Below are 72,089 nucleotides of genomic sequence, written 5' to 3' on the forward strand. Positions count from 1 at the left end.
AAAAACTACTCGCCAATGTTAGTGGGCTAGTAGATTTTGCGACCCCGAGAGAGAGTGAGAGAGAGAGAGAGAGAGAGAGAGAGACAGAGAGACAGAGAGAGGGAGAGCGAATAAAAGAGGGAGAGAGAGACAGAGAGAGACAGAGAGAGAGAGCGACAGAGAGAGAGAGAGAGAGAGAAAGAGATAACTGATTTTGGTTGCATCATAAAAGTGCTTGTGCTTTTAGCAGCAGGAAGTGTAAATTGTGACACTTATTTTACATATAAGGTAGATATATTGTATGGGGAAAATTACTGAGAAGTAGCAAGGGGTGCTCTAAGGACAACTGAAAGGTGAATCCAATATCAAAGTCTTTCACCTTCACAGCGAGAGGGGTGGAAAACACCACTTCGTAGGGGGCCATGGAATTGTGGATTCATCCACTTATGTGTGAAACTCTTGACGTTAATTAGTTCTCCTACCAGCAGCGGTTGGATGGGAATGGCTCTGTGTTGCATGCCTCTGCAACGTTTGGTGTGTCCTCTAGGAGGGGCAGTGCAATCTGTCCAGAGACATATTTAATTCCATGTGATACATTTTTTAGGTAATCCTTGAGTGCGTCACGTAAAAATTGCTGCTGCCCTATAGGCATCTGATGCCCTCCTCACTGGGGAGAATGGGAGTGCTCATACGCCTGCCAGTTACTATTTTATGGGGCGAAAGGTGATGTTCTTTGCTTGGTCACATGCGGAAGCTGAATAGGGCCATGAGTAAACAATGGACCCAGTTCTTTTCTAGTGTGGTGCAAAGTTTGGAGAGTTTGCTTTAAAGGAGTCCATTGATCCTCTCTGCAATGCCTTTGGCCGTTAAATTGAAAAGATCTGTGTTTAATGCCAAGTAGTGCTGTGATCACCTTAAAGAGCTTGTTGAAAAAGTGGGTACCATTATCTGCCATCAGAACATCACACACTCCCCATGGGGGAAAACCTCATGGACAAGAAATGTGGCAGCATATTTTGCATCCGGGTGCACACAAGGACCAGCTTCAACCCAACGGGAGAAGGGGCTCACCACAGTAATGAGATATCGTGCTCCGTTACATCTCTCGCCCATGTCCGCATAATCGATGTTGAGCTTGCGGAACGGCTCGATGGTGCAGGGCAGGGTACCTTGTAATGTGCGGAGGGTCACGTTGCTGAACACTTGGCATGTGGTGCACTGTATGACCATTGTTGCGAGGTGTTCTTGGAGGTTTGGTATAAACCAGTCCTCTTGGATGTGTGCTGCAATCTGTTGTCTATATCTGTGGGAGGAGTAGTGTAATTGGTTGAATGCTGTCTGTAATAACTTAATGGGCACTATTGTTTTGCCTGTGCATTGTTGTCTCCAGAAGAGGTCAGTGGGCAATTGTTTGCATCCCTGTTTGAGCCAAATGTCGTTCTCCTGTTGCAGTGCTCTACATTGAAGCTCTATTATCTGTGCTGGGGGTAGTGCAGTATAAGGGTCCTTCTCTGTTTGTGTTGAAGGGTGGTGACAATGTACTCAGCAGGTGTGGGCACTGGCAGATACGCTGCTGCTTTGACTACCACATCCGCAGCTGCATTTCCCAAAGAAATGTTGTCAGTATTATTTGTATGGGACGGCACACTTAACGACCACCACCACAACTGGTTCTGCTAAGGCTGAAATCAGGGCATCTATTAGCACTTCATGTTGTATGGGGGAACCGTCTGCCCTCTGGAAACCCCTCCTTTTCCAGCACGAGAGACTAGCGTGCACCATTGTGGTGACGTATGCAGAGTCTGAGTAGATGGTCACATGGCAGTCTTTTGATGCTCGGAGCGCTTCTATGAGCGCAATGAGTTCTGCTGCTTGTGCTGAGCAGTGCATGGGTAGCCTTTTCATCACTAATGTTTTGTGTTCACCAGGTTCTAAGTGCACCACTGCCGCACCAGTATGTCTTTGGCCTGCGTCCTGGTCAATTGTATATGACCCGTCAACAAAGACCACTTCACCTTCATCTAGCTGGTGATCTAGCGCCTTGGGAATGTCATCCTCCTCTCACTCATAAGTTACACAATCATGGCTAGCTAAATCTTCTTAAGTGCACATTTCTGTGAGGAATGTAGAGCGGGATTAACAGTTTTTCAATGGATGATATGGATGTTTGGCTGGATAGAATAACCTCGTAAGCTGAGGCCCTTTGTATCGTCAATATTGATTTGGACCTTACAAGTACAGCATGTTCTACGTACAATGTGACAGAACATCCCATTACAATTGTTGAGCTCTTTTCAATTGCGAATACGGCTGCAGCAAGTGCTTGCTTGCATGCCAACTGTCCCTGCATCACTGTGTCTAATGTGCCGCTGTAACAGGCCAGTGCCTTGTGGCCCATGGTGCTTTTCTGTGTCAGTACTGTGGACATGAGGTGTCCGTTGGTGTGCAAAAACAAATACCATTCCTGTTTATAATTTGGAGTGGCCAGCAGTGGCGCTGTTGAAATTACATCTTTCAGGACATTTACATTTTTCAGCATATCTGCGGTCCATTGGAGTGTGTCATTGTTCTTCTGTACTTCCATGAGGCCTTGTATGAGTGGTGTTGTGTACGCAGCATAATCTAATACCCAGGCCCTGCTATGGTTCCATAGTCCTAAGAATGTTTGCATGTCTTTTTTTGTGACAGGACGAGGTGTTGTGTGTACTGATGCAGCTTTGTCTGGAATTATTCACTTGCCGTTAGTGGAGATCAATTGTCTGTGATATAACAATTCTTGTTGACAATATTGTAACTTTGCTTTGTCAACCTTGTATCCCTTCTGTGCCAATAGTTGGAGAAGTGTAATGGAGTCCCTGCGGCAGTGCTGCTCACTGTTGCTGCAGACAAGGGAATCCTCAACGTACTGAATGATCATGGTGGGTAGTTCGATGTTCCCTAGGTCAGCGTGGAGTATTCTGTTAAAGCTACTTGGGCTTCCACAATAGACTTGGGGCAAACAGGTATGTTCGTATTTCATTTTGTCATGAGTGAAGGCGGTAAGGTACTGTGAATCAGGGTGCAGAGGTATTGAAAAGAAAGCGTTCTTAAGATACACCACTGTAAAGTGGTTCCCATCTTTTGGGATACAGCATAGAATTGAGGCTGATTGAGAACAACTGGAAATTCTTTTTGCACCACATTGTTTAAGGGGCAGAAATCTCCAAGCATTCTCCAATTTCCCCCCGTTAATTTTTTGACAGGGTAGATAGCCGTGTTACATGGGGACGTGGGCGGTACTATAATGTCTTGAGCTAGTAGGTCCTGTATTGTATCTCTAATTCCTTCCTCTGCTTCTCTGGACAATGGGTAATGTTTAACTCGGGGTAGTACTGCCCCTGCCTTTAGTGTGATGTGTACTGGGGTCACTTCCTTATGAGTCCTACATCATGTGGATTGGTGGTCCACAAGTGGGTGGGTACATACCCTAGGTCTTGTTCAATGAAGATGGGCGGGGTGACTACCGCCCATCAGTGGGCAATGCACTCTCCTGCACTGCACCATTATCTCATAAGGCATACAAATCTCGAGAATCATTTCACCATACTTGTCATTGTTTTCAAACAGATTGGCATTGGATACTTCCTTGAGGGGCATAGTGGGATCAATACAAAGTACTGGTCGCCATTCAGAGCCATGTGTGTCTCTGCCCAATACGAATACTCTCTTGGCCAAGACCACCAGCCCCTGCAGGTCCAATGATAATATTGTGCCTGCTGCAAGCTCAAGGGATACCAGATACCGAATAATAAAGTCAGTTGGTACCCTCCAACACTGCTTCGCAATCTAGGGTACTGCTTCAAGGAGCACTTTTAAGCCATATATGAACACATCCGGGTCAAATGGCACTCCGCGAGCCACTACATCTCTTTTTATTGCATGTATTATTAACATCGCCCTCATTGTGCATATTCCTGGTGTGGAGCAGTTAATGCCCCTGTCCGTAAATGAGATCGTCATGTTCAACTTGCTGAGCAAATCTCAGGCCAACAGGTTGACAGGAGAACTCTCAGAATACAGCAGGGGTGCTCGCACCACCCTTCCTCCAATCTTTACATTCAAATGTTTTGTGTATGGAACCGTGGAAACTGCCCCAGAGAACCCCTGTGCATTGATACTTTTGCCAGATAATGGAAACCGCCCTTCATTGATGCATGATTTTGAAGCTCCTGAGTCAACCATATGTATCACTTGTTTATCTCCTATCTCTGCCCCCACCAAGGGTTTCTCTTCTGGATCGAGGGTTGTCGATAGAATCAGACATGCAAGAACTCTCTGTGGGCTGTCCTAGTAGGGGTAGATATTGGTGCCTGGAAATGAGAAAGGGTTTCCCCCCACTACTGTAATCCCTGTGAGGGAAGCAACTGTACCATTTGGTGTCCCACTGAAGGCATTAGGGGCATTCCCCTGCTGGCCCAGGTACTTCTGCGCTGCTTGTTATTGTTGTGCAGGGGGCCTCGTGTTTGTGGATACTGCATGGGGCACAGAGGTGGTCCCTGGGGGGGCTGGCAATAATTATGTCCTCCTACTTGCCTGCTTCTGTACTCTCTCCAAATGTCCCCACTTCCCACAATTCCAACATTGCAAAGGCCCCCATTGTCCTCCCCTTTGTCCCGTCCCTCTGAAGCCCCCCTCTTGCTGCTCAGAACCCACCTCTTCCCCGCTGCAGTCCTCTTTGTTGCCACTGAGGGTTGGGGTGCTGTGGACCTCCACCTCACTATCTTTGTCCGCCTTGCGTCCAAACTGCAGCTATTCTGGCAAGCTCTTTGGGGATACCCAGTGCTTCCGTTTGTTGTGTAGTGGTTGGTGGTGTTACAGCAGCTATTTTGGCCCGTTTAGGCTGTACGAGTTTTGCTTCCTCTGCCAGCCTCCTCTGGGCTGTTTCTCTATCACGCTCCTTTATTTGTTTGCAGTGGTGCACTATAATACTTTGTATTTCCGCCAACCCCTTCGCTTCGATGCCTTTCTAAGGCCTTTGGTACTTCTTTTGGCAATCCTTTCTTGATGATAAAATAGAAAAAGGGGATTGATTGGTCCCATGAACCCCCCCATTTCCACCCTACACATCTCTTGATCCTGATAATGAACTGGGCAGGGTCTTCATCATCCCCCATGGTGCGCTGCATTATCGATTGTAAATCAGGCGTGTCTGGGAAGGCCTGCCGTAGCGCGTCCTAAACCTGTGTCTTATCCTGTCGAAAGGTGCACCATTCTGTGTATCTGTGTATCATTAGCTAAAGTCACTGTTGTGTGCCCTGCCTTCACCCACAGATCTGCAGCTTGGTCTCCGATAGCTGCTACTAGTAAACTTGTCATGTCCACAACTGCTAGCAATACACCAGCCGTTTGTTTTTTTAATGCATAAATCCATTTTCCTGCACCTGCAGTAAGGGCAGGGAGTGCCTTTAATAAAGTATTCTTATCCATTTGCACCCATGGCACATAGTGTGGTTGGCTGGGACCCTTGTGTATTAGGGGCATTTGCATTTTTGCTCTGCAGCCTGTGAAAAACCCAAGGGTCTTTCCCCCCTCCTCCGAAGCTGAATGGAAAGTTCAGGGAAGAATGCCAAAAGAGGAGGACACTATTAGGCGAGACATGGTATTCCCCATCCTCTATTTCAATGTCCTTACCCAATGTCCCCTCAGCGTTTGTAGGATGTTAGCTTCTACCTCAACCTCATCCTGACCACTACCTTCCAGAGAATGTAGAAGTGTCCCTACATATAGTAATAGAAAGTTCCCAACTCACCATCCCCAATTCCACCTTCCCTTACATAACTCTAAGAAACATTCTCTGAAAAGTCCAGTCTATTTGAAACCCTTTCAAACTTATATTATGTTTTACCACATTGTTTCTAAACACTACACTACAACTCCCACCCTTCCTACCCTACTGACATGACTGAGGCGAGGAAGAACAAACCTGGAGCAATGAGGGTTACCCATGGGTAATTAGTTCCTATGGACCCCCTCATTTTGTCACATTAACAAGTCGAGGCAGGATCAGGCACTCCACCACAATCATCTACACCTGCAACCCATTGACTCTCCCCACCTGGATTAAAGGCAGGGCCCAAAAGCACACTCTGAGCAAGGTGGTGCACAGGAAGGAGCTGTTTGTCCAGAGAGGTGGCTAACCAGGCAGAGAAAAGCAGGAGGGCAGAGCATCAGGGGAGAGAGGCTGCAAGCAAAATCCCCTTATTGCCAGAATGCGAGAATTCCAAGACGCTAAGAAGGTTATTAAAGCTAAGGCCACGGGAAGCAAACAGTCATATCCAGTGTCAAAAGGCTATCAGCTGCCCTGCTGGGCGATTGGCAGAGTTGGGGAGGTAAAAGCAGAAGGAGAGCCATAGCCTTGATTCCAATAGAAGACTGATGAAAGCACAAAGCCTCCCAAGGCGATCTTCGGAGTTGATTGAAAAGGAAATGTGGTGCAAGTAAAGATAACTCCGTGTATGAAAGAAGGAGCTGGGAAAGATACAGAGTAACAGAGTGGTCAGGCGAGGGACGAACAGTCATTTGAAGATCTCAGTGAAACGTGTTGTAAACTGTGAAATAATTAGCAAGCAGAAAGACTGGATACGAGATATTGTTTGTGTTCCTGAGAGACAGAGAATCAAAGTGATTGATTAACAGGCTTGCACCCGACCAATGAAAGAGATAAAAGAGTGAAACTGATAAGAAATGAACAACTGACTCGAGCCTGACCGCGGGAAGTTTAATTGAGTTTGAACTGTGTGTGAAGTAAGGTGGCTCGAGCCCGACAGAGGGAAGCCCAGATATAAGAAACAAAGGGGAAGGGAATTCCCCCCACTTGAGCGTGAAGTGAACAAGTTTGAGCCCGGACAAGGGGAACTTATATGAACGGAAGAGAAGAACCAAAAGGGATCTGAGCCCGACTGAGGGGGATGCAAGATCGGAGCCCAGCTGAGGGGGATCCGGGGTGAACCATGAGTCACCCTAGAAAGAATATCCTACGAGAAATTGGATGCAGAAATAATTTACAAACATTTTGTTTGAGGATCTGAGCGCGGCTGAAGGGAATCCGAGGTGAAAAGTTAATCGCCTAAGAAATTGAGTACTTATGAAAATCTGGAAGAGGAAAATCACTTATCGTTTATTTGTTGCATCAGGCCCTCCAGAATGAAGAGATTTTGAAAGGCAAAGAAACTTGGGCACGGACGGCCCTGATGCTAATGTTTGAATTGCACCCTCGTGCTAGAGAATCCAGAGACAGTGCTAAGCTTGAGTGTACCGCCTTATCCTGTGCTGAAAATGTAGGGAAGGGAGGCTAATGACCTGAAATCCTGACATATAATTTTATGAACACCTCTTTCTTTTTCGTAACATTGTTTCCCATACTGTTTGTATTTAAAGGTAAGGATTGGCAATATGTTTATTAGCATACGCCCTTTTACTTTTACAAGACACCACAAGGACTGTGTTATTATTATTTGATGGTCGTAGCTTGCTCCCATCTGTAGATTTAGGTTAACCCTCTTTAAGTTCAATAAATGTGCTCCACATTTTATCTGTGTGGGGCAGTGTAATGGAGGTCTGGTGTGTGTAATGGTCGGTAATTGCCTAACCCTACCTGACCATTGTATTGAGACATGTCAGGTACACGGTGTAGAGGAGGTCCCAAATATGGCCTGCACTCCAGCTGCTCATGTCGAAATGCCAGAAGCATACTAGCCAAGATATGTGACCTATAAGGAGCAAATGAATCAACAGAGAGCCAAGGTGGGGCTCTGTCCAGTACCCATCAGAGGGATATGTATACCTACTGGAGCGCCAATAACCAGACAACCGTGGGCTGCAAGGTATCCACTGAGACAACCATACCAGCAGATGAAAGGATACAAAGACTACTTACAGACTGTCCCTGAAGAGGCCCACAGAGCCTTAATGGAAGGCAATTGGTGACAATATAAGAGCCTAGACGCGATGTACAGACAACCATAAAACGACAAGCAAAAGAAAGTACACAAGGACGAACTGTAAAAGAATAATGATGTGACAAACGTATAAGAAGATACCACGTTGCAGCACAAAGAACGTACCCAGGATTGAATCGTGCAACTGACTGAATGCATGTAAATAGGCTTGGAACGCAAGAAGCTAAGTAAACGGCACTGCTTGCAATACTTAGTAGAAGCTTAGAGCGGCATGCACCAATTATATCTCTACCTCAAAGAAGCATGCTATACGAGTGCGACTCCATTTTGTAAAGCAGAACTAAGCCCAGGCTGCAAGGGGGCCACCAAGGCCGAGATTCATATTCCAGCTAAAGCCAGAAGGGAAGAGCGGAATCGAAACTTACCAAGAAGTAGCTCATGCTTGGGAATTCAAGGTCAACTCCAGGAAGGGAGGAGAGCGGCAACTCTGAAGAATCGTAACTCCAGAGCATGACTGCCAGCCAGTGAAGGTCTAGATAAAGATGCCCCAGGCAGGTAACGAGGCTGAACAAAGAATTAAGTCCCCTAAAAGAAGGAAAATGAAGCAGATTCACGGTGAACAGACACGTGACCATCCAAGGGCAAAGAGGTACCAACGTCTGATGTCACCCAGAACCCGAGGATGCCATAACTTTTCCGGATAAGAACTACAGTTTCGAGGCCATCCTCAGCCAACTAATTGACACATAGCCCTAAAGGTACTGATTGATGGAAGGGAGGCCGGTTGAATCTTGGGGCACTCTGCATCTCGGTGTCCATTCTGCATGCTGCTAATTAAAGTGGAGATTTATGTTTAGGGGTGTAACCCTCCCAATCACAATGGATCAAATAATCTAGGGTCCTATAGCTTGTAGAACCAATGAGACGTCGTAGTTGTAGTGACGTCTATCACGAGTGATGTAGTAGGATGGACCTAGACGCCCACCCGATAAGAGTTATCCAATCCGCATGCTCTGTTACCATATACAGATATAGCACCTATACTTAAGTTACCTTTCCGACCAATAGAAATTGCATGACAAACTTATGAGTTTTGCACCTCAAATGATGACGAATTTTGCCCATAAAAGTTGCTGTCTGAATGAAGAAATTGGGAGTTGAAGTGAGACAGGCGATAGCATCATTGATGATTACCATTTGTTTCCGCATTTTTTGTACTTGTCATTAAACTGACTTCCCTTTGCCAAACTATTGAGTTGTCCTTATTGAAGTGTGTCGGAGAAAGTGAATCCTGCACCCTAACCTCCTCAAGGTGCAGCTATCTTGTCTTATAGGTACTAGAGGGTGCGTTCTGTCCTATGGGCCCGTCAGAGGATGCTTCGCCCTCCTGTACACTTGGTAGCGTGAGGATGGATCGACCATCAACTATTGATTGATTAATACTAAGACACCCATAGACCAACAGCACAAAGTAACTCTAGGCCTTCGGCAATATCACGAGTCCTTCTCCATCCGGCTGAGTAGACTGAGAAACTTCCTGTGGACAATGATAGAAGTAAATCCATCAAATCTGCAGTAGGTCTGAAGGAACCTGCCTTTCCAAGTATAACCCTTCTCATTCCCACGGGCAGCGGATCGGAGGAAGAGACCGCAAGAGGCGGTAACGACGGAGGGGCTGGTGATCCCGAAGTTCGAGTGAGGAAAAGATGCGAGCGGTGAGTGAAACAATAAACTCATTACTTTGGCAAATGTCTTGTAGGCATAAGAACAAGTAAGGGAAAGGTAACGGAGGGTGGTGGAGAAAAATAAAAATAGTTAGATGTAGAGAAGACTGTATATATATATAAGAGGTTAATTACTCGAGTATGAGAGATAAAAAAGTGGTTACCGGGATAGACACCCGAGATTAAAAAGTGGTTACCAGGAGGACACCCGAGAGAAAAAGTAAGGTTACCGGGAGGACACACGAGAGAAAAAGTAAGGTTACTGGGAGGGCACCCGAGAGAAAAAAGTAAGGATTTGCCTTGTTCCTGCGCTTTAATACAGCGGTCAGAAGAAACGTGAACTCCGAGCCCACATAATAGGGGACGATTAGGCTACGGTGACAATTAAAGACGGCACAAATGGAGTTTGTTTAAACCACCATGTCGGAGTATTGATTTGAAGGCAGGTATATGTTTGTCCAGCTGGTGTCCGTCTAGTCTGTCAAATGTCTGTCATATGTGTCCTGTTATATGTCAAACGTAAAGAACTGTATCATTGATTGTTTGAAATTAAGTTTGGGCTTTATGCGATTCCGTATCTAAGAGGGAATCGCCAGTGAATTGATGTTCTTGTGTAAATTGATGATATAGAATTTTGGCGGTAAAAGCTTGGATTGGAGCTTGCGTATTGGTGCTCGCTCATATTATTGTAAGGATAAAAAACTGCATAAGTATAGTATTATTGTTAACGAAATTGAGAATGGAGGAGGATACGCCAATTGCACATCTGGGTAAGCAGTTACCCAAGCATGCACCTAAGCGTGAAAAGTACAGTACTGAGTGGGTTAAGGGTACCGCCCACAAGATGTTTATGCCGTGGCCACAAAATGGGTCCTTATCTAAAGCCATCTTACAACACATGATGACTTACCTACATGCCACATACACAGGCAAAAAGCTAGAGAAACGCCTCGCTGTTTTAGAACTTTGGAAGATGTTCGAACAGGCGAAGGAGGAAGAACCACCCGCAGACTGGATATTAAACGTATGCACGGAGGGGGGTGAGATGCCTACCGCGCCACCAGCCCTGCCTGAGCCAGTCATCAAGGGAAGTTAGTCAGAGGGACTCTACCCACTAAGAGAACTAAAGGCAGCCACGGGGTATAGCAACCCCGCATATGAGTCACCTACATACAGTAGTGACGAAATCAAAGAGAAGGACCAGGAAATTAAACTTGCCTCCGCAGTCCCGAGGGACAAGGAGAGACGCGATGATGAAGGGAAGGACCAGGCACAGAGTTGTGCACCTCTCGCTAAGGAGAGAGAGGGAAAGAAATGGAAAGAAAGTGAAGACAGAACAGATGAGATAGAATTTGCAAAAGACGAATGAATGGGAGGACAGATATTGTTGAAACTTGATGGAAAAGGAAGTGATGATGTGAGACCGAGAGAGAAGTCTGATGAGACGTGAAGAAGGGAGAGAGAAAAGGAGAAGGAAATGAGGGACAAAAGAATAAGAAGAAAGAATAGGCTGAAGCAAGAACAACTATATCGCGAAGAGCAAGAGAAACAGCTTGATCGCAAATAGAAGGCAGCCTATGACCAGTAAAGACAGAATAAGCAAAGGTTGGAAGAAGAGCAAAGAGTGCGTGAGAAGAGGGTGAAGATAAGAGAGGAGGAGGAAGTTAGAAGGGCAAAGAAACGTAGAAACAAAAGGATGAGGGAAGTAGATAAGGCTAGAGAAGAAGCGAGGAAGCACAAGGAAGTAGATGAGGAAATAGAACGTAAATGCAGACAGAGGGCACGAGATCTGGAATATCTGGAGCGGGAAGTTAAAAAACCCAATCCTGTTGTAGCATGGGAAGACATCGAAGAATTCTTCCCTGCAAATGAGTCTGTATCAGGCATGAGTGGGACAAATATTGAGGATGACCTCGACACCAGAAGCATCGGGGAAACAATTGATAAAATATACGATGAAATGGGGCTGGAACAAATTTCCCAAGGGGAAAGGGAAGATGAGCGCTTGGAAAGCACTCAGCTGTATGACACTGAGGATGTCACCCGAAGTAGTGGGAGCAGGGGACTGTCCCTGGATAGGCTAGAAATTAGTATGAATGAAGAAGATGCAAGGAGTTGCGTGAACTGGGAACAATCAGCGTCCGACTCCGGTGGGCAAACGGAGGACGAGACACACGAAGAAGGGAGACAATGCAAGAAGCGGCTCCCAAGGGACCAAGGGGTACGATGGTCAGACACTAGCGAGTCCGCACCTAGGGTATCAGGGTTCGCTACGCAGCCTGGCCAACATGAGGGAATACCCCGTGGTCAGAGTTGGAAGCCAGCACCTGCCTATGTAGACAGATTGAGGACATTGCCAGGTAGACGGCGATGCGGGAATGCTACCCCAGCGATAGACAAGAGAGCTATGGGGAAAGAGAAGGAAGACTGCACATTTCAGTTCCCGCTGCTAGAAAAGGGGGGCACAAGACCACAATATATCCCATGGCCACACATGGATCGAGAGAACTTGAAAAACAAGCTTCCAATGCTGACATCGGGAGACGGGAAATGGATACACGAGTTAGAAAAAATGACAGGGGTTGTCACGTTGGCTATAGGGGACATTAAAGGTCTCCTGATCGCCATACTGTGTGAGAGAGCAGACGATGTGTGGAAGCGGGCTGGGTACCCTGGGGTAACCATAACTAACACTACACATGACGGAGCACTATTCAACAATTGCAGAGCAGCAGTGTGGAAAGCGCTACGAGTGCTGTACCCAGACACTTCCGATATGGGAGCTATGATGACTCAAAATATGAAAGAGTCAGAGGATCCGTTGATTTATATCCATAATTTTCAAGACGCATGGGTGCTCGAAACGCATGAATCTTGGTCGAAATCCATCCCTGTATTCTACCACATATTGTGCCAAGGGCAATGTTCCCTCTAATAATTTTTCTCTATGTACAGAACCGGTTGGCCGTTGTGCGCACATTATTTGCCATGTGCACCACTGACTAATGAGGTAAGCCACTTTGTGAGCTACCGTTGCAGAAGATAGTTTGGAAAGGAATTTCCTCTTCCCAGCCACTGCAATTCTTTTAAAATCTTACAATACTTTTTCCAAAACACATGGGCTAAAATAAAATGTCATATGTGATTGTACCGAAAACTCATCAACCAGTCCAAGACTTCAATATCTGCCACAGTACCTTGCAAAAGTACTTCTGCGTAGAGAAAAATGTCGGCCTCATTACGAGTTTGGCGGTAAGTGGTAAAGTTGGCAGTAACTCGATTGCTGCCAACTTTAACACTACGCCCAATGACTATTTCATGCCTGGAGTGGAAGGTGGCCTCCAGAAAAATCCTGGCGGTAAATCCTCCAACTAAATGCGAAATCGTTGGAATTTCTGCTGCGGTAATTCTGCCATAAAGCCACATTTAGTCCAAATGACTCGATATGGAGTCAATATGAATGGGGAATTACACCGCCAACACCAGTTGTAATCCGGCGGAAATTCCTCTGGACCAAGTGGTGGTAACAGTAATTTGTTTTGGTGGTATTCTGGTGGATTTACGCCGGGATACCGCCCCAAGTCTTAATGAGGCCCTGTATGTTTTATGCCACTGGAAAATCACTCATTTGTATTACAAAACACAAATATCTCTTAGTTGTGTTCCCAGTTATCTTGCGCAAACAATATTTATTCTTAAAGAAATGTTTCTTTGTATTCTGATTTTTCAAAAAAAGGGAATTTTATTCTTGATGCGATAATCTTGTGGTCAGTCGACATGTGTTTTGACCCAAGGGGTCTTTAGCAAGGGTGGTGCATTATTGTTAATTGATCGCAAGGTAGGTTGGCTCTTGGTGGTGGGTTGGGGTAGGTGGGTTCCATTCCTTGAATAGACTGTCTTGTTAGCCTGTTACTGCTGCGAACGACGTCCCTGGCGTTTGTGGACCTCCAATATCTCTTGTCATAACTGATGGGGCCGTCAAGAAACTCACACAGAATACATTTGCCGATGGATCAATGGCAATTAAAAGCAATGGACCTCATTAGGACTCCGGCACTAAACCATGGTGCTATTAGCACCATGGTCCATGCCGGAGTCCGCCATGGCGGAATGGGGAATTACCACCCCATTGCGAGGTTGGTGGGGCGGTAATTCCCCATGCCGCCATGGCCCTTCCCCATTCCCATTTTTGCCCCATAGGGCTCAATGGGAATGGGGAAGGCGCTAATTACGGTATCGCAAATTGCGGTACCGTAATTAGCACCAAGGTCCCTTTGCGGGTCCCTACTTTAACAGCTGGTAAAACCAGCCGTTAAGGTCGGGTCCTGCAAAGGGACCTCGTAATTAGGAGCTAAGTGTTTAACGGCGCCGCAGCATTTTACGGCGCCGTTAAACACTTAGCGCCTGGGTCATAATGAGGCCCAATGTGTCAAAAACATGCTGAAAGGAGTACAAGTGCCACTTTAATGAAGTAATTCAAAGGCCAGGAGAACATGCTTCTAATAATTTGTGTAAGGATGATAATTGCATTAGAATAACTGCACCTTAGAATATGATTATCCAAAATTCTTGTGCCTCTGCTTACTATCCACATTACGTTCTCCTGTGGGTAGTGATAAGGCCTGCCTTAGAGCTAAGAGACATATGCACCGTGCTTTTTTACTCCCTAAAAAAGGAAAATGTGCCTTACAAAAACTTAACCTAAAAAGCTCCACTGATATGTTTCCGAATTAGTAAGCAGTAGAGCAGTGGCATAGGAAGGAAGGAACTCTAATAATAATAATGCCGATCTCATAAGGAATTTTCTGGGGAAAGAACATCTTTTAATAAGCAGTTTCCCTATTGGCAGACCTTTGACTCCAGGTATGGAGCAAAATCTGATTAGAGCCCTGCTTGTACCCCTGACATAGGGAGTGAAATGGCAGGGCACATAATAAAGTGTATAGATTTGCCCACTCTTCCGCACCACAGCCTAATTAAAATTAACCAAGAGCCTTACTGAGGTTAATTATGGAGCCCTGTTGAAGAAAATCACACATATATGCATTTTAAGTATAAATTCATCAGAGATAGAAATTATTTAGTGCCTTCTTGTATAACTATGGATCCCTCCTCTGTAATTCTTTGTGATCGGTTAAATAAGATGCAGGGAGATGCTAGAGACCACACACACAGAACACATGGTTATATTGAAAAGCCCTCAGTAGTTGAGCATAGAAATAAAAAGAAAGTGTTGTTGTCTAGATGGGTACTAGAATCCTTTAGTAAACAGGCAACATATTTCCTTCAGTGTACTGCCGAAACGTCTGACTTGGTGTTTCAAATTAGCTGCTTTGTTCATCACCTGCAAGGAGTGATACTTCCACCAATACTCTTCCCCGGCCTCTGTGCTTGCCTCCAATACTAGTTGATAAAGCACTGTAAAAAGTGAGGGATTTTAGCAGACCCACAATATTTTGCAAGCAAGGCATATTTAAATGCCTCAACATATGATGTGCATTTTAAGAATGTCATGACTGTGCAGGTACACAATTCTTTTGCAGTGCATACAGGATTGTTTGCAACATACCTCACCCTTATATCATTGTGTAGGATTACACAAGTGCTCAGTGAAATTTTTTTGTATAGAAGTGACTTACCATATAATGTGTGAAGGTCTATGCCCAAAGGAACTTTGAACACTTAGAAATGATGCAGATTGGGTGAAAAGCATTTTCCTGTCTGAATATCCGGTGCCCTGATACTATGGACGAGTAACCCCAGGCATAGTCCATACCTATTATCCCTTGTAGGCTAATTAAATGATATTGCAATGTTGCTCTCTTCTTATAGGGTAATGTTAGTAATGCTAAAGTAGGAGACGCTGAACATCACATTTGTCTTTTCAAATTCTTTAGAGAGCAAATTAATATTTGAGTTTCATAATGGGTTAAATTACAAGTGTGCCGCTTCAAAGCAGTTGTGTGACATATGTACAAAGAAGAGGAAGTATGGGATTTGGTTACACATCCAAGTAGCCTGCTTACTTACAATCAGAATCCGATATTTGAGCTGGTAGTTTGGTTCCATGTGTTAATATCCCTGCAAAAAGTTCGCCATACGAGAATGAAGCCATATTTTTGCAGCAATATTAACCCATTAAACCTGCAGGGACAACCCCCGCAAACACCATATTATTTTAAAGCAGACGGGGGAAACCCCGCTTCCCCTCGTTCCCATTTTCCCCCAAAATGATCCTCACTAATAATATCGCCTATGGCCGTTCCCAACCACCATATCTATGGCGATATTATTGGTGGGGATAATATTACCTGATACCGTTAATAATATAGTGTGGGTGACTCTTTTGGTAAGGCACAATGAGTAACAGAAATTCTGGCACATGAACGTTATTCATGTTACAACAAACATAAAACAAGTGGATGTAGGTACACATTTGCTAATGTCAGGTAATTGCTGTGGCTTGTGCCTTATTAAATCTTTTTGAATAAGTGAGAATTGTCTGTGTGCGTTGCTAAAAAATCTTCTGAGTGGCACCCAGTAGGAAGCTGGGCAAGCGCGCATGCGCACATCTTAGAGGGAACATTGGCCAAGGGTTGCCTGAACCAGTGTAAAAACAGCTCAAGAAATTGGTAGGAGTAGAAGCTAAACCATGGGCTGAAATACACTTGACAATTGCACACTACTGTAGATTGATGCAAGAAAAGAATCGGAAAAAGGAGGCAACTCGTAAAGGTGAGGAAGTGAAGCTGGTGCAAAAGAAACTCTCAAAGTATGCTCTCGAGGGAGCTATGCTGACAAACCCAGCTGAGCCAAGCGCGCAACAAGTGACTAACCCATTGCAGAATAACCAGGGTAGCGCAGATTTTTACCCAAGGGGTAGGGGATTTAGAGGAAGAGGATGGCAGAGTAATCAGGGAGGATTTCAAAGTAATCAGAGAAGATTTCAAAGTAATCAGGGAGGTTTTCAGAATAATCAAGTGGCTTTCAGAACGCGCAGATGGGCAGTCCAGCTACGCCACATGGACAGATGGCCCGACCACTGCCAGTGTGCTGGCTGTTTGGAATGACAGGACATGTGGCGCGCATGTGCAGAAGCCAAGGCATGTGGCAAAATAGCCAAGGGATGGGAACAGGCATGGTGAATAAGCCTGCCGTCCCACAACAAGACGGTGCACAGAATCACGCAATGTAGCAGCAGGCGCCAGGCTTGCAGCAAGGTATGCCGCAAGGGGTTCAACCCTCGAATATGGGGAATTCGCCACAGGGGCAATCCCAACAGGCACCGCCGCAAATGTCGCAGGGCACTAACTACGGAGGGGGAGTCAACCCTGGAAATGGGGGAAATCCACAAGTATATAGTGGACCAAACCTATATATACAATAGGACAGGAAACTCTGATGTGCTCTATCCTATCAGTGACACCAGACCCTAACAGGGAACCTAGGGTAAATGTCATCATAGGGGGGAAAGAATATTCCTTCTTAGTTGACACGGGTGCAACACGCTCGCGCATACGAGAAGGCAAGTCTTCCTTGTCCGGCCAGGCCATAGACACTCAGAGTTCTACAGGAGCTCACAGTAGAGTTCCCTTTACGGACAATCTCCCAGTCTCTGTGGGGGAATGCGAGATGAATGTGCCCTTGTTATATTCACGCCAGACCCCAGTAAACATTTTGGGTCGAGATTTAATGACAAAGTTGAATATGACTATATCATTCACAGAGGAGGGCATAGTATGCTCCACTCCAGGAATGCATTATTCTAACGTATGCGAAATGGTCAGAGCGTACTCCGGACTTATAGCCGTGAGAGCTATACCATTAGAACTGGATGTCTTTGCATATGGCGTGCGTGTGCCTATGGCAGGATTGCCAGGCCTTGCAGATAGAACTATGAGAACCCCTGATGAGTTTCTATTCAAACCAAGAATACCTATGCATGAAGAAGATGGACAAGTATTTCCCTTATCAATACATAATGTAGCAGTACGAGGGAAGGTAGTAATGGTCAAAGGGTACGATGATGAAGGCAGACAATGGTGTGCAATTATCGCCATTGAAGAAGGGTACTGAGAGACTGACGTCACCGATGATGATCTGTTCGAAGAACACCCTGACTCAGAAGAGACAAGGGTGGAACTAAGTCTCATATTTTGGGTCAAAATGATCAAACGAGAAGTGCCACAGAGAATGATGTTGACACTGATCCGCCCGACATACTTTGATGACGATATGGCCCAGGTAACTGTCTCACTATGGACTACAGGACCCTATGACATAGGCCTCCTGAAAGGAGCAGGAGAAGTGAAAATTAAATTGAAACCAGGAGCAATTTTACCAAGGGCACGACAATATCCCATGATGGAGCAGGGCATCCTTGTGACATCAGAATCCCCCTGCAATACGGTGATTTACCCCGTCAAGAAATCAAAGGGAGGTTTGTGGCGTTTAATCCAAGATTTAAGAGCATTAAACGATATTGTTGAAGCCGAGTTCCCTATAGTCCCTAATCCATCTACAATCTTGTGTAACATACCGATCGAGGTGAAATATTTCACGATGATTGGTTTGAAAAATGCTTTTTTCTCAATCCCGCTGCACCGTGACTCACAAGATCTGACGTCCTTCATGTTCAGACAAATGTGCCTGAAAAGTACGAGGTTGCCGCAGGAGTACTGTGAGTCCCCATCCATTTTCAATCGAGTCTTGCAAATGGACCTAGGCAACATTACAGTAGACAGTGTTGTTTTGCAATATGTGGATGACATTCTGATCTGCAGCACCACAGAAGAACAATGCAGGCGCGATTCTATCCAGCTACTGACCATACTGGCTGAGAAATGATATAAGGTTGACAAAGAAAAGTTACAATATTGTCAACAAGGGGTTCTGTACATATGCCAGCTAATCTCGCATGAGGGGAAAAGGGTCACCCCAGAAAGGGCTGAAGCTATCATGAACACGGCTAAGCCGCTCACGCTAAAGCAAATGCAGAGCTTCCTAGGCTTGTGCAACTATGTTAGGGCATGGGTCTTCGATTACAGCTCATATACCAAGCCCTTGCTCCAGGCCCTGAAGAAGGCCGAAGCGACAAAATAACAAATTGAATGGACTGAAGTGATGGAAAAAGGGTTCACAGAACTAAAGAGAGCAATTTGCGCGGCTCCAGTTCTCGGGATTCCTAATTATGCAGAGGAATTTGCCCTGTTCTGGCACATGAATGGCAATGTTATGACGGCAGTACTCGCTCAAAGAAACCTTGTCGGGGTACAAGCCCCTGGCGTATTACAGTGGGAATCTGGATCCAGTAATGAGAGGCCAGTTCCCATGCGAACAAAGCTTAGCTGCCGCAGCGTTCGCCATATAGAAGGCGACAACCATTGTAATGGGATGCTCCATGACGTTATATGTTGAACACTCATTATTTGCCATTTTAGAGAAACCAAAGGGCCCATTGACATCTCAAAGGGCCTCTCCCTATGAGGTGATCATATCAAATCCATCGATCAAAATAGTTCGATGTAAAACAGTGAATCCAGCCGCGTTCATAGCTGAACCAGTCACCGAAGGCGAGCCGATACATGACTGCGCAAACTACGAAGAATTCTATGATGAAATCCCCAGGCTAAAATAAAATGCCCTGGCGGGAGGTGAGGTCGTTTTCATTGACGGATCTTCGAGAATCGACCAAGAAAACGGACAAAGATATGCGGGCGTTGCCGTAATAAAACACATAGCGAACAGAGAATTCCAAGTACTCGTTAGTACACGAATACCATCTCATTCTTCAGCACAGGCTGCTGAATTATTGGAGTTGATACTCACCATTGAGAATCATGCAGACCAGGAAGTAACAGTGTACAGTGACTCCGCCTATGTTTGTTTGTTTGTTTGTTTTATTATTTATAATGCGCGAGCGTACCCGGGGTATCAGGGCGCAGCCTTTACAAGAATTTTGGAAGCTTAGTTACAGTACAGAGAGTATACATAATGCAGGAATAAAATACATCATTGTTATATACAAGTCAGTGGTAGGCTTGCAGGTGCACAGTGCACGCAGGACTAGCGTGCTGGAAGAGGAGGGGCTACCTCCGAGCAGACGGCACGCCAGTGCCGCACGCAGCCTTATTGGACAGGCTGATCAAGGCACTACAGCTCCCAGTGGGCATAGCGGTCGTGAAATGCGCCGCCCATACTCACGGGACAGATTTTGTGTCACACGGATATCACGCAGCAGACATGGAAGCCAAGCGTATGGCATCCAAAAATGAGACAATCATGGAAGTAGAAGTGGCACGCACCCATGAGGGTATGATGATAGCTCAAGTCACTCCAGAGGCTTATAGTAATATGGGGCAAACTCAATTGATGGAGCTTCAAGGGGAGACACCACAGGACGAAAAGAACCTGTGGAAACGTCGAGGGTGTTCTTTAAACACCTCGGACAGATTGTGGAGACAAGACAGCACTGGTAAACCAGTAATGCCTGTAGCCCTACTAAAAATATCCTTAGAACAACTACATTACCCGTTCTATATGACAAAAGAAAATCTAGCCGCAACGCTCGCAGAAGACTGGTTCATACCGAATTTAGCAGAGCAGGTTGCATTTTTCATAGTGAACTGCATAATTTGCCAGCAGTTCATGGCTGGGCACACATTAAAAGTAGTGAGAGGAGTCATCCCCTGGCCTAATGGGCCATTTCAGCACTTACACGTCGATTATGTCAACATGATTCAAGTATGTAACGGGTACAGGTACTTAATTGTAGTGGTGTATCCATTTTCTAGATGGATAGAAGCAGGTCCCTGTACACACCGAGACTCGACCTGTGTTGCAAAATTCCTGGTAAGGGAAGTATTCCCTAGATGTGGGGTGTGTGAGGTGATGAGATCAGATAATGGGGCTCATTTTGTAAATACCGTGTTTGAACAGATTGGCTTGTTGCTTGGTATAAAGCACAAGTTCTCGTCGGCGTACCATCCAGAGGGAAATGGTATATGCGAGAGGCTCAACGGATTGTTAAAGGAAAGGATAGCCAAATTGAAGCTTACTCTAAAAAAGGGATCTCTGCACTGTCTACCACTGGCATTGTATGCACTTCGGAACCAACCAGGCTCTGACCATCATCTCACACCACACGAGATAGTCACAGGAAGGAGAATGAGGGCCCCCCCCTTACCACTCGAGATAGAGCTAGATGTGATGCCCAGTCTACCCGAGAGGTCCTGGGAACCGAATTGTCAGAATATCTGAACTGCATGACATCAAGCCTCGCTGTCATTTCAGACCAACAGCAGCGACGACGAAAATGGTGCAGCACAACACCAGACCCAGAGGGAGATGCTGAAACAGACACAGCTCAAGGACTACGTACACCAGTCATCTTCTCTGGTGACACAGTTCTTGTGGGAAACCACACAAGGAAAAGGTGGGACGAGCCAAGATTCAATGGCCCGTTCATTATGGAGGACTGCACTCCCTCAGCCATGAAACTGCAGGGCAGGAGAGCATGGATCTTCCTAAATGACATTAAACCTTATATCGGCGAGATCCCCTTAGCTGCACCCCACCGCGAAGAACCTACAGACAACGGGGAAGAACCTCAGCACGTGCAGACGAGAGCTATGACGAGGAAGAAGGACGCATGAGCAGGAAAATCAAGACAAAGAACCCGGATGCAAGTTGTGGCTTAAAACTGGACAGTTCCTCCAAGCAAAGGGGGATAAGGACATAACGAACATCTAGCATTCTAGTTGCAGGGTACAGAAGAGAATCGCACATCTAAGCCACATCACACTGATGATACAAACTTTTGAATGAAGCCATAATCCAAGCATTAACAGTAAACAAGACTTTGATGAACTAAGAACAAAAGTTAAGAACATCACACAGTCACCCAAATCAACCAACACCCAGACTTTGCTTTGCAGAACGTATGACATCCCCCAATAGAAATATCACAAGGGATGTGCTGTCCTGTTTTCAGTTAGTACTAGAGACATATCCATCGCTTGTAGGGAGAGTTACCAGTATCACAGACTTTGTTCAAGATCCAGCCAACAAGAAAATAATCTGGCAACTACTGACTGTCATCGTGGAAGCCTTCATTGTACTGCCCGAGTACGGTGATAAGGACACAGATGCTTCCACCACAAGTGATCATTGATGAGCTGACATACACGCTTTTCTTTTGTATCATAGAGGAATGCCCAGGACTCGTAGGGAGAACCACAGATATCCTAACATTCATCAGAGATCCACGCAGCAGGAAAGTGCAGAGACTGTTCACGTCCAAAGAAAGGCCTGTGACCCTGAACCCGGCAAAACAGGATGAATGTCGTTATCACCAGAAGACAGCAGAAATGCATACCATGTCTTCTTTCACCTCATTGAGAACTTTCCAGAGCTGGTGGGAAGACCAACCAATGTTGACATACCTACATTCCTCAGAGATCCAGTGAAGAGTACCCAGCTAAACATGCTCTTGCATGCCATTGTAGCTCAGATTAAAAACACTAATGTTCATCGACTTCTTACGAGATTCCAGTGAAACTTTCCACCGAGGGACAGATCCAGGAGGCAAGGACACAGTACTTCATCTTTCTGCCATGGGACAGATCGAGAAGAGCAGAGAAGAGAACTTCACCATTTTGGTTATGTTTTATTTTTCATTTTTATGTTTATTTTTTATCTTTTGATTTGATTTTGAATGGTATCATTTTTCCGTTTTCCATTTTCCATCTTTTACCATTTTTTTTCCATTTTTTCTATTGTTTCCAATTTTTCTATCTTTTCCGCCTTTAAACAAGATTCCAGCCTGTCTTCCAGACTAAAGCAAATTCGGGGGGTGGACTTGGAATTTAACTATTTTGAATATGCTCTATGAGTGTGACTCACCAAAGAGGCTAGTCTGATCTTTTTCCATAGTCTAGCAAGGGAAATAAATCCCGCAACCAGAGACAATCGACACCCTCGAGAGGGGGGACTCTTACGAAGCACAAGACACTTTACGTCCAAGACCTCCAGAAAGACCATAATGGAGTAAATGAAAAGAAGAGATTGTTATAGAACTTTAACTATTGATATGATTGAAATGGGAGCCCAGAACAGTAACCTAGTCCTCCCACAAGCAGAGGGGGCAGAGGGGGTACCCCCAATTCCCTGGAAGAAAATGCTGCAAATTGTCTTATCGAACGATAATGTGCATATGTGTAGTTATTATTATTGTTTTTCTATCATTAACAATCAGACCTGCATTCTTTATTGGTGCACGAAGCACTCCAATTTCAGTGCACCCACCAGATAATGTACGTACGAATCCCACGAAAGCACCCAGTCCCTATATAGTAATTCTGATTCCTAGAAAATCTGACGATAAAGTAAACGAACTAGAATTAAATATAATTAGCAGTGATTCATACACATTTGAGGTAACGAATGAAGAGAAATGTTGGAGACAGAGTCAGCACGGAATGAATGAAAACGTAGCAATGACCACTACACGCACACACACACTGAATGCACACGAACAAGGGCAAGTGTCAATGGCTACAGAACCTCGAATAATGGCAACAGAAAATAAGAAACTGCCTACCGAACAACCAGTTCCATAAAATAGTGGAAGCAACGAAGAGGAAGCAAGCGAAAGGCCAACTGAAAAGTATATAACCAAAGCACTCAAGAAGACAGACTGCTACAAAAGAATTCACTGCAAAGGCACAAATGCTGATAGACCATTTGTTCCCGTTTATAGCCAGAGCAAAGAAAGTGCATAAGGAGCTGAAAAAAAGAACCACAGTGACTATCACAGCAAGCACATCAGTTCCTACGAGCACCAGGCCCACGATGAGGCCACACGTTGGACAGGCGATACATAGATGGTGGTTAAAGGAGTCCTACGGGAGAATGCAAGAGGAGAAGACGAGACACACAAAACCTTCTCCTACCACAGCGATACAGGTATTGAAGTCTGCTCCTCCAACAAGTATGCCTGAGAAACCTCCAGCAAGAAAAAGTCACATAGACGCATTTAGAGATGTAGTTATAGCTAACTACAAAAAGATGTTAAGAATCAAGAGAAACCCACATGAAGACAACAATGAACTAAACAATTACCTAGACAGCACAGCACATCTAGGAAATAACATTTGGTACCAACACATGAAAGAGGTCGGAAGAAGAAAAGCTGAAGGAGAATGCTACATCTGCGCACTCCTACTGTACAGCATGGGAAAGTCCAAGATCTTCGTGGCTGTAGGAATTGATGTCCCGACAGCACACTGTTTATCACACGTAGCAATGTGCAACACCAGAGGACAATTCATGGGGAGAGATGCCTCACTGATATAGGCAACAGAAACAGCATACCCTGATGAAGACGACTATATCCAAGACATTAAGACAAGAAACAGAGCTCACACCAGGAATCACATGATTAGGTATGCAAAGCCAGAAGCACAAGGAACAGGAACAATATGTGAGATAAACCCAAGACTGCGTGTCCAAGGGAAAACCCCAAAAGAAGCGCAAATATGGAGAAATAGAGGCCAGATGCAGATTTGGGGAACAGTGCTTTCCCCAGACGGATGGGAAGCAGGAGTAGTGATATGCCGGGCATGGATGGTCCTTGGAGCCTGCAAGGAAGCAATAGAAAACTCTCAAAAACCTGTGCAAACCCCTATGGCCAAAATTGGTGAAGTTCCTAACATGGGTCGAAGATAAAGGAGGACCCCTACAGATAGTGCCACTGGAAAGCCCGGAATTATGCTTTAGGAATAATGGCAAAAGGAAAATGGGAGAGAATCAAAACTGCGGACGAATCTTTGAAGCCCAAGGAATGACGCAAGGGACTGCAGTAATTATGGACCATTACTGGGCGTGTGGATCCAAAGCATATATAAGACTACTGAAAAATTGGGGAGGCATATGCACACTAGTGAACGTCCACGTTCCTGCACTAGTGACCCTGAAAATGACCTGAGTATTGACAGTTTCCCAAAAGCAGATGCTCATCTAAGGAAGAGGAGATCTCTGGGATTGGTATCCCTGATGATGAGAGAGAATTACTTTTCTGCCAAATCACCTCAACAGTATTCACAACATTGCTCTTGCCCCACATCCAAGTTGGAGTAAATACGAAATGGTTGCAGATAACCAGATGGGAGTTATTGCAGACCATCAACACTACCATAAAAGGATTCAACGAAATCAAAGAATAACTGAGAGCAATCCGATTGATAATCCTCGAGAACAGATATGTACTTGACGTGATCACAGCAATGGATGGAGGTGTTTGCACAAAAATCAGAGAATCATGTTGCACGTTTATACCTTCACATGATGAAGAAAATGGAACCTTAACAGAGGTCATAAGTATGCTGGCAGATCTGCAGAATTAGATGATCAAGGAAACTGACGTAGTGGTTGATGACAGCTGGTTTGGAGCACTGTTTCTATGGGTCCCACAATGCATGGCAGACATATTCAAAATTCTGGGAGCCCTGTTTGTAATGATACTATTAGGATTTTGTGTTATCAAGATAATCGTAACACAATGCCATAAAACCACGAAGAAAGCCATTGGGATGAAAATGATGGTCGATGTCGAACTGGGATGGAAGCCCAGAGACCTAACAGATGAAGAAATAACAAACTTCATGGAGGCCAGCGAATTTGCGCCAGAAGGAACAAAGTTTGCATACCCCAGAAAACAAAGAAGGTATGAAGGGAAATGGATTTACTGCAGCCCAAATGGGCAATGCCAGCTAATGACCTGGAACAAGGACGAACACGGAAAAACAACAGGAAGTTTGAAACAAGTGATAAAAATATGGAGTCCAAAGATGCACACCGTCATGTACAAACCGAGATGTCGAAGAATTGGATATGGAAGAACCAAGCAAGAATAATCTAAAGGAAGAAGAAGAAGTGGTCGATAAACCGACCAGAAGGGGGTGTGTAGAGGAGGTCCCAAATATGGCCTGCACTCCAGCCACTCATGTCGAAATGCCAGAAGCATACTCACCAAGATATGTGACCTATATGGAGCAAATGATTCAACAGAGAGCCACGCTGCGGCTCTGTCCAGTACCCATCAGAGGGACATGTATACCTATTGAAGCGCCAATAACCAGACAACCGTGGGCTGCAAGGTATCCATTGAGACAACCATACCAGCAGATGACACGATACGAAGACTACTTACAGACTGTCCCCGAAGAGGCCCACAGAGCCTTAATGGAAGGCAATTGGTGACGATATTGGTGACGTACAGACAACCATAAAACGACAAGCAAAAGAAAGTACACAAGGACGAACTGTAAAAGAATAATGAGGTGACAAACTTATAAGAAGATACCATGTTGCATCACAGAGAACGTACTCAGGATCGAATCTTGCAACTGACTGAATGCATGTAAATGCTTGGAACGCAAGAAGCTAAGTAAACGGCACTGCTTGCAATGCTTAGTAGAAGCTTACAGAGGCATGCACCAATTATATCTCTACCTCAAAGAAGCACGCTATACAAGTGTGACTCCCTTTTGTAAAGCAGAACTAAGCCCAGGCAGCAAGGGGGCCACAAAGGCCGAGATTCATATTCCAGCTAAAGCCAGAAGAGAAGAGCGGAATCGAAACTCAGCAAGAAGTAGCTCATGCTGGGGAATTCGAGGTCAACTCCAGGAAGGGAGGAGAGCGGAAACTGATGAATCGTAACTCCAGAGCATCACTGCCAGCCAGTGAAGGTCGAGATAAAGAGGCCCCAGGCAGGTGGTGAGGCTGAACAAAGAATTAAGTCCACTAAAAGAAGGAAAATGAAGCAGATTCATGGTGAACAGACACGTGACCAGCTAAGGGCAAAGAGGTACCAACGTCTGATGTCACCCAGAACCCGAGGATGCCATAACTTTTCCTGATAAGAACTACAGTTTCGAGGTCATCCTCAGCCAACTAATTGACTGATGGAAGGGAGGCAGGGTGAATCTTGGGGCACTCCGCTTCTGCGTGTCCATTCTGCATGCTGCTAATTAAAGTGGAGATTTATGTCTAGGGGTGTAACCCACCCAAGCACAATGGACAATGGACCAAATAATCTAGGGTCCTACAGCTTGTAGAAACAATGAGATGTCGTAGTTGTAGTGACGTCTATCACAAGTGATATAGTGGGATGGGCATAGACGCCCACCCGATAAGAGTTATCCAATCCGCATGCTCTGTTACCACATACAGATATAGCACCTATACTTAAGTTACCTTTCCGACCAATAGAAATTGCATGACAAACTTATGAGTTTTGCATGAGTTTTGCATGTCAAATGATGACAAATTTTGCCCATAAAAGTTGCTGTCTGAATGAAGAAATTGGGAGTTGAAGCGAGACCGGCGATCGCATCATTGATGATTACCATTTGTTTCCCTGTTTTTTGTACTTGTCATTAAACTGACTTCCCTTTGCCAAACTATTGAGTTGGCCTTATTGAAGTGTGTCGGAGTAAGTGAATACTGCACCCTAACCTCCTCAAGGTGCAGCTATCTTGTCTTACAGGTACTAGAGGGTGAGTTCTGACCTATAGGCCCGTCCGAGGATGCTCCGCCCTCCTGTACAAAGGCTTGAAAGTTAGTCCATTTTCTCTCATAGCAAGCTGTCTGTGAGAAAGTGTTCATGTTGGGCGAAGGGGATGGGTTTGAGTTCCTAAGTATCCTACCTGGTAGGATGGGGTAAAGGTGTCACAGGGAAGGGGATACTGCATTTCACCATCCGAAAATTCCCCATTGAGCCCAATGGGGAATGGGGAGTTCCCGAATGGGCTCAGTGGGGAATGGGCAATACCGTTCCGCCAAACCCGTGACCCAGTGCTATTAGCGCCGGGGGGTTTGCAGTAGGACTATTAACGCCGGCGCTAATAGCGCCGGAGTTACCGGCCAACTCGTGATGAGGCCATATGTCTAATAAGCATAATACGGTGATCGTGTGTGGATATTATGATGCTCACCTCCCCCCTTAGCCAATCACAATTCTTCAAATGGGCTTGTCTCACTCTGAACCGCCTAGGGGGGTGAGTCAGGTTCAATCCCTTCCAAACACAGGGATTCCAGACTGTTGGAGAAAAGACATCGGCTTCAGGCTAGTCTGGGAAGGAGACAAACAAGGAGTAGGCAGGGACTGAGAGGGCAAAACTATCCCTGCTGCTTTACCCTCAGATGGAGCAGAATTATATACTCTGCCTTGCCATAAATAAATCCCTCCAAAGAGGCAATTTTTGCTGCCATAGTGTTAAGAATTAAGCATTGGTCACGAATTACTTCTGCAATAGTTTCATGTGTGTGAGACATTTGGGAAAGAGTGAAATTCAAAGCGTGCAATTTATTCATTTATTGATTTTTATGTATTTATTTATTATGCGCCTAGAGCCTGCAGGCATCTGGGTGCACACAAACACACAGGAACAAACAAAAGAAAGACAGGACAACCGAGAAATACACACCCACCTACTGAGAGACAATGGGCCTCATTAGGACCCTGGCGGCCGCGGAATTAACGGTGCTGGTAAGGGACCGTCACCGTTCATTCCGGGCCACCTCATTACGAGGTCTGCCGCGGGTCCCGCTCAGGACGCCTGGTCAGACCAGGCGTCCTGAGCGGGACCCGCTAGCAGACCAGGATGCTAACAACGGGCCTGTCATTAACGGGCCTGTTGTTAGCATCCTCCCCATTCCCATTGAGCCCTATGGGGCCCGTCATTAACGGGCCTGTTGTTAGCATCCTCCCCATTCCCATTGAGCCCTATGGGGCTCAAATGGGAATGGGGATACATTTTTACCGGAGCCCAGAAAAGGGCAATTACTGGGTCCACCAAGGTCGGCATGACCCGGTTATTGCCCTTTTCTGGGCTCCGGCAAAAAATAATTACCGGCGGCAGCCGTGCCCTTAATAGGGTCACGCCTACCGCCAGTGTCGTAATGAGGCCCCATGTGCCTAAAGCATCAGAGAGGGAGCTACCAAAAGAGCAGGTTTTTCAGGGTTTATATTTTTACCCAACCCGTAGAGTGCTTGGCAGGGAATTCCAGTACATAGCTGCCGAACAGGGACACGCTGTACCCAATCCTTTGGTCCCTCTGGCCTTGAGTGAGCTGATCAGACCAGTTGGATGAGCCAAAAGCTTGTTTATTCTCATGTTAAGTGATGCTCGCCTTTAGGTAAGCTGCAACCTTGCTGTGCAAACTTTTATGCACAAGCATAACTGTCTTAAAGTGAATCCGGGCTTGGACAGGGAGCCAGATGTGTTCTCGTCGTGAGATACCCTTAACAATACGCACTGCGTCATTCTGAAGGGTCTGTAGTTGCTGCAGATATTTTTTGCAGGCCTCCAGCAGCAATGCGTTACAATAACCCAAGAGAGAGTGAATAATCACGGGAACCACTGACGCCCAATTATCCTCGGAAGTGAACGGCTTGATAGACGTTTCAAATGATAGTGACAGTTTCTAGATATATAGTTAGACTGAGATTCAGCACTAGGAGAGGAGCCAAAAAAAGCGCCCACGGTTTTAACCTTTCCTGCCACTGGGACATTGCAGTTCTTGATACTAAAAGAGGCGTACTCTCTCCCTAAATTTGCTTGTGCCTGGGAACTTCCGAATAACAAAAGCTCTGTTTTAGCCCCATTTAGAGTAGAGCCAGTTTTTCATCATCCATCGTTCGATGATCATACTTAATGTTCAAGTTTATTGTGTCAGCTTCGTAATTCCAACTGATAGCTAGGACCAACTGTGTATCATCTGCGTAATTTACAAATGAAACCCCTATGATTCCAAAAGATCACAAAGGGGTTGGATGTATAGATTAAACTGAGTATGCAAGAAACACGTGTCCTGTAGAACCCCGCAAAGAATGGGGGCAGGTCTTCAAGAAGCACTCTCCCAGCATATGGTGGAATTTCTCTGGGATAAAAATGAGTGAATCCAGCTCAACAGTTTGAGGGGCGCAATTCCCTAAGGTTTTCAGGGAGTAAAGCAAGTGATCATGGTCAAGCAAGTCAAAAGCCGCAGACAACTCGAGGAGGACTAAGAGCCCCATTTCCCCTCTGTCAATTCTCTCAAACATGTTAGTCTGCAGATCTAATAGTGCTGCCTCTGTGCTGTGATTGTCTCTAAAACCCGACTGCTTGCAGTGTAGCATTGATGACGCTTCCAGGAAGGCCTTCAGTTGGCCGGCAGACACTTTCTGCCTCATCACAAGTTTGGCGGTAGCACTGAAATGCGGCGGTAACGCCATTACTGCCACATTTAAGGGTCCGCCAAATAATGGGATTGGCAGGATTTACCCCCAGCTCTGAGCTGGGGGCAAATCAGCCGCGATTTTTGCCGATTTTCAATGCTATTACTGCCGGCGGTAGTGGTGCTGAAAATTCCCCATTGGGCCCAATAGGGAATTCCCGAATGGGCCCAATGGGGAATGGGAACTTAGCGTTCCGCCAAACCCGTGATCCTGTGCCAATAGCGCCAGGGGTTTGGTGGTAATGCTAATAGCCTTGGTGGTAATACCACCAGGGATACCGCCCATTTCGTGATGAGGCCCTTTGTCTAGAACTTTTAGAAGGAAGTTTGAATATGAGATGTGTCTAAGATTTGCTGCATGTTTGGGGTCCAAGCCCACTTTCTTCACCAAAGGGGTAATAGAAACAACCTTAATAGAAACTGGGACAATGCTATGGTCGAAAGAGGAGTTAACCAGTCTGTGCAAGAAAGGGATAAAGATGTTTTTATTGTCTAACACTAATGATGTAGCAGGGATAATATTTTCTCTGCAGGATGTGGGATGCATTGAGGATAGAATCGGATCCATATCTAAATTAGTAACATGTTTAAAGGTGAAGTTAAGGGATTCCCCCAGTGGAGTTAATGGCAGAGCATGGCAGAGCCTGGGCATCAGCACCATTTCCTGGGTATTGTTTAATTTTGTCATGTGCCGTCTTAGGTTTTCTTTTAAAGGCCTCCTGAACCTCATTACAGTCCTGCTTAGTTGGATGAAATGGGTGTGCCAAAGCTTTGGGCTTCTCTAGAGATTTTAAAATCTCAAAGAGTTTCTTAGAATTATTTTTTGCTCCTTAAATTTCTTTATTAAAGAAGTTACTTTTGGCTGATATGATGTTGCGTTTATAGGCATGCTCTAGTAACTTTCATTTATACCTATTGGAGGCCATTGGATGTTTCAGCCAGATTTGTTCAGCCAGCCTCTTCAGTTTCTTCCCTAGGACACGATCAGCCGTATACCATTTTTTATGGTTGGTGATTTCTCTCACTTTTTTAAATCTTTTTTATTTATTATTATTTATTTTTTTAACAGGCAGATTTGTCCATCACCCTTATCCAAACTCTGCTATAGGTTTCCACCAAAAGTACTGGGGATTCTGCAATGCTGAACCAGGCATGTTTGGAATCTTGAGTAAAGAGGTATGCATCAGAGGAGAACCCCAGGGTTATATCCACATGCATGGGGAGAATGGTCAAGCTGGAATGCAGTAACCTCAATTGTAGAAGAGTCCTCCATGAACAGGGGAGGGGATTGTGATAAATCTGAATCAGTGATTAACTGAACTTTCGAAGATAAAGAAATACGGTGAGTGTCTAGATTCTCCTTCGGAAAGTGCGCTGGAGGATTTTCGCGTTGCACATCGAAGACAGAAGCAACATTACCCACGCTTGTCAATTTCAGAAAAGCAGTATCAATTGGAGATTAATTAGTGACTGCTCCTTCTCGACAACTTTGGTGTTGGAAAAAGGCATATCTGAATATTCGACCGCCACATATGTGGTCTTTGTTAGTAACACGGAGGTTGACAGCAATTTATCTTCTGAAACAGACTTCACGCCACTTTGTAACGAATAATAGTTCTTTTGTGTATGCTGAGCTCTAAGACGGGCGCAAGAGGGATATTTGCAGGCCGATTCATGGAATTAATGTGCGCTTACATTTTTCAGCGCAAGCGTGCGAAAGCATGCGAAAACGTGCAAATCGCAGTGCCAGTGCGAAAATCGCAGCGAAACCCACGCACAGCGATTCATGGAAGTCCGTGCGCCTGTAAATCCCATGATGTGCATCAAAATTCTGCATGGCGCACGCTGGCACACACGTCTCCAAACAGCGTGCGCTACGCGCACAGCGAAATCGCACATAATGTGGCGCACACAACAAAAGTAGGAGGAACAGAGGGCGTGACACGCGGAATGGGGAACAATGCGTGAAAATGTGGGCGTCACGGGGGAAGTACAGGAGGCAAATGCACGGAACGCCCACACGCACGTTCAAAACACGTATTCATGGATTCGAACGGGGCTAACGCGTGCGCCAAAAAAGACGCGCTAATCCGGAAACACGTACGCCAGCAGGAAGCAGGTGTACGTGGAGCCGCACAGCATAAAAGTGCGCACAAACAACAAACAAGCTCAGACGCCAGGATGAATATACCGTTCCTAGCAGCAGTGGTCGTGGGATACCGCAGGAGGAGGAGGAGGATAGTAAGGCCCAGAATTTTCACACACAGAACCAGCCTTTTTGGGATGCCTGATGACCAGGTGTATGGGAGGTACAGGTTTCTACCTCACATAATACTCGACCTGGTGAGTGAGTGGGAGGATGACCTCACATCACCCACCCTGTGCTCCCAAGCACTCAGCCCCCTGGAGAAGGTCCTCAATGTACTGCACTTCTTGGCCACTGGATCATTTCAGCGGACAAGTGCCATAGTGGTGGGGGGTGTCACAGACCACGCAGTCATGCTGCCTACACCAGGTCTTGGCCTTCATGACTGCACGCCCATCAGTCCGCAGGCACATATACCTGCCCAGAACACCTGCAGAAAGGCAGGCTGCCATCCAGGATTTCTACGGGGTGGCACAATTCCCCAAAGTCCTAGGTGCCATTGATTGCACCCATGTGGCTCTACGTCCCCCCAGGGCATCAGAGCACATCTATAGAAACCGCAAGCACTGGCATTGCATCAACGTCCAGGTAGTATGTGATGCCAAGGGAATCATCAACTCAGTATATGCCAACTATCCAGGGTCCACCCATGACCGTTTTATTTACAGAATGTCAACCCTAAACCGGGAACTAGAAGCTGGGCGGCATGGCGATACATGGCTGCTCAGTGAGTATTAAGGCCACAACACATGCATGCATGTTAGATACTGAGTAATGTCACAACACCACTAATGATACCCATCACCAGCTCCCCAGGGGACTGTGCCTACCCTCTGAGCACCCACATGATGACGCCAATTCGGAAACCCCGGCACGCCACCCGAGGTAAGATACAACACAGCCCACATTGCAACCCGGGGCATAGTGGAGTGCACATTCGGAGTGCTCAAGTCACGCTTTCGCTCCCTTGACCGTTCTGGCGGGCAGCTGTTATACGCTCCCCCAGTAGTGTGCAGGATCATAGTGGCAGCATGTGTCCTGCACAACGTTGCAACATGCCGGGGCCTGCCCGTGGACATGGTGGAGCCCCCACATCCCCAACCACATGCACGGCCGCTGCGCATGGGAGGGGAAAGGACAAGGGGTGAGGCAGCCCGTACGCAGCTGGTGGCTAATTACTTTACCTAAAATCACACCCTTGTGGAGTGCACACAGCCTTGGCACATACCATCTGACAATCAATGATGATGACATAAGGGACAGTCAACTGTCACAACCATACCAGCCTGAGATTGGTCACCTGGAAGTGTTACATTGTGTGCATCCCTACCTACACAAACACCACCAAGGCTGTGTCATCAAAAGACACACTTCTATGCTGCTAAATTCATTACCCCCTTGCAAAATACAACATGACAACAGTGCCATGTCACCCAACCCCTCCCCAGCACCGCCACCCAACACACCATGGCATGTCATGCTATGTGAGAGCAAACAAAGCAATCCCCAAAACCTGACATAAGTGTCACAAAGTACAGTGTCCCTAATGGAAACTGGCACACACAATATGCTCCCAATAATGTAGAACTAACAACACACATGACCAAATACTTACCAACAATACAATGCAGCTACACAACCTCAAACATAGCAAAAACATGACAGTACTAAGTTAAAGTAGTGGTAGTCTTACAACCTGATTATGCCAGCACATCACCCCCTTCCAACTGTACAGTGTTGCTGCCACACAAATGTGTAAGTGCACTGCTTACAACTCTCCAAAGTGGACGGCCTTGTGAAGACATGAGGAATGAACCTGCAAATTAGGAGGAAGACATGGATGCATAAGTACATATCAATACACCATGCAGTGTACAATACAACAACAATATCCACTAAGAATGTATACACAGTATTGACTACAGACTGCCCGCACAGCTCATGGGAGTCCAACGTCACTGTGTAAGTCACTGTCACTTGGGCACACCCTTTGCAAGCCCATGGAAATGGGAAGCAGGAGGGGTGTGTGTCTCACAAACCCAAGCATCTAACCCAAACTCAGGACAAGCCTGCATGTGCCCAGCCGGAATACAGTGGATGCCCACGGGAGCCACACAAGGCAACACACTGTAAAAAAAATCAAAAATCAAAAATCAAGAATGGCCATGTGTGGGCCAGGGGGGGAGGCCACCCAGGAGGTCCAAGGACAGGGTGTGCACCAACAGCAACCTGTGTGGATGTTGGGAAAAAAAACACCTCCATGGGCTCATGGCCTGCACGGCTGGCTATGCCAATGTGGGAGAACTGAGAACTGCTGCTGTCGCTCTCATCACCCTCAGCTGCTGCATCAGGAGGTGGTGGTGCTATGGGAGGGAGTCCATGCAAAGCCCTGGTATGGTCCTCCATGGCAGCAAGCATGTGGGTGTGGAAGGTCTCGTTCTGTAGGATTATAGTGCGGAGATCCCCATGCAGCACCTGACGTGATGCCCGGATCTCTTCCCGTGTTGCCTGCATCTCAGCTGAGAGCGAACGTGTGAACCGCTCCAGCTGCTGTTCTGTCCTCAAGTTAGTGGAAACCTCAAGGTCAACAAGAGTCTCCCTGAGGTGATGGAGTGCTACCCTCATGGCTTCCCTGTGGCCCTGGGACTCTATTGATATCGATTGGCGTAGAGTCTCCAGTGCCGCCCGTCGGTCCCTGTTGGACGCCAACATGTCCTCCCTGTGTGATTGGCAAATGGAGTCTGTTGCCTGCTGTAGTTGCTCCATCTGCCTTTCAGGGGGGACAATGGAAGTGGCCACCCTCTACATTGCTTGAGCCATCATCTCAATTGATGCTGCCTGTTAGGTTGCCGTACATGGATTGTTCCCATGCGGTATTGCCTGGTGGCGTACGACCACTGCGTCGGCAGGCACCACACCTGTTTGGGGCAAGGCGATCTGCGCCTTGCTGTGCCGGCACTGCCTGAGGCTGCAGGACTGCATTCCCCCTCTGATCTGCTGGCCCAGGAACAGGATCAGATGTTGTGGAGTGTGACTCTGCATCCGTAACCGCCAAAGGTGGACTTACCAACACTGACATGCCCATAGAGGTTCTACCCCTGGTGCAGGTGGGTTGGACAGAACAGAATCTCTGCCAGAAACACTTACCTGCGACGGCACATAGGTCTCATCATCCGAATCAGCACCTGAATAAAGGTCTGGGGAGGTGCACCCAGGGACACCCCTGGACAGAATGCTCTGCAGCAAGATTGGGTTCTCACCCACCACCACACCATGTCCCCCACTGGTGCCAGGTCGTGCCTGAGATCCCTCCTGGGTCTGCACCATCTCCTCAACCTCAACAGCATCAAGTGCGTCATCCCCTGCAAAAACATGAAAGACAAAAAATGGAAATAGGCATTAGCACCATAGCACACAAATCGGCCTGACATGCTACAGAACCACTACATGATTTACATTTGTCCCACATGACTATAACCCTCCCATGCATGCACAGGGGAGGCAAAAGGCAGACACTGATGACACCAAGATGGAAGAGCAACACATTTGCTGCATGCTGGGTAGCACTGCCATCACACATTGGCCTGTGAGTGGCATGTCCAATACACATACATGACACATGCCATCACACAGATGGCATGTACCATAGCCATGGTACATTCCACAAGTACATCCATATGTCAGTGAATGAGTACTGTCAGTCATCCATGTGAGATGGACATGATGAGATGAAAAATGCTACATAGTGTGACAAAATAAGCATGTGCCACACACTGCAACACATCCAGTATACAAAAATACAGTGATTGCAGGCTGATGTACACATCAATGGTTGTGCACTTCAACATGACAGGAAACAACTATCATGTTCCACATTCAAACGGGCCCCAAAAATATATGTGATCAGGCCAATACTCAATCACCCTGAATGGTCAAATCATTCACCTAACAAGGTAATACATGTGGGCCAATGTGGGGTTCATCAATGACAGAAGCATGTCACAAATGTGACAATAGGGCTGAGGAATGCATAGCAAAAGTGGGAGAATTGAAACAATCAGCCTGAAGGAACACTGAAAAATACAAACAATGTTGTTGCAAGATGCCACTTCAAGGGCAACTGCTGTAATGTTGCACTAAATTACTACTGTGGGCAGAAGGGATACTATCACACCCAAATCCAAGGCCGCTGAATGTTTTAGATGAAGCACATGGGTGACCCATACCACTCAGGCACACACATCCTCACCTGGCACTCAATCAGAACCCATCACCCGAACAACATACACATGCATTACATACACATGCATGGGCACTCACCGGACAATGCATCATAATCAGGTAGTTCTCCCACACCTTGGATCTGTTCCTTTGTGAAGAAGGCCCCAGCAACAGACTCATGTTCAGTGAGTTCGTTGTCCTCTTGTGGAGACCCACCGCCAGTCACCAGAGTAGCGGCATGATTTGAGGCCAGCTTGTTCTTTGCTCTGCGTTTCAGGTCATTCCACCGCTTGTAGCAATCATCAGCTGTACGCCTCACAAATCCAAGGGCACTTATGCGGTCGGCGATGATCTGCCAGTGTGCCTTACGTTGACCAGTTGTGGTCTTGGACCCTGCAGTCACCACCATTTCGTGGCTATGTGTCGACACATAGGACACAAGTGCATCAAGTTCCACCTCATTAAAGCAAGGCTTCCTTGAGGTACCAGAGTGTGTAGCTGTGTCTGGGGTCTTAGCCTGTCGTGCCAGAGCACTCTTCATCCTCTTCTTTAAAGGAGGAGCAGAGCCAGAGTGGCTTACGCCGCTCTGGTCAGTAGGGGCAGAATCACCGGTGGACTGGTAGTAGGTGTGTGGGAATGCACAATGACCATAGGTCTTGATGCAGGCATTGGTTGCAGGGTAATGTTGGCAGGGGGAACGTCAGTTTGATGGACCTGGACTAACTGTGTCCTGGCTGGGAGAGTCAGAGCTGGGGCGGATGGAGCTGCAGCTGCCCCTGCAGCCTCCCCACCCTGCATACTTGGGGCAGCAGATGACATAGCTGCCCCAGATCCACGTGTCTTGGTGACAACAACTTGCACCGCCACACGTGGCCTAGACTTGCTGACCTGGAAGTCAGCCAGTGAGTCATCCTGTACAAGGTCAGGTGCCACAATGGGCTGGTCCAACAGGGGCTGGGCTGGGATGGTGTCAGCCACGTTTCCCTTAACCATGGGGGGGGGCATGGGTGTCCATGATTGTTCCTCCACACATGGGGGTATAGGGGCACCCTGCAAATCCAGGCCATGTCCCCTACTGCGCCTACCACGCCCACCTTTTGAAGGTCAGCCACCTTTGCCTCCCTTACCGCTTGGTCGCCTCCCAACCATGGCACTGATGTTGTTGTGTGTATGGGATTTGCAGTAAACTATTGTCCTGGGCGATTGGGGGTCAAAGGGGTAGGATACTAGATGCAATTCGTACCCTAGTGCTCTAACAAGGCTGTCTGTGACCCCTGGGGGAAGATGATGGGTCACGCAACGCAAAGGCAGCCCAAAATCAAAAATTAACGTGCACACAACCCCTCGTAGACCACGTGCATGAAAAAATGAACCCGCACTACGCTGTGGCACCCAGAAACACAGAAATAAGCGTACGCGTAATACACGCAGCCTACAATGACCTGTGAAGGGGAATGCAACACACGGGGCAAGCACAGTGGTGTCCGGTCAAATGGTCGAAAAATAAATGGTCGAATGACCATTTCATCGAATCAAAATGGTCGGAAAAAAAAAGGTCGAATTTTTTTATTAATTTATTTATATATTTTTTTTAAGTTTTGGTTGCTTAAAAAATATTTTTAATAAAGAAAAAGGGGCGTTGGTGGGGGAACCCCCCCATAAAATAAAAAATAAAAAAAATTAAAAAATTGACCTTTTTTTTTTCGACCATTTTACTTCGATCAAATGGTCATTCGACCATTTGGTTTTCGACCAAATGACTGGTAACCTTGCTAAGTACGTGCGGAACTCACCGTCTGCCTGGAAAAAGAACGTGAAAAATACGCAACACCCCCGCCAAAAGTAGAATTCTACGCTGTCTGAGGAGACAGGACAAAAGAAGTGAACTCTGTTTGAGGAAACAGGCCCAACAAAAATTCAGAAAAGAGCTGTCAGAGGTAACAGGGAGTACGAACTAGAAACGCTGTGAAGTAATCGCGTGTGAACCGACAAGAAGTACAGATTTCACACACTCGCTCTCCACGAAAAGCATGTACAAGGAAATGGCGTCCTACACGTAGCTTTTAAACCGGCCCACACGTACACATCAGATACGCAGGCGCTTTCGTCCAATTACACGCGATGACACTCGGACGTGCAGTTTTTCCATGTGTGCTCTGTCATCACGTGCTATGAGGGAAACGCCCGTGCGCGTAATGTAACTTACGCGCTTACGCGCTAAGGGCCTTTGGTCCAATGAAATTTCGTGCGTGTGCTGACGCGCTTACGCGCTAAGGCCCTTTCCTCGAATTACACGCTGACGTGCAATTTTTTCACGTGCCAAATCACTCCGTATCAAGCTGGCCACGCGAAAACACACAGAAGACCACGCTCCTGCCCAGAAGCCCGAATTACTGCCCCCCAGAGCCCCGAGCACGCTCCCATCTGCCATCTTCTGCTGCCTGACTGCCCCCTGCCCACGTGCCCTGCCATTTGCTGCCTGCACGTCAGCCAGGGGTGTAGTTGCTGTGACCACCCCTGCTGGAACCAAAGACTCCCGACTGGGATTCCATCGCTCCACAGCCCAGCCCCAGGACCCAGTTGCCCACCCACTCCTGCCTCTGGGGTTGCCATGTGCAGCACAACACCATCTGGCAGCACTGGCAACCCCCAGCCAGAGAGGCAGAGGACCACCAGCTTCACTGCCACCGAAGTTGGTGTCCTGGTGGAGCAAGTCCTGGGGCAGTATGATGCCCTCTTTGGAAGTTTGCGCGCCGACAATGGAGAACGGACCAGGATCTGGATGGACATCATGACTGCCATCAATGCGGAGGGGGTGGCAGTCCGCGACTTACATCATGTCAAGAAGTGCTGGGAGGACTTCAGGTCCAGGACCCTCAACAAGGGGCCAGCTGTCGAACCATAAAATGAGGGTCCTGGAACGCATATGCCCAGCACTCTACGTCCAGATCCTTGAGAGGCAGACCCGCCTGGAGTCGAGCGGTAAGTGTACATGCATGTTGATAGTGTTACGCTCACCTGGCTCCCACAGGGGTGTCGAGCGGAACTGGACAGCCACGGTCTCCACCAGCATGACGCGTAGTGCAGAGATGACTGACTGGACTGGCCCACCTAGCTTCGTCTGCTTGGCCAGTAGAAGTAGTCTCCTAAAGACGGGGAAAAGGAATTAGCCACCCGTGGATTTGAGTATTAACACCTCACTGCGTCCCCACTTATCACTTCTGACATTCCCTTTCACAAAGCTCACCTTATAGTTTTGTATGATGAGCTCTCCATCCTGCGAAGAATGCAGGGGCGTGTTGATGGCCAGTTACTTCACTGGCTTGAGGATATTGGAAGAGTTCTGGACAAATCTTGGCTCCAAACCTCCGGGCGAAAGGCCTTAAGTATATAGTTCTAATGAGTTCAAAATGTCCGATTAATCACTCTTGTCCAATTCCTTGTTTCTTTTACAGCTTAGACCCAAAAGATGATCGTCTTGTGGCAGCTGAAAGCGTTCAGGTAAGAGTCTGTGTTTTGTAACACTGTCCGATAAATGATGCCAAGGTTTAACTCACTGCTTTCTCTTTTCTTGCAGGTGCAGCGTAGGAAGATTTGGCGTGCTGGTGGATAATACCTCCTGCGGTAAAATCAGGTAAGCATATGGTGGCAAGAGAATGTCCTTGTCTGTTCCCTTGGCTCACCTTGTTGTTTTCTTGTCCCCCTTAGGTGCTGGAATGCGGCAACCAGGTGATGGAGACAGCACCGGATCGTAGAGATGCTGCGAGGAACGGTGAGTATGGCGCGGCTCTGCTGCTGGCAATGCGACGCGTTTAAAATGAAGTCTGTTTCTGGTTCGAAGATGCGCTAAATCCGAAATCAGGTAAGAAATCCAGTAAAGTTCTTGTTCTAACCTTTCTTCTTCTTTCCAGGCACTCTGGACTCGAGGCGGGCGTGGCAGGATGCTGGATGCTGACTGCAGACACGGTGAGCGTTACGCTGCTGGATGCAGAATAACGCGAAGCATGTGCTGCTCTTCGGGCGTGGTTTAAATAGCCTTCAAAGTAGTCCCAGGTAAGTATTCCTCCACAGCCACACCCGAGTAACAAAATAGTCCCTAAGATAAAATAGTCCCTTCAAGCCTCACATGGGCTTGGATGCTTAGATCCCTTGCAGCATGGTCTGCATCAGGTAAGTTTTAACATATGAGCTTGGCGCCATAGGCACCAGGACTGATGTCCCATATGAGCCTGGTGCCATAGGTGCCAGGACTGTACCCAGATAGCCCCTAACAGGGGTTGCTGGGTTTGCTCCAGGTAACATGATGCCTGCTTCCGGGGTTGATGGACTTGGTCTGGATGGCCGGGGATAGGCATCATGACAGATAGTACGCTGTGTGTGTCGTGGTGTGCCAGTAGTGTGCAGGTTGCACATGTGTTTATGTAGGGCCATGTAGGGATGTGTATGAAAATGGGCGTGAGGCTGCCACATGTGAGTCCTCTCAGTTGTGAGACACATTGATGGTGTATGTGTTGGTAAGCATGCTGGGCAAATGCAGGTGTGGGAGCACACATGTTTGAATTTCTGTGTATGTACGTTGGCATGGTTGTGGCATGGATGGTGGTTCATAATGCATGTATCTGCACTGTGTACATGTGTGTGTATGTGTATCTGACAAGTGTGCAACTGTGATGCAACATGGATGCACGTGACACTGATATGTAGAAGGATGAATGGCAGATGTGACGTGTATGGCGATCTCATCACTGCAACAGTTGGAGGAGATGTAGACATGCATGTAAGTGTGGTGGCGTGTGTGCATGTCTAGTGCACTCCTTGTGTTTCATGTGATGTCAGGCTCACCTTTGGCTGTTCATGCTGTTGTATGTGTATGGATGGTGCTGCCTGGTGCAATATTGCTGTTGAAATGTTCATGTGTGTGAGTTAAAATGACATGTGTGTCGTGGAGTGTGATGCCGTGTCCGTAGTTAAACAATGCCACTCATGTGCAACTGTCATGTGTGTATCAGTACATTGTACAGTGCCCTGATGCCTGTGTTTTATCTCTCCCTGTCTGCAGCGTCAACTGAAGAAGAGGGCGGAGAGGGTGCTGTGGAGCACAGCGGCAGGGATCATCCCGCCAGCCAGAGACGCAAGGCCTGGCTCCCCTCCCAGGTTGTCATCTTGTCGGGGAGTGAGGAGTCCGGTGCCGTGTCCCAGGCCGCAGCTGCCGAGGGAAGGTCCAAGAGGCAGAAGTCAGAGTTGGACTCGACTCCTCGGCAGCAAAAGGGGCAGCTGAGACCCCACAGGGTCCGACGGAGGAAGATGGCACGGAGTCATCCAGGTTGGTGGGGGGTTTGGTGGAGGAGGAGGCTGTGCAAGGGACAGACACGGGGTCTGGAGTTGGGGATTCCACTGGTGCTAGTGGTGCAGTGCAGGGGCAGGGACAGGAGGCAGCACAGGCCACCGCGGAGGTGCCTGTGTGTAATCCTGTCCCCGATCCTGTGACTGCATCATCCCACACCAGCAGGGATGCCTACGTCCAGACCCGTTTTCAGGAAGGGGATCTGCTTACAACTGGCCTTCCTCTCCCTGCGGACGTGGCTATCCGGGACCGGGTTGAGCCTGTCCTGGGTGGGGTGGCGTTGCGTCAACAGGCCATGCGAGGTAACCTGCAGTCTTTTCATGAGGAGACTGCACGTCATCTCGAATGGCTCGTTGACCACGTTGACCTACTGGGACAGCTTACCAGGGCCAGATTCCTCCGTTTGATGGACCTTGTTCCGACCCCCTCCTCAACAGAACCCCCTATGCGCCAGTCGTACTCCATGCCATCTTCCCACCCATGTATCACCTGAGTACCCTGTGGAGCTGCCACTGACCCTGCGGCCAGGCTGGTGGAGGACACATCCCTGCCACATTTGGGAGTCAGACGTCCAGCAGGGGTGGCCACATCAACAACTGCACCCCAGCCGGAGGAGGATGTGCAGGCAGCAAGAGCCAGGGCACAGGCAGAGGCAAAGCAGCAGCAGCAACAAGGTGGGAGCCATGATGGCTCGGGGCCTTCGTCATCGGAGGGGCAGGCATCGGCCAGAGGGCAGGCGGACCCAGGACTGGAAGTGTCTTCTGTGTGGCAGCGGTTAGGCAATGCTATAGATGCGGAGCGACAGCGGGCAGAAGAGGCATGGCTCACGATGGTCAGGGCGGAGAACTCCATGCGGAGGGCTCTGAGGCGGGCAGAGTGCCTCGAGGCAACTTGCAGGGAGTTGAAACAGACCATGAGTGCCTCCCTGCGAGACCTCCAGGACATTGAGCAGGATTTCGATGATGCCCTGGCCCAGGACATCCAAAAGTGAGCCGTCGGACTAGCCCGCTGCCATTGTAAATAGTTTGCAACTCGCAGGGAGTTGAAACAGACCATGAGTGCCTCTCTGCGAGACCTCCAGGACATTGAGCAGGAGTTCGATGATGCCCTGGCCCGGGACATCCAAAAGTGAGCCGTCGGACTAGCCCGCTGCCATTGTAAATAGTTTGTAGAGTTAGGTTTCCTTTTCGTTTTCCTTTTATTTGTGGTCAATGGACAATGCCACACACATTTGTATATAGTTATATTTTTAGGTAGTTTCTTAGGTAGGTTTCATTTGTTTAGTTGGGCTCATGGACCCTTTACATCGTTGGACAATGGATGGATTTTTTTTTGATTTTTGCACATGGATTAATGGATTTTTATTTTGGACAATGGATTGTATATAGGTACATCATGGATTCATTTGGATTTTTTTTTCATTATGGTCATGGAGTAATGGTTTTTTTTTCAGGACAATGTATTGTAAATAGTTGGACTATGGATTGATATAGCATTTTTATTTATCATTATGAACTTTTTTTAACCTTTTTTTTGGATTTGCGTTGGTGGAGGGAGAGTTTGGACTGCTTTTCTTTCAAATTGTTTGCATTGCTTATCATTTTCATTCTTTCATCTTTTTCACATGCTTTTCATTTCATGTTTGATATTTTGGTATGCTTTCATTTCATTTATTTATTTATGTACATAATACATTTTCATATTTTAGTTCCATGTGTGGGATTTGCTCATTGGGTTGATGCATGTGAAATTGTGGGTTTACACAGGCAATGCCAACCAGTGTATGTGTGTGATGGACATGTGTTGATGTACATAGTTGAGTTTTGGTTTGTGTCTCGAGATAGGCATGTCAGTGTGGGGTGGATTGGGAAATCATTGCGTCTCAAGAATGGGGTGGCGTGATGTGGTATTTTTTGGTGTTGAAGTGGGCCATGACTGTGCAACTTTATTTCGTGTAGGGGGGGACATGAGTGGGACATGAGTGGGGGCCTGCTGGCAGGTGCCCTGCACTGCTGGGAGTTGGGGGTCCAGGAGGACATGAGTGGGGGCCTGCTCTGCTGGCAGGTGCCCTGCACTGCTGGGGGGTGGGGGTGCAGGGAGACATGAGTGGGACATGAGTGGGGGCCTGCTGGCAGGTGCTCTGCACTGCTGGGGAGTGGGGGTACAGAGGGACATGAGTGGGACATTAGTGGGGGCCTGCTGGCAGGTGCCCTGCACTGCTGGGGGTTGGGGGTCCAGGGGGACATGAGTGGGGGCCTGCTCTGCTGGCAGGTGCCCTGCACTGCTGGGGGGTGGGGGTGCAGGGAGACATGAGTGGGACATGAGTGGGGGCCTGCTGGCAGGTGCCCTGCACTGCTGGGGGATGGGGGTACAGGGGGACATGAGTGGGACATGAGTGGGGGCCTGTTGGCAGGTGCCCTGCACTGCTGTGGCGTGGGGGTGCAGAGGGACATGAGTGGGACATGAGTGGGGGCCTGCTGGCAGGTGCCCTGCACTGCTGGGGGGTGGGGGTGCAGGGGGACATGAGTGGGACATGAGTGGGGGCCTGCTGGCAGGTGCCCTGCACTGCTGGGGGGTGGAGGTGCAAGGGGACATGAGTGGGACATGAGTGGGGGCCTGCTGGCAGGTGCCCTGCACTGCTGGGGGGTGGGGGTGCAGGGGGACAGGAGTGGGGGCCTGCTGGCAGGTGCCCTGCACTGCTGTGGGTGGGGGTGCAAAGGGACATGAGTGGGTGATCAGTAGTGCAAGCTGACATGTGGCTTGGCTGGGGGGCATGCCCATGGTAGATGGGCTGCCTGCGGGACATGACCAGGGGTGCAGGGTAGTCCCCTGTGGTGTGGGCTGCCGACAGGGGCTGTGGGGGGTGTAGAGGGAACACCTGGGAGGACCCACACTGCCAATTCACAAGTAGGACTCCCAGCGCACCCCCGAAATAAATCGCGTGTGAAACATCCCGCGCACCCCCGAAATACACATACCCCGCTCACACAGGGCCCTTTCGTGTGTAAAACTTCACGCGAACCCCAGGAATACACGTACCCCGCTCGCACAGGGCCCTTTCGCGTGTGAGACTTCCCGCGAACCCCAGGAATACACGTACCCCACTCGCACAGGCCCTTTCGCATGTGAAACTTCCCGCGAACCCCGTAATACACGTACCCTGCTCCAATCGTGGGTGAAAATTCCCGCGAACCCCGTAATTCACGTACCCTGCTCCAATCGCATGTGAAACTTCCCGCAAACTCCAGGAATACACATACCCTGCTCACACAGGGCCCTTTCGCGTGTGAAACTTCCCACGCACCCCCGTAATACACGTTCCCCGCTTGGCGTTTGCTGTTTGGCAGCCCTGTAAACTGGTCCAGGGTTAGCGCAGCCCTTTGCGCTGGATTGGGGATTTTGATGGCTTTTCCTTGCGCGAGGGCGTTCTTGGGGGCGTAACTGCTGCAGGGTTGCTGCGCCACTCTGTGCCACGGCTGGTTTTGGAGGCTAAAATCCATGAATACGCTGTTCGCGGAAATCAATTTTAGCGCACGCGGCTGGCGCAGACATTCGCACGCGCACACTGTGCGCCAGCCGCATACTCCACTTGTGCGCAAAATTCTATGAATTACCCCCTTGATGTGAGGAAAAGAAGAGAATGAAGCTCACAATTGAGGCAGTGATCTTAGCTAGAGCCGAAAACAGGAAGTAGCAAAGATTGGCCACAATAGGGTGGGTAAAAGTGACCGATGTTATCTCACCTCTGGGCGCCTCAGAGCACTGCAGCCCACTTCTACGTCCACTTCCGGTCCACGTGGTGTCTTGGGTTAAGCAGAGATTCAGCCCGCCTCCCAGTCAGCATACACTGTAAACAGACTATGACCAGCAGAGTCTCGAGCAAGGTCAGCAAACACTGCAGACCACTTCTACACTCGCTTCTGCGCCCTTGTAATGCTTTTGAATAAAACATGGCGCCTGTGTGCAGTGCATTTTGGGTACTCCTAGAGCCATAATGGACATTTGCTCCAGACCTCAGTGGAAGCTGCACTTGATGCAAACGTTTCTTGTATTATTCCACTGGTAAATATGTTTTCAGCGCTGCCTATTGCTTATGTTATTTTGCATTGCTCCAAGGTCACGTTGGAGAGAAGATGCATGCATAGGCTAGAATCTGATTCTAAAGCTGAAGAGATGTTATGTCACATCGATCGACATCCTGATGGAAGCACCCGCACCCCACCTGCAGCACGCCGTGGGCAGGAGGAGGCTAATGCCTGATTCACAGTATAATATGCCATGCCGGAGCACTTGCTTCTGTTAAGAGGGCCGCCCTGCCTCCAACTATACCATCGAGGAAGCAGCTGTCGGCCCGTGGTGACTCTCCTCCCCCACCTGGGGATCTCTATTGCAGCCATTCGCCTCCCATTGGCTAGCGCTGGTTTTGACACCTGCACCGAAATCAAGGCGGTTAGCTTGCCGGCATCCCTTTTGAAGGCCCCCTTTAAAGGCTGTTCCCCTGTCGGGGTCCTGGAGGGCTTGGAGGGTGACGTCACTCTGCCACGAAAGGTGAACCCTGCTGTCTGTTATGCAATGTTCACCTTTGCTACTAGCATCACGTTCAGAACATTTACTCCAGCTACATAACATTCAGCCTCATTACGAGTTAGACGGTAAGTGGTAAAATTGATGGTAACTCAGTTACTGCCAATTTTACCACTACGCCAAATTATGAGGTTGGGTTTTGAGTGGAGGATTTACCTCCAGGAAAACCCTGGAGGTAAATCTTCCCTCTCAACGCCAAAAAATCGGCAGAATTGGCAGAATTATTGAAGCGGTTATTCCGCAGCAGTAATTTCGCAAAAAAAATCCCCATTGGGTCCAAAGGACCCAAAATAAATGGGGAATTACACCGGCACCACCACTTGTAATCAGACGGGAATTCCGCCTGACCAAGTGGATGTAATGGTAATTCCTTAGGGCAATTATTTAGCGGATTTACCGCTGAATTTCTGCCTAGCTCGTAATGAGGCCTTCAATCTCTCCCGTCCTCCAATCTCTGCAACAATCATAGCCTTAGGCGGCAACAAGTGTAACGCGCTGCTTAAGCAAACTAGGGTTTATCGTTCAATCTACATTACGGGACTATTATGACCTTATTATGTCACTGCACTGTGTCTCTGAACAACCTGCGTTGTATCTGGATGTCACAGTAATAAGTCGTTATGTGTGTACACTGCTGGCCACCCTAATCTACCCTCTCACACTTGTGAGATATGCATTCGTACCCTTCCACCACTACCTTCTTTATTATCACCCGTCCATGTATAATCTTCTTATTTTACCCACCTGCAACTATGGATCTATAAATTAGCATTCAAACCTATTTGCATATTGGACTGCTTCTGTACTGTACATACCTGCACTCATACATACCTATCTGAAGTAACCCCCCCACACCATAAAGCGTGGCTCGCCAGAGACTGCATTTACATGATTTACCTTGTATCCCCCATGTGGCCAGCGTACCATGTGGCACAGCTTTGCTAGAACCGCTCACATTCTGATTTGCCAAGTTGTGCCAAAAATCAAATCTACCTGTGCTTACCTATCCTTACTGTTTTTATGCTCACCTGTGCATATACTTGATGTAGCCTCCCGTAACATGAGGCATGGCTTTGCCAAGTTTGTTCATTTAAGCTGGATTGCCAAAAAATCAAATCTAGCTGTACTTACCTATCGTTCCTGTTTCATTGTTCACCTGTGCATACACTTCATGTAGCCCCGTTACTTGAGGCAAGGCTTTTCCAAGTTGTTTACACACACCAACAATCCTTATTTTGACTTGTGCTACCTTGTGTGGGCCATGCATTTTACCTGTAACTACCTACTAAGACATGTGCAGCCTTGTGCTGCTTACGTAATGTACTTATAACTAACTTCATGAGCACTTTCTGTAACTAGCGCCTAGATGACCAAGGCCTTTGTGCGATGAAATAAATGCAAAAATAGATAAATAAATAAATAAATGTGTTAGTTTTCTGCTGCTTTCTTGAGAAAGGGAAGAGTTTTGCCTCTTGGGGTTACCATGGGTCAATCTGGCTGGGGGCCCATGAGAACTGTCAACAAGTAGAGACTTGGAAAGCCAGAAGGTTCTGGAAAATGCCATGACGCATTTGCAGATGGCTTAAAATGAGGGGTGCCAGAGCAGTCAGACAGAAAGCCTCGCACACAGTCCATATAAGAGAGGGGTGTGTGTGTGTGTGTGTGTGTGTGATGAGAAGTAATTTGAATATCGAATTAAATGAAAGCAAGCCATATTAAATACCAAACGAATTGAAAGCAAGTTGGAAACACTCTTGAATATTGAAAGGAGTGAGCTTTACTTCAAGGAAAGTTGTGAACTACATTGAAAAGATGAACTGCATTAATTGAAACAAGTGTTAGCAAAGCCAAGAGAGCACAATTAGTTGAATGCAAGGTATGAGAAATCCAACACTGGTCACAGCCAAGAAAGTGCAAAGAACTGTATATTATGAGGAAACAAGCATTGGCAAGAGTCAAGGAAACATAAGAAGGCAGAACAAGCACAAGGTGGTTAAATAAACTTATTTTGTGCAATTAGTTTAATTCATTAAAACTTTAAGCACATTTCATATCAAAATTCATATCAAATGATCAAAATAAACATCATTCTATCACTATCATCTCATCTACAATTCCACTTGACTACAACAAAATTAACGTCATAAAACATTTTCCAATACATATTAATACATAATCTCTCAAGTATTTGATTTGTTAATTCATCCCCTTTTTTTTTTTATCTCCTTCCATATGTCATGTGCTGCTGTACTTGCTACTACAGAAGTTGCCCCATGTATGAATAACCAAAATTGATCTCCTGAACTGTGCTCCAGGTTACTCAGAAATGTTCTGTAACCTCTAGCATACAAGGGGCATCAAGGCTTTACATTGAGTCAAGGTGTGACGACTAAGTTCTATTTGTTTGTTACAACATCTGCATAATCTTTCTACATAAGGCATATGTAACCATGCTCCTATGAATTCCCTTATATGCCCTTGTATGCAAAGCATTCATGCGCAAGTGTAATATAAATCACTTAAGCTCAATACTGGTTATCTTTGCCAGGTAAAGGGACGGTGTATGTCTTTGCCAACCCTATCGGGCTAAGTCCTGATATCGTATCTTCGTGTGTAAAGTGTCAGTGTTATTTACCTTGTCCCAATCCTTTGGTTTCTTTTTTATTTTATTCTTAGCGTTAGGGTCTTGTACTAGTATTTCCGGGTCTAAATTCAGTTGAACAATAAACTTTTCTGCAGATTCTTTAAGTAATGTCAAAAAACTGTTTTTACACTGTTTATCTAAAGATTTTCCCAGCAGCCAACACAGGTAATTTGATTTGCAATTACTGCATTTAAGTTTTGCATATAACAATGTTCTTTGTATGTGCCAAGTAGTTCATAATGAGGTCACCCCATACTCCAAACATAGTGCCTCTTCTGGTACTGATCTTGCAACTTTTATAATGGATTGCAGAATTTTGCCTTCCAAACGCTCTAACCAACTTTATCTGGTCAGCATCCAGTGCGGACAATCCGTACATAATGGCGGGTATTAAGCTATTTCTAATAGACCCTCTATGTTATTTTGCCCACAGCGGTTTACATAATGCTTTATCGCTATACACTTCTTCCAGACTTCATCACACACTTTTTTGGAAATAAAATTTCCCAGAGGTGTTTGCTGTTATGAAGAATCCCAGGTAATTATATTCCGATACATTTACTAATGGAGCATCATTAATTTGCCAGATGATTTTTTTATCATTGCCAATGTTCGTTTTACTTAGGCGCAACGTTTTTGTTTTATTTATATTGATCACCATTGCGTTCTCTGTGGCATATTTTGCCAAAGAGTTTAATGATCTCCGCAACCCAATCTGGGTGCGATCGGATATAATATCCGGTCAAGTGGCAAAGCGAGTAGAGCGCTCGCTTTGACATCTGTGCAGAGCCTGTTAACGCAGGTTCGAATCCCAGCAGGGCCAAACTCAGCCTTTCATCCTTCTGAGGTCGATAAATGAGCACCACACACCGTGGGTAATAATAAGCAGCGCTCAGATACCCGAGGGTTCGTAGTGCTATATAAAATGCCTAATTATTAATATCGTCAGCGTAAGCCAACATTGGAATCTTCACCCCATTAACACTTGGTGGGAAGCTTTTTACCTCAGCAAATACATTTTCCATATCCGCAGTGAATATGTTATATAATATTGGCTCAAGCACACAACCCTGTTTTAATCCTACATTAGTTTCTTGAAATTTCATACAGTGCCCTACTACGTTTAATCGGATTGTGATACATGTTTTTCTATAAAGAAGTTGGATGTAATACAACAGATTTCGATCTATTCCCCACTGTGTTTGTTTTTACCAAAGGATAGTACGTGGCACCAAATCAAATGCCTTTGAGAAATCAACACAGCACACGTATGGGGTATTTATGTTCTTCGCCTCAGCCTTCAAATATTGAACCACTGATATATTTGTTAATGTGTTATGGTTCTTCCTAAATCCTGTTTGGTAGTGGCTAAGTATGTCATTCTCTTTAACCCATTAGTCAATTTCCTCAAAAGTACGCTAGCGAAATTCTTTTGACTGGTGTCCATATGGGCCATTAGCCTATAGTTTTGAGGATCTTCCCTATTTTCTTTTTTTTAAAATAGCAACCAATATTGCTTTATGCCAACTCTTTGGCAAGGTCCTGTTATTTTCAATACGTTTAAACATTAGTGCTAATATGTGTGCCCATAAGTCCGGTTGCGCCTTCATAGCTATCAGGACCCAGCGCCCGAGAATTCTTTAAATTCGCTATGATTTTATGAATACCTTCTTCGTCAATCTCGAATTGTGACGTACTAAATAGCGTTGTATCCTCCGTAGTTAGGTTATTTTTAACCTCTGGAGTACAATACAATTCTGCTATAAACTCTAACCCTTTTTACTCGGGGATTGGGTTCAATTCCATAGGTGATATGTCTTTCTTGTAAGTGTTAAATTTAGACCAGAAAGATTTACTATCATGAGTTCATGCCATCTGAACAACAGTAACCAATTCAAATTTTGTTTACAGGACCTATGTTGTGTATGCCAATTCCTATAGCCGGTAGCTAGTTTTATTATCTGAAGATGTTTTGCGTAAGGGTCTATTAATTTAATTAGATTCCTCGCTATTCTATAAGCTCTCTTTCTATTCCCAATAATTACATCAAAGCGTTTCCTACTTTTCTTGTTATTGTAATACCTTTCTCTACTAATTTTTATTCCATTACATTTTGCATTCTAACATGGGTATACTATCCACCTGAAAGTCTTCTAAGTCCTGATCAAAGACACTTTTTTAAATTTGCAATATTTCATTAATACTTTTCATTCATTCTCAAACCCCTACTATCACAACACACTCTAACCAAGGGTTTATCACTGTTTTTTTATCCCTTTTACTAGATCAATCACTTTCCAACACAGGCTTGAATGGTCATTCAGTGTATTCAGATATATCTCTACTTCTTCACATTTCTTTTATGTGTCTTTATCCGTAATTATGTGATCTATGTGTGACCATGCTTTGCCATTTGACCAGGTGAACGTGACACTGTAACCCTTCGCGGCCTTACATTTTAATAATACCAAATTGTGCCTTTCCAAAAATTTCGCCCAATCCTTATTTTGTTGTTGAACTCCACTCTGTTGCTTGTACAATTCTTTCGCGTTTTGGTCCTGTGCTATTATTACTGAACATTTTTTGTTTTCAATAGTCCAAACAAGCATAACATCCTCAACGCTATCCCACAATCATAAGACAAATGCAGCAGTTTCTAGGAATATGTAATTACTGCAGAGCGTGATTTTTGAGTACAGCATGTACACTAGGCTCTTGTTAGGTTTACTGAAAGAAGCACAAAGAGGGAAGAGTACATTACAATGGACAAAAGAAATGACTGAGGCCTTTGAAGAGTTCAAGACTATCATCATGTAGTGATGACCGCAGTACTAAACAAAAGACAAGCATGGGGGCACAACCCTCTAGCATATTACAGTTGGAAGTGGACCCAGTAATGAGAGGACACTACGCATGCAAACAGACAATGGCTGCTGTTGAGTGGGCACTATGCTGCCGCATTCATGGTAGACAAATCAGCCAGTATTACCATGGGATGCAGCACCACTCTTCATATGTAGCACGCTCTCTTCGCAATACTAGAAAGGCCCAAAAGTACATTGACAACTCAAAGAGCTTCGGAGTATGAGATGTCAACTCCAGCTCTCAAGATAGTGAGATGACGACTTGTCAACCCGGCGAGTTTCATCGCCGAACCCATGGAGGAAGGCGTCTATGTGCATGACTGCATGGCCAACATAGAAAACCACAGCGGCATCCCAAGAGTACAGGAGAACGCACTTGAGGGGGGGAGACGTACTTTATATTGACGAGTCGTCAACAATTGACCAGACGACTAGGGAAAGACATACTTGCATACTTGGACAGCAGTAATGAGATTAAAGGAGGACGGGACAAACAAGGTAGTTACAAGCACAAGTTTGCCGTCACATTTTTCAGCACAGGCTGCGGAGCTAGTAGCTTTAATATTGGCACTGGAACACAGCAAAAACAAGGAAGTGACAGTGTATTCAGATTCAGCCTACATGACATTCACAATGCATTCTGGCTGTCACGTTGGCTGAAGTGGGGCTTCAGGCGCGTTTATGGGTCACTGGTGCAACACGCACTCCTATTGGGCAGACTGATAGAGGCATGGCAGTGGCGAAGTGTCAGGCCCACATGAGGGGGAAGTACCCCATCTCTAGGGGCAATGAGGCAGCGGAAGCGGAAGCAAAACGTGCTGCTTATTTTGTGGACATTTTAGAAATGGATGCTTTGTCCCCAGCGCGCAACTATGTACGAACAATGATAGTAAAAGAAGGATATAACATATCACCAGTGACTCAGGTTATGCAATTGCAGGGAGCTGCACCCAGGGTAGAAAAGGAATTATGGATAAAGAGGGGATGTACAGTGACTTAGACAGACGCCTTATGGTGGCTACACAACAAAGGAAAAGTGGTAATGCCATTCTGATTATTGCACACTGTACTGACACAGTTACACCATCCTATCTGTATGGGGAAGGATCTGTTTGCTGCTCATATTGGAGGAGATAAGTTCTGTCCTAATTTGGTGGAGCACGTGGCAGAATTCATGACTAATTGCCTAGTTTGTAAACAATTTACAGCAGGCCATACACTAAGGGTAGTGAGAGAAGCCATACCTTCACCAAATGGGTCTATTCCAACACCTTCATGTTGACTATGTTGACATGCTCCAAGTATGCCAGGGTTACCGCTACATGATAGTGGTCTTATGCCCGTTTTCCTGATGAATCGAAGCCTGTCCCTGTTCCCATCCTGATGCCCTTAGAGTGGTTAAATTCCTGGTTTGAGAAGTCTTCCCACAATGGGGCGTGTGCAAGGTCCTGCGGTCTGACAATGGTCTGCACTCTAACAAAGTGATGTTTCACCAAATCACAACCTTGTTGGGAATACAACACAAATTCTCGGGTGCCTAGCACCCTCAAGCAAACGGAAAGTGTGAGCGTCTCAACGGGCTGCTCAAGGAAGGTATTGCCAAAATGAAATAGAGCTGGCTGCACTGTCTTCCCTTAGCATTATTCAAGCTGCGTAATAAACCAGGATCCAACCACCATTTAAACCCACATGAAGTGGGGACAGGACGGCGCATTGTACTTCCCCTGGCCCCTCCCACTACGGCTTTAATAGATGCAGAAAAAATGTCTGCCGTGTTGTGTCAAGAAATGTACGAATACAATGCTTCCTTGTTGGCTAGTGCCTCTTTTATTTCTAGCCAACTGCAGGGACAACAGGAGAGGCCTGAAGCAGGAGAAGAAAACAACAACCCAGAAGCAAACAAAGAACTTCTGAAACCTCTGAAGTTGTATCCCGGAGATTGAGTCTTTTTGAGAGATTTCATTTGGCGGTGGTACAAAACACATTTTACAGGACCATATACAGTGGAGCAGGTCACTGATTGTGCAATATTGTTGCGATAAAATAAGGGTTGGAACTATCTAGGTGACATCAAGCCCTGTCAAGCGGCAGCCTCTCCTAGCACTAACAACGGAAGGGCCAACAATCCACAAACAGAAGAGCAAAACGATAATTTCAGAACATCTCAGCCCAGCAGGGGCCAACATGTGATTACTCGCTCCAGAGCAAGAGAGATAGGGAAAGGACTACCTGCACACCCAGAGTGATGGCATACTGTTAGTTTATCATTTTTCTTTACGCACACTGACAGCATTCATTGTGAAAGTTGTGACTGTTATTATTGTATTGTCCCATGCTTCCCCTTGACCGTCATCCCAAAACCTTCCAGGGCCATTTTGTTCAATTCGTCAGGAGATCTAACAGTACAGGAAGGTGCCATCCTAATGTATTTTTTCATGGTTTCCTGGCATATTTAGCACAGATGTACCCACACTTAAATATCAGAAACCCTTCTGTGCTTGCAGTACTTCGTGATCCTAGAATATGAATAGTGTGGGAACAATTATTCCTCCTTGCAATGACCTAACCTAACACCCTAAACGCCTTTTATTTCTAGCGCATTGCAGGTGGGCAACAAACATTGTCAAAACTACACAAGAGAGCAAAGAAGAGTAGGTATTGGGTGATATTAATAAAATAAGGCGTTTTGTATCCTGTGTCTTATTCTCATGTGGTATGTTTGCCCTCATCTTTTGGCGAATATCGTATGTTACAAATACTATAGCTGTAACCCCTACTAACACAACCCCAACGTCGGCAGGAGGAACAACCTTATCAGGTGGAAAGGTAAGCACTGTAAGTATAGTAAGGAGAGGTAGACGCTGTGCTGATGCAGACATGGGACAGGGTAATCTCCATCTCACTGATACTGCTCAAGTATCCAATAACATGTGGTACAAGCACATGACTAAAGTACGTAAACATCCCACAGGGAATAGCTGCGATGTCTGCCCTCTTATCCCCTATGCCTTGAGTGCCTCCAGAACGTTTATGGTAACTGATATACCAGGAGCAAGAGCGCAATGCCTTATGTACCTGTCCATGTTTACTACCCGAGGAAGATTTCAAGGGAGGACAGCAACATTGAGATGGATGCCCAAGACAACATACCCATATGAAAATAGCTACATCAAAACACTTGACATGATGGACCGTTATTGGAAAAAAACAGGCTATACAATACATAAGTGAAGTCCCACAAAATGGAGAGACAAAAACAATAACACTGAAGGAATTACCATGCTCTAAGAAGGGACCGAAGGAAATAGGAGGAGAAACAGGATGTTGGGAAAGGCTACAGATGCTTGTGTACAGCCAGTAATACACAGTGAAGGATGGAAAGAAGGTGTAGTAGGGAGCAAAGCACACACACTCCTGACAGTTCCAGTAAACACAGTACAGACAGAGAATGACAAATGCCTAAAGGAGTGGGATGCAAGTGCAAAGTTACTGACCGAGGTGGAGAATGAAGCAGAATACCACTGAAAAAAGCAGAATTATGTTTCTAAATGATGGAGCAGTAAAGGTTGGAGCAAACAAAGATTAAAAGCAGACAGTGAAGCATCCAGGCATGAAGGTTGGGATGGCAGTATTAATGGATCATTATTGGGTGTGCAGATCTAAGGCGTATGAAAATCTGCCACCCAACTGGGGAGGAGTATGCTCATTAGTGCGCGTCAATACGCCAGCACTAGTAGTGCCACAAAAAGACATCAAAACAGAAGACTTCCCTAAAATGGACGGTGCAAGACAAAAGAAGAGATCAGTAGAAGTGAGTAAAGTGAAAAGACAGAACTACTTGTCGTCAGCACTGGAAGCATCTCTGGATGACATACCACCTCAATGCTGTTTGTTCAGTAGGACAGAAATGTTCTTCGCGGCAGTGGTTACAGCTGTACAGAGATATACAAACCGAAAATGGCTCCAGATAACGAGATGGGAGCTGATGCAGACAATAACCTCAACTGTCAATGGCTTCAATGCGCTAAATCCGAGCAGTAAGACTGATGGCCCTTCAGAACAGATATGTTCTGGACCTTCTGACAGCAATGGAAGGAGGAGTTTGTGCCAAGATCGAGTCATCTCGCTCTACATTCGTGCCGGCAAACGATGAAGCAAATGGCACACTAACAGAAGAAAGTTACTAGATTGTCGAAAATGCACGTCAAGATGGAGGAGGAAGGAAAAGGTACAGGAAAAGATCAAAGCTGTCTCTCGTATATATTGTAGTGGTAACATGGATGGAAGATGGACTAAAAGTATAACTAGCAGCACTACTATTGGTACTAGTAGCACTCTCTGTGATTAGATTATGAATCACGCAATGCCGCAAAACGACAGAGAAGACAATGTGGATGAAAGTGTTAGTAGATACAAATGGTGAAGAAGAAAAGATAGTGGAAGAAAGAAAGAAAATAAGGCTACATATAAAGGAGTGCCCATTGTTCCCGACCGAGATAATGATAATATTTGATGAATGCTGGACGAGCTGGGTATGGTGCACATTTTTTTTAAATTTGTGTTATGGTTAACTAAACATTATAACACAATCAAAAACATTACATCTTACATTTTGTACAATAAAATACTAAAAATACATATTCTCGAATAAAAAACATCACCAGACATCATAAAATAGTGCATTTCAAAATGAATACTCTATTTTGAATTATTACTTAAAATATGTTAATAATAATAATGACCCTATACAAGTTCCTTAAAACATATGTTCATCCACATATGATACATGGTAAAATAATTTCCTAATTACAATAGGCTCCATATTTCATCACTATGATAATTATCTAGTTTGTTTCTAATATTGAGATATCCCTTTCGATGTATCACATTACATTTTTCACATTTCGTTAGCAGATGCCTAGGAGTTTGGATTTCACAATTATATCATCTACACAACCGTTGTGAATATGGTATATTTTCCCATGCACCAGTTCTCGACAAAGTCAGCAATAATTCCAATCTTAATAAAATGATGAATCTTCTTATATTCATATGATAGGGATTTATCAGGTAGTTGCAGGGAGTCTCCACTGGGAATGCCTGCTTGACATAATCACCATGGGGCTCATTACGAGTCACCCGGTCTGGAAATAACGGTGGCGGTAAACCCGGCGCCACTGTTGTTTCCAGACCGGGTGATCTCGAGTTCTGCAGGTGGGAGGTGTCATTCCCGCCAGGTCTGACCTGGCGGGTTTAACACCACCCGTCTGCAGGCGGACGTGGAAACACTGCCACCATCAGGAGATGGTGCCAGTGTTTCCACTTCCCCATTCCCATTGAGTCCTAAGGGACTCAATGGGAATGGGGATTTATCGAATTCCGCCTCCGGAATTCCCGGGTCACCGGGGTCGTAATGCCGGGAATCACAGAGGCGGAATGGTAATACGAGTCTGGAGGTAACCTGCCGGAATTTCAGGCACGGTTACCGTCAGATTCGTAATGAGGCCCTATATCTTTTATATTTACCCAGAAATGTAATGTTGTTATTATGATCATAAACCTTTGCCAATGTTTTACTTTGCATTTCCTTTATAGTTATATGACTCTCAGCATCCACGTAGAACACTAACAGGGTAATTCATAGAATCCAGCGCACAAGTAGCGCACGCGGCTGGCGCACAGCGTGCGCCTGCGATAGTCTGCGCCAGGCACGTGCGCTAAAACAGATTTCCGCGCACAGCGTATTCATGGATTTCAAGCTCCCAAAACAGCCGTGGCGCAGAGAATCGCAGCGAGCCTGCAGCAGCGCCAGTAACGCCCCCAAGAACGCCCTCGCGCACGGAAAAGCCATCAAAAGCGCTAAATCATCGCTAAGGGCTGCGCTAACCCCGGACCACTTCACAGGGCAGGCAAACAAGGAAAGCAAAGCGGGCAATCTCCAAATCAGGAGTACGCGGGAAGTACTACACGCGACTAGGCAGGGAACGTGAATCACAGGGGTACGCGGGAATCATCACACGCGAACAGCCAGGGTGCGTGTATTACAGGGGTAGCGGGAAGTCCAACACGCGATGGGCCAGGGAACGTGTATTACAGGGGGACGCGTGAAGTAGAACACGCGATAGGCCAGGGAACGTGCATCACAGGGGTACGCGGGAATCATCACACGCGAACAGCCAGGGTGCGTGTATTACAGGGGTAGCGGGAAGTTCAACACGCGATGGGCCAGGGAACGTGTATTACAGGGGGACGCGTGAAGTAGAACACGCGATAGGCCAGGGAACGTGTATTACAGGGGTACGCGGGAATCATCACACGCGAACAGCCAGGGTGCGTGTATTACAGGGGTAGCGGGAAGTTCAACACGCGAAGGGCCAGGGAACGTGTATTACAGGGGGACGCGTGAAGTAGAACAAGCGATAGGCCAGGGAACGTGCATCACAGGGGTACGCGGGAATCATCACACGCGAACAGCCAGGGTGCGTGTATTACAGGGGTAGCGGGAAGTTCAACACGCGATGGGCCAGGGAACGTGTATCACAGGGGGACGCGTGAAGTAGAACACGCGATAGGCCAGGGAACGTGTATTACAGGGGTACGCGGGAATCATCACACGCGAACAGGCAGGGTGCGTGTATTACAGGGGTAGCGGGAAGTTCAACACGCGATTGGCCAGGGTACGTGTATCACAGGGGTGCGTGGGAATTATCACATGCGAATAGGCTGGGTGGGCCCCCACAGGTGTACCCTGTACACCCTCCCCGGCCCCTGCAGGCAGCCCACAAAACAGTGGACTACCCTGCACACCTGATCATGTCCCCCTGCACCCCCATCCACCAGGGGCACCCTCCACCAGGCCCCCACCCATGTCTCCCACCACCCCCACCCCCCAGCAGTGCAGGGGCACCTGCCATCAGGCCCCCATCCATGTCTCCCACCACCCCCAACCCCCATCCACCAGGGGCACCCTCCACCAGGCCCCCACCCATGTCTCCCACCACCCCCACCCACCAGCACTGTGGGGCACGTGGCCAGCAGGCAGTCAGGCAGCAGCCGATGGCAGGTGGGAGCGTGCTCAGGGTTCTTGGGGACTTAAATTCGGCCTCCTGGCCAGGAGCGTGGTCTTTCGTGTTAGAACGCGTGGACAGCCTGATAGGGAGTGATTTTGCACCTGAAAACCCCACACTCATCGCGCGAAAACCCGCATCGCGCGAAAACCCGTCACCAGCATATGTGCGTCAATAGTTACCTGCACGTGCAGTGTCAAAGCGTGTGATTGGTGAAAAGTGAGCGACACGCAGGAGTGTCGAAGCGCGTGATTGGTGAAAAAGGATCCACATGCAGGAGTGACAAAGCGTGTGATTGGTGAAAAGTGAGCTACACGCAGGAGTGTCGAAGCGCGTGATTGGTGAAAAAGGATCCACATGCAGGAGTGACAAAGCGTGTGATTGGTGAAAAGATACCTACACGCAGGAGTGCCAAAGCGTGTGATTGGTGAAAATGGGCCAAGCACGTACACGCCGTAAGTGACGATGTACGTGTGGGCCTGTATAAAAGGTAGTGTTGAACACAATTTCCTTGTACGTGCTTTTCGTGGAGAGCGAGTGGGTGAATTCGGTACTTCTTGTCGTTTCACACGCGATTTACTTCACGGCGTTTCCAGGTCGTACTCCCTGTTACCTCTGACAGCTCTTTTCTCTTTTTCCTCTTGTACTGGTTTTCCTGGGCCTGTTCCCTCAAACAGTGTCCCCTTCTACAGTTGTCCTGTCTCCTCAGACAGCGTACACCTCTTCTTTTGGCGGGGGTGTTGCCAACCAAAAGTGCTATTTTTTCACGCTCTTTTACCTGGCAGACGGTGAGTCACGCACGTATCTAACATCTGTGCTTGCCCCGTGTGTAGCCTACCCCTTCAGAGGTCAATCTAGGCCGCGTGTGACACGCATACGTTCATTGTGTTACTGGATGCCACAGCGTAGTGCAGGGTTTTCCATCAGCACACGTGGTCTAGGAGGGGTATTGTGCACGTTCCTTAACTTTTTTGGGGTGCCTGTGCGTTGCGTGACCCGTCATCTTTCCCCAGGGGTGTCATATAGCCTTGCCACTGCACTAGGGTACGAATACCATCTGGTACCCAACCCCTTTGACACCCAATTGCCCAGGACAATTGTGCACACCCACTCCCATACGCACAATACCATCAGTGCCATGGTTGGGAGGCGTGCAAGCCGTAAGGGTGGCAAAGGTGGCCGAGCCACACGTGGTGGCCGTGGAGGATCCAACAGGGGACGTGGTTGTGACTTGCAGGGCGCCCCTGTTCCCCCCAGTCTGGAGGAACAGTCAGGGACACCCATGCCCCCCCCCCCCCCCCCCAGTTGAGAGTCATGTGGCTGATACCAACCCTGATCAGCCCATGTCGGACCAGGCCATTGTGGCACCAGACCTGTCCGAGGGTGATTCCATCGCTGACATCCAGGTCAGCAGGTCCACTGCACGTGCACCGGTGCACATTGGTGTCATCAGGGCACGCGCATCTATGCCAGATAGGTCATCTGCTGGCCCCCGTAGCCAGGGTGTGGCTCAATCCACCCCACCTCTCATACACCCTGCCAAGACTGTGTCGGTCCTAGTTCATGCACCTCAGATCAGGCCTGACCCCATCCCACTACCCCCAATGCCTGCACCTACTCCCATGCTGAGTGGGCAATCACACACACCCAGTACAGAGTCCACCACGGCTCCTGCCCCTAGTGTCCACAGCGGCGTAGGACACTCTGGATCCCCACCCCCTTCCAAGCGCAAGAGGAAGAGTGCACGTCCGGCACAGGCTGATGCCCCAGACACGGCTGCACAGTCCGGCCCATCAAGGAAGCCAAGCTTCACAGACGCCGAACTTAATGCACTTGTTCAGTATGTGTCAGATCATGATAGGGAAATGGTCATCGTTGCAGGGTCCAAGACCACACATGCCAGACGCCAGGCACACTGGCAGACCATTGCTGACAGAATAAGTGCCCTTGGAGTAGTGAGGCGCACAGCTAGTGATTGCCAGAAGCGCTGGAATGACCTTAAGCGCAGGGCAAAGGATAAGCTGGCCTCAAGTCATGCCGCAACCTTGGTGACTGGAGGTGGGTCCCCAGCACAGGAAATAGAACTCACACCACACGAGTCCGTAGCTGGATCCTACGTCACCGAGGGACAACTCCAAGGTGTGGGAGACCTCCCTGATTACGAGGCATCATCCGGTGAGTGCACATGCATGTGTGTATCATCCATGTGCATGGTGTGTGTGTGAAGCATTCATGTTGGGTGCCTGTCAAGGGGGTGTGTGGCAGAGTTGATAGTGGCACCCATGTGCCTCATCCAGTATGTTCAGTGCAACACCATCTGGCCACAGCACTATCCCTACTGGCAACAGTGCACATATGGGCCAACACCATGGAAGTTGCCCTTGATTAGTAATTTTGTCACTACATTGTTGCTCATACTCCCCTGTCTATTCATCTGATGTCTTACATACCATTCCTCTCCTTTCCCCCAGCCATTAAAGTTTCATCTTCACATGCCTGACATGCAATGATACCACATGCTAATGCGTCCTCTGTATATAAATGCCTACCAACATGCAGTCATAATGTGGATGTAGCCTTGACATCCACCTCCTTCCTGGGTCCTTTGGTACCGTCTGGTTTCGAGCCCCATTCCCTCACACTCCATGCTGCTCTTCATGGTCTATCTTCCATGACTTCTACAGTTCAGACCATCGTGCCCTACGCACGACACCTGCTTGCCAAAAGTCAAATGAGGGCAGCCTGCCCTCCAATGCGACCCACCCTATTGCTGACCAGTGCATCTGAGCCTACTCTAAGCTAACTCTCACTGACATCTGCTCATACATGCCTTTGCCTGTCCCATAGACCCTTCACATGGTCCCTGTCCTCTCTCCTTGCTCCTCTTCCACCATCATAGGTGGGACCCGTTGGGGTGTACTCCTGGCCTCCTTCCAATCCTCAGATACCACTAATGATGTGCATGGTAATGGGAGCGTCTCAGTCCAAGGCCCTTAGGCCAACCTCAATCTCCTTGAGAAATGCTACCCACATCTCATCAACTTCCTTACCTCTCCTGCTGTCCCCCCTCCTCTCTCCTCATCAATCCTGCACTGCCTCCCTGCACCCTCCCATGAACCTTCTCCGCCTCCCACTCCAACTCCTACACATGCGGCACCTCTGATCTCTAGCACTCCCCGTAAGTCCTACAAGGCTGTCAACCTCCTCCACAATTACACTCCTTTCACTGCGGCTGCATCAGGCATTCCTCCGATAACTGTCACTTACATGAGGTTATGCACCTTGACATCCTTGGTCTCATGGAAACATGTCTGACGGCCAGCTCTGTCTGCATCCTTGACCCTCTCCTTGGCCCGCCACTACTGTGCAGGGGGGGTGTGCCCTTGGCTTCCCTGAGGGTATTCCTGCCACTGTCACACCTACTTAGACCTACTCCACTCTGGAATGGCTTGTGTGAGGTTTCTGTCCACCACACCTTGACATTCCAAACAGTGCGTACTGTGTCTGGGAAAACTGGTCAAATGTACTACTTCCTTTCTGAGTGTCCTCACCTCTCCTCCTCACTCATGTCCCCAGACACAGAAATCCTCATCCTTGGTGCGGTACGCATCCACCTGCATGCCTGTTGACGCCCCCACGTGACCTTTCTGTGACCTCAGCAACTCCCTCTCACCCTCTAGACTCCCGTCTGTCCCTACTCATTCTGCAGGGCACACTCTTGATGCTCTGATCTCATCAGACTTTCCCCTCTCCGTCCATCTCTGCACTCCTCTCTCCTGGAGTGATCACATTCTCCTCTCCTCCCAGCTCACCCTCAACACCCCACAGGCAAAGCCACCCTCACCACTGTCACACACCTTCTTGGTATTCCGACCCATGAAGTGTGTGTCAGTCGAGGCTCATGCTGCCAAAATGTCCCCCCCATCCAGCTCCCCCTTAGGCTCACTCCCATCCTGACAGGGCCCACTCCATGCTCCACTCCATGTCAGGTACACTGGATGTCTTAGCCACGGTCATGACCACCTGTCTGAAGCCCCATGCCAATGCAGAGTCCTGGCATGACTCGGATCTTGGGAACCCAAACCACAGGTGCCGGGTGGCAGAGAGGGAATGTCCTGCATCATGGCCATCCTCTGGCAAACTGGCCTGCCACATGCTCCAAAGGCAATAGCGCCTCACCCTTCTCACCAAGATGAGATCCCCAATCCAAGGGCACATATCTGCGGCATGTGACAACTCTGCAGGACACATAGAAATCTGAAAGGACCTTGCCGAGCCAGAGGCAGTGTGTACCTCCCCTGTCCCCTCCGAGCCCACAGCACAGCATGATTGTCTCTGTACCCCTATAGGCCACCCCCCCAGCACTTGTCTGCGCCTAACACCATCTGCCCTTGACGTCAAGTCCTACTTACCTTGTACAGCACTTCCAGCCGCCACTCCCCCTTGCACTTCATTGTGCCACCCACCCCTGCACTTGCGTGACATGAATGACACCAGCACCAGTAGTATTGTTGACTGGCATCCCCTTCTGCCCCACCACCCCTCAGTGCTCCGCTGCACCTACAAACATTACTTGACCGGTGCTTCACGAATGCAAAATTATTCCGTTACAGGTGTTGGGGAGGTGGAATCACAATGTTTACTGCATTATGTTGATCTAGACAAGGCACTGTGCATCGTTGCCAATTTGGACTAGCAGATCCATGTACAACATGTATACTAATTGATGTGACGATGCAATGTCAGGACCAGAGTGGTTGAAATCCAAAAAAGTAGCCCTCCTCTCCCTCTTCACTTGGTGGCTATGTCACATGCCATGTGTGTGATGGCATGTGCCTTTGACATGGCAATCACCGCCCAATGTGTGATGGCAGTGCTAGGCATCAAGGTGAGCAGGCGTTGCTCTCCAATCAGTACATAGTATGCCCTGAGCCTCCCCTACAGACCCAGTGATGGTGAATGCATAGGAGGACTCCCAGTCATGTAGGACATGTGTCGTAGGACTACTGCCTATGTTGTTCATCAGCCCTTGTTGCATGCCATGGTGCTAATGCCTGTTTCCATTTTTCTCTTTCATGTCTTTGCAGGGGACGAAGCACTTGTTGATGCTGGGGATGTGGTGGTGGAGCCGTCCCAGGAGGGCAACCCGGGCCGACCTACCACAAGTGAGGGACGTGGTGTGTTTGTGGGTGAAAACCCACAAGTGCTGCAGGCCGTGCTGTCGAGGGGTGTCTCTGGGGGTTCCTCCCCCGAGCAGTATTCAGGTGTAGACTCGGAGGATGACACCTATGTGCAGTCGCAGGTGAGTGTTCTTGGGAGAGAATCTCCTCTGTCCGACCCACCTGCAGCCAGGCCATTGGCCTCAATGGGGATGTCAGTGTCGGCAGATCAGCCTCCGGTGGTTACGGATGCAGGGCCACACCACCCAATCTCTGATCCTGTTCCTGGGGCTGCAGATCAGAGAGGGAATGCAGTCCTGCAGCCTGAGGCCTTGCCGGCACAGCAAGGCGCAGTCCGCCTTGCCCCAGGCAGGTGTGGTGCCCGTCAACGTGGTGGCCGTATGCCACCTGGCAATACCGTATGGGAGCAATCCATCTACGGTATGGCCACCCAACAGGCAGCATCATCCGAGATGATTGCACAGGCCATGGATAGGGTGGCCACTTCCATTGTCCCCCCAGAAAGGCTGATGGAGCGACTGGAGCAGGCTACAGAGTCCATCTGCCAGGCACACAGGGAGGATATGTTGGCGTCCAACATGGACAGGCGGGCGGCACTGGCGACTCTGGGGGAATCACTTTCCATGGAGTCCCAGCGCCACAGGGAAGCCCTGAGGGAAGAACTCCGTCACCTCAGGTCGACCCTGTTAGAGCTTGAGGCTTCATCCCATAGAAGGACAGAGGAGCAGCTGGAGCGTCTGACACGGACGCTCTCGGCCGAGATGCAGGCAACTCGTGCGGAGGTCAGGTCATCCCGGGAGTTACTGCATGGGGACCTCCGCATGATTATAACCCAGAACCAGAACTACCAGACCCGCCTGCTTGCAGCCATGGAGGAGCAAACTCGTGCTTTGCGTGGGCTGCCTCCCATTGTCACACCATCTTCTGAGGCAGCTCCCCCACCTCCAGAGTCAGCTGCAGGGTCTGGGCAGAGCCATAGCGACTCATCTCCCACAACAGAGTAGCCGTGTGGGCCACGAGCCTATGGGGTGTTTTCCTTTCCCATGATCCACACAGGTGGATTGTGGCGTGCATCCTGTCCTCGGACCTCATAGGTGGCCCCCCCCCCCCCTGCCGGCCCTTTCATGGCCATTTTTTCTCTTTTTCATTTTTATTTTGCAAGAGTGTTGCCTTGTGTGGGTACCTGGGCATACACTGTATTGTGGCTGGGCACATGCAGGCTTGTCCTGAGTTTGGTTTCGATGCTTGGGTAGCAGACATCCACACCCCTCCTGCTTCCCTTTCCATGGGCTTGCAAAGGGTGTGCCCAAGTGACAGCAAATTACACGGTGACATTGGACTCCCATGAGCTGTTGGCCAGTCCATAGTCAATACTGTGTAGACATTCATAGTGTTCATTGTTGTTGCACCTAACTATGCATGATGGTATGATATGTGCCTCTACTTACATATGTTGCTCATGTTTTGCAGGTATTTCACACAGATCTTCACAAGGGCATACTCTCTGGAGTCACACTACATGTCGGTAGATGTGCACTGACACTTTTGCATGGCGCCATCACTGTACATCTGGACGGTGAGGACATACCAGCTGAATCAGGTAATGAGACTACCATTGATTACATGCAATGTGTCTTGTTTGGGTGGGCTTCAGGGTGGGTTGGTGTGTAATTTGATAGAAATTACTCTTACACAGGTGTGTAGTAGTGGCTCCAGGGCGGTTAGCTGCTCAAGTGCGGCTATGTTCCATTTGGGGCACTGCTATTTGTGACACTGGTGTCATGTTGTGATGGCCAGTTTGTTTGCTGTCACATACCATGACATGGTGTCCTCAGTGGCGGGACTGTGAAGGGAGTGGGTGACATGGCAATGTTGTCATGTAGTGAATCGCCTGTGGCAATGCATTTTAGATTGATGGAGTTGTGTCTTTGCGTTGTGATGCATAGCTGGTGTATGTGTAGCTAGGGGTGCACACATATTGACACTTCCATGTTAACAATCTCAGGCTGATGTGTATCTGACAGTTCATTGTCAAGTAATTTTCAGACATTGTCAGGTAGAGTCATCATTGATTGTCAGATGGTATGTGCCAGAGCAGTGTGCACTAGCCAGCACTGTGATTCCTAGGTGAAGAAGTTGGCCACCAGTTGCGTACGGGCTGCCTCCCCCCGTGCCCTTTCCCCTCCCATGCGCAGCGGGCGTGCATGTGGTTGTGGATGTGGGGGCACCACCATGTCCACGGGCAGGCCCCGGCGTGTTGCAACGTTGTGCAGGACACATGCTGCCACTATGATCCTGCACACTATTCGGGGAGCATATAACAGCTGCCCGCCAGAACGGTCAAGGGAGCGAAAGCGTGACTTGAGCACTCCGAATGTGCGCTCCACTATGCCCCGTGTAGCAATGTGGGCTGTGTTGTACCTTACCTGGGGTGGCGTGGTGGGGTTCCGGATTGGGGTCATCATGTGGGGGCTGATAGGGTAGGCACTGTCCCCTGCGGAGGTGGTGATGGGTATCATTAGTGGTGTTGTGTCATGACCCAGTATCTGACATGCATGCATGTGGAGTGGCATTCATGCTCACCAAGCAGCCATGTATCTCCATGCTGGCCAGCCTCTAGGTCCCGGCATAGGGAAGACATTCTGTAGATGAAGCTGTCGTGGGTGGACCCTGGATAGTTGGCATATACTGATGTGATGATTCCCTTGGCATTGCATACAACTTGGACGTTGATGGAATGCCAGTGCTTGCGGTTTCTATAGATGTGCTCTGTTGCCCTGGGTGGACGTAGAGCCACATGTGTGCAGTCAATTGCACCAAGCACTTTGGGGAATTGAGCCACACCATAGAATTCCTGGATGCACGTCCGCCTTTCTGCATGAGTCCTGGGGAGATATATGTGCCTGCGGACTGATGGCCGTGCAGTGATGATGTTCAAGACCTGGTGTAGGCAGCGTGACTGCGTGGCCTGTGACACACCACCCACTATGGCACTTGTCCGCTGAAAGGATCCAGTGGCCAAGAAGTGCAGTACATTCAGGACCTTCTGCAGGGGGCTGAGTGCTTGGGAGCACAGGGTGGGTGATGTGAGGTCATCCTCCCACTCACTGACCAGGTCCAGTATGATGTGTGCTGGAAACCTGTACCTCCCATACACCTGGTCATCAGGCATCCCGAATAGGCTGGTTCTGGGTGTGAATATTCTGGCCCTGACTCTCCTCCTCATCCTCCTTTGGTAGCCCACTGCCACTGCTGCTAGGAACGGTATGTTCATCCTGGCATCTGGCTTGTTTATTGAAAAGAGCGCAAATTAATGCCTTGCGCGTGTAGTAGGCAGCGTGTGAGCCTCGCACCCCTGGAATCGGGTTCCCACTCCAATCGCGTGTGGAAATTCCCACGCTGCAGGCATACAGGTGCGCTGACGTACTTGCCTGTGTAAGTGGCCGCGCGCCCCTGAAATACACGTATATAGGCCAATGGCGTGTAAGCGCACTTTTGGCCAATTACACGCGATGAAATACACGTACATAGGCCAATGGCGTGTACGCGCACTTTTGGCCAATTACACGCGATGACACTCTGACGTGCAGGATTTCCACGTGTGCTCCGTCTTCACGTGCTGAGTGGGGAACGCCCGTGCGGATCACGTCAGACGCGCTTACGCGATGAGGGACTCTGGTCCAATAGAATCGCGTATGCGTGCTGACGCACTTACGCGCTAAGGGCCTTTCCTCGGATTTCACGCTGACGTGCAGGAATTTCACGTGCCAAATCACTCCGTATCAAGCTGGCCACCCGAAAACACACGGAACACCACGCTCCTGCCCCGAAGGCCGAGTTACTGCCCCCCAAGTGCCCTGAGCAGCCTCCCACGTGCTATCTGCTGCTGCCTGCCTGCCTGCCTGCCTGCTGCCACCGTGCCCTGCCATTTGGTGCCTGCACATCAGCCATCTGCAGGGGTCCAGTTGCTGTGTCCACCCCTGCTGGAACTGAAGACTCCCAACTGGGATTACATAGCTCCACAGCCCAGCCCCAGGACCCAGTTGCCCACCCACACCTGCCTCTGGGGTTGCCATGTCGGGCACTTCTACATCTGGCACCAGTGGCAACCCCAGGCCAGAGGGGCAGAGGGGCACCAGCTTCACTGCCACCGAAGTTGGTGTCCTGGTGGAGCATGTCCTGGGGCAGTATGATGCCCTCTTTGGATCGTCCCGCGCCAGCAAGGAAGGACGGGAGAGGATCTGGGCCGACTGTGTGGTTGCCATCAACGCGGAGGGGGTGGCAACCCGCAACGTCTTGAAGATCAAGAAGCGCTGGGAGGACTTGAGGTCCAGGACCCTTGTGAAGGCCCGGCGCCTCGTGGAGGGGGGCCGGGGCCACATGAGTTCCATCCAGAAGAGGGTCCTGGAACGCGTACGCCCAGCGCTCCACGCCCAGATCCTTGAGAGGGAGACCCGTCTGGAGTTGAGCGGTAAGTGTCCAAGCATCACTGTGTGAGACAGGGCATGTTGCGGTGTGCTGGTTCTATGATACTTGCCTGTATGTGTGCCATGTGCCATGTATGCATGTATGTGTGCTGGGACATCATGGTAATGCATGTGCGACCAGTGATGTGTGACCCACATGGTTGTTGCATGTGTAGAAATGCGGCATGGGGAGCACTATGCAGATTTGGGACATGAGAGCATGCCAGTCTCTGTACCTGGACATGGATGGGGGTGAGGATGGGTGCTGATGCCAGGTACATATATGGTAGCCATGTCTGTGTGCCTGACCTGCATGTCTGTGACTTGTGCATGCCATGGATGCATGACTCATGTGTGTGACAATGCACAGATTCAGTGACGCACCCACCTTACCCTTGTTTTGCCTGTGTTTGGTGTGATTGTGGCCAGATGGATGTGACTGAGGTGTAGTGTGTGCATGTGATATGCATGAGCCATGATGCATGTGAGTTACATTTCATTGAATGTTTCAAGAGTCAATTGGACATGCATGGAAATGTGCATGGCATGCACCATGCCTGTTACTGTGTGTGTTTTGCCTGGACTGACCCATGTGTTGTGGAGGGACATGATGGAAGTGTACTTTGACAGGGGTGCTCATCTGCTATTGCTTCCTGTCTAGGGGACCATTGTACAGTAGCCTGATGCTTGTGTTCTTTGTCTCCCTCTACGCAGCGGCTAGTGAAGAAGAGGGCGGAGACGGCGCTGTGGAGCAAGGCGGCGGGGATGCCCCCACGGCTGCAGCGGAAGGGGTGGGTGAGCCCCCACAGGGGCCTGCTACGGCGGGAGACGGTGAGGAGCCATCCAGGTTGGTGGTTTGCACAGAGGAGGAGGAGGCCGACACTGGTGCACACATGGGCCCTGGTGGGAGCATCCCTGCTGGTGCAAGTGGTGCAGTCCAGGGCCAGGGGCAGGAGGCAGCACAGGTCACCGTGGAGGGGCCTGTGCATGTCGCTGTCCCTGACCCTGTGAGTGCACCACCATGCACCAGCAGGGATGCCCCGTCCCAGGCCCGTCCGCAGGTAGAGGGGATGTCCATGTCAACTGACTCCCCTCCACCTGCGGCCGTGGGAACCCCTGGCCGCGTGGAGCAGGTCCTGATTGGGGTCGCGATGCGCACGGCTGTGATTCGTGATGCCGTGCGTGCTTCCCGGGAGGAGCACGCACGTCATCACGAAGTGCACCGTGCCGACGTGGCCCAATTGGGATCGGCCATGTTCGGGGGGTTCCTGCATGTGTTGGCCAATCTGACGGCCCTCTCCTCCTCTGTGCAGGCTATCCACCAGTCGTTCTCCTTGCCGTCTTCCGGCCCAGATGCCACCATGGCCCCCTGTGGACCTGCCCCGACCAATGCAGCCAGCTCGGTGGGGATCCCATCCCTGCCACAGTTGGGAGTCGGAGGTCCAGCAGGGGTGGACGACACAGCAAGTGGACCCCAGCAGATGGAAGATGTGCCGGCATCATCGGGCAGGGCACGTGCACGACGGCGTCGGTGGTTACCATCAGCCTGGATGCCGTCGTGCTGGCAGAGGCAGTGGCGTCGCAGGCAGCAGCGGGCTCGACGTGGGAGGCATCATGGCTCAGGGCCATCAAGATCGGAGGGGCAGGCATCGGCCGGAGGGCAGGGCAACCCTGGCATGGCGGTGTGTTCCGTGTGGGAGGAGTTTGGCCAGCGGATAGGTGCGGAGCGGCAGCGGGCGGAAGAGGAGCGGCTCGCCATGGCCAGGGCGGAGATCTCCATGCATCAGGCATTGAGGCGGGCTGAGTGCCTCGAGGAGGCTCGCAGGGAATTTGGAGAGCACATGGGGTTGTCCCTGCGAGACCTCGGGGCCAGGACTGAGTCCCGCCTCCAGGACATTGACGTGGAGTTCGAGGATGCCCTGGCCAGCATCACCAAGTGAGCCGCAGGACTAGCCCGCTGCCTTTGTATATAGTTTTTTAGTTAGTTAGTGCTAGGTTTCCTTTATTTAATTTTTTTTTTTAGACCGCTTGGACAATGGCCACTTCTTTGTACATATTTTTTTAAATAGTTAGTATTAGGTTTAATTTGTGGTGTTGGGCTCATGGACCCTTGAACAATCCTGTAAATATAGTTATTTTTTGTGAGAAAAAATTTTTAACTTTCATATTGGTCACACCATGTCGTAATGGTTTATCTTTCATTTCATTCTACATGTGTTTACTTTGGACAAAATCTATTCATTTTTCTATCCTTTGTTTTTTGGTTTCTCATTTTTGTTCCCGGACATGGACCTTTTATTTGCTTTACCAGATAGTTGTCAGAGTTTACTTTATTTTTATTTTTAATACATTTTGATATTATCTTACACTTGTGTCATTTATTCTTTGGTTTCTTACATGCCATGATATGGGTTTTGACATTGACTTGCACCCATTGTGTATGTGTGTGTGGCGGACATGTGTTCTTTTGCTTACTTGCCTTTGGGGTTGTGTCATGTGATTGCATTCACTATGTGGGTGCATGCAATCCTTGCCTGGGTGTTTGTGCTGGGTATGCTGGTCATTACTGCCATTATTGTGTATCGTCAGGACCAGGGGCCAGGGGGACATGGGTGGGGGCCTGGTGGAGGGTGCCCCAGGTGGATGGGGGGTTGGGGGTGGTGGGAGACATGGGTTGGCCATGGGTGGGGGCCTGCTGGCAGGTTGCCCACAGTGCTGGGGGTGGGGGTGGTGGGAGACATGGGTTGGCCATGGGTGGGGGCCTGCTGGCAGGTTGCCCACAGTGCTGGGGGTGGGGGTGGTGGGAGACATGGGTTGGCCATGGGTGGGGGCCTGCTGGCAGGTTGCCCACAGTGCTGGGGGTGGGGGGGGTGGGAGACATGGGTTGGCCATGGGTGGGGGCCTGCTGGCAGGTTGCCCACAGTGCTGGGGGTGGGGGTGGTGGGAGACATGGGTTGGCCATGGGTGGGGGCCTGCTGGCAGGTTGCCCACAGTGCTGGGGGTGGGGGTGGTGGGAGACATGTGCAGGTGTGCAGGGTAGTTCCCTGTGGTGTGTGCTGCCTGCAGGGGCCGTGGAGGGTGTACAGGTAATGCCTGGGAGCTCACAGCCAAATCGCGTGTGCAACTTCCCGCTCACCCCTCAAATCCACGTTCCCTGCCATATCGCGTGTGGAACTTCCCGCGCGCCCCAGTAATCCACGTACCCGGCCATTTCGCGTGTGCAACTTCCAGCGTACTCCTGCAATCCACGTACCCGGCCATATCGCGTGTGGAACTTCCCGCGCGCCCCTGAAAACCACGTACCCGGCCATTTCGCGTGTGCAACTTCCAGCGCACTCCTGCAATCCACGTACCCGGCCATATCGCGTGTGCAACTTCCCGCGCACTCCTGCAATCCACGTACCCGGCCATTTCGCGTGTGCAACTTCCCGCGCACCCCTCGAATCCACGTTCCCTGCCATATCGCGTGTGGAACTTCCCGCGCGCCCCAGTAATCCACGTACCCGGCCATTTCGCGTGTGCAACTTCCAGCGCACTCCTGCAATCCACGTACCCGGCCATATCGCGTGTGGAACTTCCCGCGCGCCCCTGAAAACCACGTACCCGGCCATTTCGCGTGTGCAACTTCCAGCGCACTCCTGCAATCCACGTAC

Source organism: Ambystoma mexicanum, chromosome 1p (assembly GCF_040938575.1).
Source record: "Ambystoma mexicanum isolate Mex_15411 chromosome 1p, UKY_AmexF1_1, whole genome shotgun sequence".
Classification (NCBI taxonomy): Eukaryota; Metazoa; Chordata; class Amphibia; order Caudata; family Ambystomatidae; genus Ambystoma; species Ambystoma mexicanum.